Source organism: Sminthopsis crassicaudata, chromosome 3 (assembly GCF_048593235.1).
Source record: "Sminthopsis crassicaudata isolate SCR6 chromosome 3, ASM4859323v1, whole genome shotgun sequence".
Taxonomy (NCBI): Eukaryota; Metazoa; Chordata; class Mammalia; order Dasyuromorphia; family Dasyuridae; genus Sminthopsis; species Sminthopsis crassicaudata.
In genome coordinates, this window is record NC_133619.1 from 567,061,350 (window position 1) to 567,132,733 (window position 71,384).

The 71,384-nt window shown below is 34.1% G+C and overlaps 2 protein-coding genes and 1 long non-coding RNA gene across 4 annotated transcripts; all 3 read left to right on the forward strand.

Annotated features, from left to right (window-relative positions):
* Positions 1 to 10,229: 10,229 nt before the first annotated feature.
* Positions 10,230 to 28,280, forward strand: TRIM13 (tripartite motif containing 13). 2 transcript variants are annotated; one of them, XM_074304770.1, is made up of 2 exons: positions 10,230 to 10,294; positions 26,713 to 28,280. In XM_074304770.1, exons 1-2 carry the CDS (start codon positions 10,250 to 10,252, stop codon positions 27,943 to 27,945), a joined length of 1,278 nt encoding a protein of 425 aa, XP_074160871.1. In that variant the 5' UTR covers positions 10,230 to 10,249; the 3' UTR covers positions 27,946 to 28,280. The 2 variants fall into 2 exon arrangements, with proteins under 2 accessions (XP_074160871.1, XP_074160870.1); XM_074304769.1 differs by lacking the exon at positions 10,230 to 10,294 and adding an exon at positions 18,389 to 19,123.
* Positions 28,281 to 30,138: 1,858 nt separating this feature from the next.
* On the forward strand, positions 30,139 to 35,330 carry KCNRG (potassium channel regulator). Its single transcript, XM_074304771.1, has 2 exons — positions 30,139 to 30,742; positions 33,848 to 35,330. Exons 1-2 carry the CDS (start codon positions 30,168 to 30,170, stop codon positions 34,098 to 34,100), a joined length of 828 nt encoding a protein of 275 aa, XP_074160872.1. The 5' UTR covers positions 30,139 to 30,167; the 3' UTR covers positions 34,101 to 35,330.
* Positions 35,331 to 42,457: 7,127 nt separating this feature from the next.
* LOC141563533 (uncharacterized) lies at positions 42,458 to 47,899 on the forward strand. The gene is made up of 2 exons (XR_012488450.1): positions 42,458 to 43,279; positions 44,647 to 47,899. It is a non-coding gene; the product is annotated as an uncharacterized LOC141563533 (long non-coding RNA).
* The last annotated feature ends 23,485 nt before the right edge of the window (positions 47,900 to 71,384 follow it).

Consider the following 71,384-nt stretch of genomic DNA (forward strand, 5'->3'; position numbering starts at 1 on the left):
TTATATGTAATTAAAAGAAATAAAATACTAATAAGTATAAAATAAATAAAGGAGAATTTAAAAAAATAAATAAAGATTGTGGCCACTACTATTATAAACGCATGTATTCTATACACATATTATATATAACTAAAGAGCAAACTATGGTAAGTGTCCCCAGCAAAATCCATGAGCAAAGTCATACATTAGAATGCAATTGAAAATTATGTTCTGAAGCTAGGTTGCTAAGCAAAAATTGTTAGCTTTTTCTGTGTGCCCGTCAAGCCTATGGACTTTTTCTCAAAATAATGGTGAGTGTTTTTTGTTTTGTTTTGTTTTTATTTTTGGAGACAATTAGGGTTAAGGGCCTTAGCCAGGGTCACACAGCTTTGTCTGAGGCTATATTTGAACTCAGGCTCTCTTGACTTCCAGAGTATACTCTATCTACTGAACCACCTTGCTGTCCCAGAATAATATTTTAAGTGAAGACAGCAGAAACCAAAGGTTGATAAAAATAAAGATGTAACTTTTTTGTTTTCAGTTTTACAGATCTCTTGAAATCCATCCACAGACCCTCAGATTGAGAACTTCCGCCTTAAATCAGGATGTTAACATGCTATCTAGGCTTCTTGTAATATAAGAATTCTAGTACAAATATGGAAATTCATTAATAATTTTTATTTGGAACCTGAAGGGTTCCATATTCTACCCTTCCTATACCTTTTCATTTTCAACCTTTCACTGACAGGCATAGGTTTTAGCTTTTTAAAAATCAAGAATTATCAGGAGAAGTGTAAATTGGATGCCAATTGACCAAGAGGTCTTTCCCTGATCCTCATTAGTTAAGCTATGTTAAGTGACTGATGAAAGGTCAAATAAGAAAAATAATAAAGGCAGAATATGAATCTGGATCTTCTGATTCCACACTTAATACCCTTTCCACAATACTACACTATCACACTTATGGGCCAGTCTTCCCCTTTGGGCATCATCTCATTTTGTTCTTCTCTAAATACACTTATCCTATACAAGTGCATTTTGTGCTTCTCTGGGCTGATTTCATTCTCTTGGACTTTAAACTCCATAAGATTTGTGTCTTAATGTTGAATGTTACTTAACACTTAGGACAAACCTCTACATAAAAACACTAAGTGATTGTTGAATTGAATCTAATTTGGCCTTCTGATCTTTATGATAAAAAAACTGAACCACTTTGAGCTTAAAGTGACTTTCTGAGGGTTTCATGGCATTCTGGTGGCTAAGCAGGCCTGGCTGATTCAAGCTGTTGTTCTTTCTATTTTTGTTGATTTTGGGGGGGATATCTCATAAAATTTTTCCCCCACATCAATTATTTCCTCCTCTCTTATGTTTTGCCTCATTTTATGTTTTAAATCAAGAGAGTATTTTCTTTGTATAATAATCCAACCTCTAACTACTTTTTTTTTTTTTTTTCCTAGCCAGATAGCAACTGGGTAACTAATTGGAACTGGAAATGGGAAAAGGTTTTATCTCTACTGGAGCAGACAAAGGGTTAATTTAAACTGCCACTGTCTAATATAAGAGTAGAGGTAGAAAGAATCTGACTGGAACTGTGAACTGATCCAATCATTTTGGAAAGCAATCTGGAATTATGCCCAGTATGCCAATTATACTAAAACTGTGTACACTAGATGACCCAGAAATACCATTATTAGGAACATTTTCCAAGGTAATTGGGGAAAAGGAAAATAACATATGTTTTAAAACATTTATATATGCTCTTCTTGTGGTGGCAAAGAAAACTGGGAATTGAAGGGATGGCCATCAATGGGGGGATGGCTAAACAAGTTGTGGTATATGATTGTGATAGAATACTACTGTGTTAGAAGAAATGATGAACTGGTTGATTTTAGAAAAACATGAAAAGACTTGCATGAAATAATGAAGAGGGAAGTGAGCAGAACCAAGAGAATGTTGTATATAGTAACAGCAATATTGTTCCAAGAATAATTGTGAACCACCAAGTTATTCTGAGTTCTCTACTCAAATCAACTATAAAGAACCTATGAAAGAAGATGCTATCTACCTCTACAGAAGAGAACTGCTAAATAGAAATATACATAATATGTTTTTGCATATATTTGTAAATCTGAATCAAATAGTGGCCTTCTCTAGTGTGGGGTTAGGAGGGATACAGTTCAGAATATAAAATGTAATTAAATTGATTTTTTAAAAAAAAGAATGTATTTATGTTTCAAAAAGAAGAGATCTAGCTTAATATGAAAATCATTTGATGGATAAATTCAATTAGGAAATCTTAACAAGAGCTGGTTGACAATCAAATTGTAGTTAGTTCTACTGCTGAAAGTACCCAAGGTCATGAATATACATTCATTCATTCATTTATCTATTTTGAATAAATAGTATCATAGAATATTTGAACTATAAGAGATTTTAGATAGCATCCAGTCTAATACTATCATTTTATAAATTAAGAAAGTGACTAACAGAGTGGTGAAATAATTGATATAAAAGAAGAGCTATCATTATAATCCAGGTACCCTGACTCTAAGTTCATCACTTTTTTTCAGTGGTCGGAGGGAAGAGATTTTTTTCATCACTTTTTTTCAGTGGTCGGGAAGAGATTTTTTTTTATTATTAATTTTTATAATTATAACATTTTCTTTGACAGTACATATGCATAGGTAAATTTTTTTTTTTTTTTTTTTTACAACATTATCCCTTCTACTCCCTTCTGTTCCAAGTTTTTCCCCTCCTTCCCTCCACCCCCACCCCTAGATGGCAGGCATTCCTATGCATATTAAATAGCTTATAGTATATCCTAGATACAATAAATATGTGCAGAACCGAATTTTGTTGTTGTTGTTGTTGCAAAAGAAGGATTATATTCGGAAGGTAAAAATAATCTGGGAAGAGAAACAAAACAAAACAAAACAAACAAACAAAAAAAAACAATGCTCACAGTTTACACTCATTTCCCAATGTTTCTTCTCTGGGTGTAGCTGATTCTGTCCATCACTGATCAATTGGAATTGGATTAGCTCTTTTCTATGTTGAAGATATCCACTTCCATCAGAATACATCCTCATACAGTATCATTGTTGAAGTGTATAATAATCCCCTAGTTCTACTCGTTTCACTCAGCATCAGTTCATGTAATTCTCTCCAAGCCTCTCTGTATTTCTCCTGTTGTTCATTTCTTACAGAACAATAATATTCCATAACCTTCATATACCATAATTTACCCAACCATTCTCCAATTGATGGGCATCCATTCATCTTCCAGTTTCTAGCCACTACAAAAAGGGCTGCCACAAACATTTTGGCACATACAGGTCCCTTTCCCTTTTTTAGTATTTCCTTGGGATATAAGCCCAGTAGTAGTACAGCTGGGTCAAAGGGTATGCATATTTTGATAACTTTTTGGGCATAATTCCAGATTGCTCTCCAGAATGGTTGGATTCTTTCACAACTCCACCAACAATGCATCAGTGTCCCAGTTTTCCCACAGCCGGAGGGAAGAGATTTTAACAATGTGCAAATGTAAATGTTATCTAAGCCATTTTTTCTTTGCTAATTCCCCAATTCTTGATAGCTTTTCTTAATGTTTCTGTGATATTTTTGGTATCTATATTGGTATCCTCCTTGGTACATTGAGGCCTTGATTGCAACTTGACAGTCATATATTGATATTATAAACTACTGTTACTATTTGTAGTTGTTTGTCCTTAGTTCTTCACAAGAACCATGAAATCAGAGAGGTGATGCCCTGACATGCTAGTGATTTGGATTTAAGTGAGAGGAGGGCTGTGCAAGGTTATCTGCCTCACTTTCTCCTGTAGAATCATGAGTCCAGTGGCTGGATGTAGATCAGGATGATTGGAGATGCAGTAGGGAGCTCTTGGTCTTTTAAAGCTAAGGCCTTTATCTGGTCTCAATTTGAGGCAATGCCCATTCAATGATTAAGGCTAAGTAAGAGGGAAAGAATAGCCTCTTTACCTGGTCACACACACACAGATAAATCCAATCTGGTAAAAGAAGATCCTCCAGTTTTCTGGCCAAAAAGAAGCAATTTCTATTTACATTCACTCTGAATCAATCAGTGCCCAAATAATGATGGAGTTGTCATTGGCTGGGGATCTATTATTGACCAATCAATAAGAGCCAGAGTGATTTGGATTTAAAGCAGAATCCTTAAGAAAGAAATATAGCTGCTAAACCCCAAGATACCTTGGGAGATTTTAGCAATCAAAAAAAAAAAAAATTTTTACATTTGTTTAGGCAGGACACCTACTGCCAAGGATATGATGCTCCATGGAGAAAAAGAGGGAGAGAGAGACAGACAGCGATACACAGAGAGAGATAGAAACAGAAAGGGAGAAAGGGAAGGAGAGAGGGAAAGAAAGAGGGAGGGAGGGAGGAAGCAAGGGAGAGAAGGAGGGAAGAGGACAGAGATACAGAAGAAAACTATTTCCCATCTGACCAGTTTAATTGAAAGAAAAAGCTGTGTTTCCCAGCTGACCCCAATGCGGTCACAGAGATTACTGCTTGTTCTTTGTTCTTGAGAAGACCATGACATAAAGGAGGTCATGCCATAGCATGTAAGTAAGTTGGATTTAAGTGAAGACGGGTTATGCAAAGTTACCAGCCTCACTTTCTCCTCAGAAACCCTGAGGGTATTCCCTCCCAGATTCTCCTTCTCCTTTCTCTTTCTCCTCCTTCTCTTCTTGTAGGTACACCAAAAGATGAGATTGGGGTGGGCACCGAGTGTTGGAGTTTGGTTGTATGATGAATCCACAATGACCTTTCTTTCTTTTTGCTAAAAGGTATTTTTATTTATAAGAGGTTACGGACAGAATGAAGAGATACAATAGATACCAACAATGGTAAATACGAAATAGATTTGAAAGAGCAAGGAAATTAGCAAGGAAAGTTTTTTTTTAAACAATTAATAATGGAAAAGACAAGTTCCCCAATGGAACTCACAATTAACCAAGAGAAAGAGGAATATGCCGTAGGTACTGCTATTGACTTTGAGGTTAAATCCACAGAAGAGTTTAGCGCCTTAATAGCTATAAGGAGAAAGACACCATGAGGCATGGCGTAGGAGGGATAGGAAGGAAGATACCATGAAGGCAGTGGGCTAACCCAAAAGGGATTCGGCAAAGATGGCACAGATCATGGACAGATTTATAGGGGAAATTTAACTTTGGGGATTTAACAGCTGATTGGATACAGTAAGATAGGGTTAGTCAAGAGCTCCCCATCAGTACACTTCCCTATTTGCCTCAGGGAGTAATCTTATCAGTACTTCTGGTTTTTCTCTGTCAACCACCCCTAGTGGCCCAGAATCTACCACTACTACTACCACCATCACCACCACCACTACCACCACCACCATCACCACGACTACTATTACTTCTATTACTGAATACTCAAACATCTAGAATGAGTTAAAATGCAGTTTCTTACCAAAATCCTTTCAGGTTAGTAAAATGCAGCTCAGTTTCTGCCTCTTCTGCTGACCAAGCCCTCAGAGAAACTAGTAGAGATGATGACAGAGAAGGAAAAGGATAATTACATTTGAGTGAGAACCATTCAGAATCCAACACCAAACCCAAATGGCCAGCAGAGGCCACTCTTGTATCAGCAGAAATAAGTTTTTTCTCCTGTGCTTTTCTTGGTCTTTGCGCTTTGCCAGAAGATATAAGTAGGTTTAAACCCAGACTTGGATAAACCAAATGGGAACTATAAATTGTACTGGGAGGACACTTATTTAAAGAAAAAAAAATACCAGTAATTTACTAAAAGAATAGTCATTGATCATTCATAATTAAAACTGGCTTTTTAGTCAAGTAGACTCGAAAGAAGGTAGAATTCATGGAATTTATTTATTTATTTTTGAAGAAATGGATTAATGTGGTTTAATAGTTATTATGGAAATTATACCCTTGTTCAATCAGATCTTGATCTTTAAGCTTCTATGATTTTCCTTTAAAAAAAATCAAAAATTTAATAAAACATTTAAAGAATTTGATAAGAGTTTTGAAGGAAATCTAGAAAATTAAGAAGTAGAAATGAGGAAAGAGACTCTTCTGGACACGAGTGTAGAGTATGGGCTAGCTCCCTGGAGGGTGTCAGGATGAATTAAAGTCCTGGTCTTTAGGGGGAGAACTGAAGGAGACAGACAAACTGCCACAAAGCTTGCCAAAGATGTATCTTGGATTCTGGAGTCGAGCCTGACGCCTCTTTTCTCCTCGCCTTGCTGCCAAGTGACTCTGGCCTCTCTTTCTCTCCAACCTCAAATCCTTGCCTAAGATTATCCTTTTTTTTCTTTTTCTTTTTTTTTTTCCCCTGAGGTTGGAGTTAAGTGACTTGCCCACCGTCACACAGCCAGGAAGTGTTAAGTGTCTGAGACCACATTTGAACTCGGGTCCTCCTGAATTCAAGACTGGTGCTCTGTCCACTGCCATCTAGCTGGCCCGCCTAAGATTATCTTAACACCAAACATTCAGCAAGCACCAACTGTGAGAAGAGCCATTTATCCAAACATATGCTAATAGAGTCATTGTCTCACACCAAATAGATAGATAGCCTTAAGTGCTCCCTTGTCTGATTCAAGCACACCTTTTTGGAGTTTCAGCCCTCTTCACAGCAGGGATCACCAATGTAAATTAGGCTCAGAGAAGAAAGATGCTGGGTGCAACAATTTTAAGTCTGTACTGTTCAGCTGGATCATACAATTCATGAAGAGTACTAGAAGGAGAAGAAGGGGCCAAGTGGTTAAAATGCCCAAAACAGGATTTGATATTTGATCTTAGAACCAAAAAAGAAATGCTGGAGCTTACTGAAGGTTCGATAATAGTCAGACCTGCACTTCAGAAAAATGACTTTAGCAGCTGAGAGGAAGATGGATTGGAGGTGGCAACAGGGGGCCAAGTAGGAGGCTATTGCAAAAATCTATTTAAGAGGTAATGAAGGCCTGCACTGAGGTGATTGATATACTTGAAAATTGCCTTTGTATCTCCCCTAAGCTTTCTCTATTGCTATTTTTTCAAAGGACACTTAAGCAAAACATTCAACTTTTGATGTGAATTTAATTTATAAATATTCGCCTTTGCTTTTCAACTCTGTAGAAAAAATTTTAAAGTAAAGAATTTTGGCACACACACGTATAAACTGTAACCAGTGAGATAGCAATCAGCAAAATTTCCAAAATTCTCTTTGCATCTTTAACATTTGTCTCATTAAAATAGAGTTTAAGGAAGCTCTATTTCAAGTGTTTTAAGCCCCAGTGCATATTGGTAAACAACAGTTGATTCTTCAGAGGCTTAAAATGATAGGAAACACAAGATGAACTGTTCTGAATCAAGGATTCTTAAAAGACAGAACTCTGAGTCCCCAGAGATTGCTTAAGTTCCAATATCACAGTAATACTGAAAAAATCTGTATGGCTGCTCTTTCTTCTCAGGGTTCCACTAATAGAACACACAACACAAAATCTCTCAGGTCAAGTTTCTGTACAGTCCATTTCCTCTAGCCCTTTCCAGGGGAAGTGAAACAAAAGGAGAAAATTAGCTCACCCTTTTTACTTTATACATTTAATAATTTTATCTGAATATTTAGATGTAATGGTGAATAATTCTAAAGCCATTTTTTTTAACCTGGTTGGTACATTATAAATCTTTAACACTGCATATATGTCTCACTTCTAGGCCTATTCTCCAAAGAGATGAAAAAAAAGAGGAAAAGGACTCATGTGCAATAATATTTTTAGGAGTTCTTTTTGTAGTAGTAAAATATTTGGAAATTAAGGGTTTTGTTATTGTTTTTCAGTTGTGGCTAACTGTGATCCCATTTGAGAGTCCCACTGACTCATCCCTTAAAGGTTTTGTCCTGGAAGGTGAGTGCTCCATTAGATAAACTAACAAACTATATAATCAATAAACTAATATATGTAAACAAGGATTATTTTAGGGTAAAAGTTTCAAAAGTATGGGGAAGGCAAATTTCATTGAGTTTTTGGTTTCTTAAAATTCATCTATTTACTTTAAGCTATTTCTGGTCATGATTTACATTTTGATATGAAACAGGTTTTTAAATTTTTGTTAATAGCATTTTATTTTTCTAAATGAGTGCTAAGATAATTTTCAATATTCACTTTTGTAAAACCTTGAGTTCCAATTTTTTTTTTCCCTCTCTTCTCCTCCTTCACCAAAGTAGCAAACAATCCAACACAGGTTAAACATGTGCAACTCTTCTAAACATTTCCATATTTATCATGCTGTACACACACACACACAAAAGTGAAACAGTTTTGATTTTTGTCTCAAACTAGGTTTTACTAGAAGAAAAAGGAGAGACTCCGATCCTTTCTGAAAGCTTCTGGAGAGTCCAGAATCGGAAGATGAGGGAAGAATGATGAACAGGGAAACTAATTAAACTATCTCATAGTTTTATCCTGGGGCAAAGCAAACCAGTCCAAAATAAAACTAATTTGTATATATAATATATATTATTCTTACTCAAGGATTTATATTTCAGTCTTTTGATTAAAATTGTCTTCTTGCCTCTATGCTCTATGTTTGACATAGAGTTTGGATCTAAATCACAAGGTCAGAGGCCTTCTTAAAGTCCATCTTAATTAATCCCCTCATATTATTACTATTTATCTGAAAAAGTTTTATTGATGTCTTTGTTTTGACCTCATAGTCATTTCCAGATATCCTTTCATTAGCCACAGAGAGTTTTCCTTTTTTTCTTTTTTTAAAGGAAACCAGTTAAGCAAAATTAACAAACACAGCAAGTGAGTCTGACCCTATTCCTCCCCTTTCTAGTCAAATAGCAGTGTTATATTTCCTTATTTCTTCTTCAAGGTCAGGATTGGTCATTAAAATTTTGGAGCAGTCTAATCTCATTATACAAATGAGGCCCAGAGAAGTTAAATTATTCACATAAGGCCACACAGGTAACAACTAATAGAAATGACATTTTTAATCACATTCTCTTAATTCTTTTCACCACTCCTGAAAATTTTCTTTTCTTCCATTTTCTTGAGCTATGATACAATATTTCTTCTCTATTGACACAGGTACAGTAATATATGACTTGTAGGAGTTGGGTATATTTCTTCTCTAGTGAGCATAGTTTATTTATGTTGGTTCAGTACAAAGCATAGGTGTGCAATTTTATGTGCAAAAGCACATAAAACAGTTGCTGAATCAATAGAACATTATAAATTATGTTATAAAGTGTCTTATGGTCTTAACAGAGCCAATGAAACAAAAAAATCCCACATTTTTCTTTGTAGGATATAGATATCTATATTATCTAGCCACTCAGAATCAAATATCTATAAGAAACACTATTATATTTTATGTAAATTAATGCTTAAAACAGAGTGTTCAACATTTCAGGGTCTCCCAACAACTAAGAACTGTAGAAAATCTTGAAGATTCAATTAATTTAAATAAAATGCACAAAGTAGGGACAATTTAAAAAAATATTTTATTTACATAAATTAGATTCTGAAAACATGCAAAAGAGCAAGATAAAAGTTTTTTCTAAACTCTGGGATTATTCATAAGAGTTCATTAAAATTACTATCTTCTAAGATCAAAGAGAAGCAAACAATAATTAGTGAACTCAAAAATAGAAAGATTGAAAAAGAAATTACATAGTCTTCCCTTTTTAAACCATTGCAGCTATGTAGTGTTATTCTTTTGTATCTGATTATCAGTCTGTCAGTTAACAAGTATTATATTAAGTAACTACAATGTGCTAGGCATTGTACTAGGCCCTGGAGATACAAAGTAAGACAAAAGACATTTAGTTAGTCGTTGGTCTCAAGGAGCCCCCAGTCTACTAGAGAAAACAACACATACAACTACAATCATACAAGATGTATATAGATCAAAGATCATCAATACATCAATACAAAGGCACTATCATAACAGGGACTAGGGAAAGTCCTTTTTAGAAGGTCCTTTTTTCACCTGAAAAAAGTGTGGTAGTATAGTAAAACTAGCATTGGTTTGGGAATCAGAAGAATCAGTTTAAGTCTAGGCTAGAACACTTAATAGTTGTTCTACCATAGGTGGATCCTTTAATCCCTCCGTGCCTGATTTTCCTTATCTGTAAAATCAGTCTAATAATACTTGCATTCCAAATCTCATATGTTTTTGTGAGGAAAGTGCTTTGTAAACTTTAGAGCTCTATGTAAATATAAGTAATTGTTGATGTTGCTGGGGAAACCCACAAAGTTCTATCAATGGAAGTGTTCAGTAGCTGGCTGAAGGAAGTTTCATTCCCCAAAGTAAGAAGTTCAATCACTGTCAGTAATTTTTTCTAGATCATTTGAAATGCAATTTCCAGAAGACTCATGTAATAGATATTGTTGAATATTCTAAGAAATGTAATTAATCAGTATTAAAAGGACTAAAGAGTTGGGTTTTACAGTGCTAGAGGCATATATTTTAAGACATAGTTAATGATACTTAATGGTTGTACAGTGATTGATAGTTGATGAAAAGCTTTATTTAGCACAGGGTATTTCATCTAAATCTTAATTTGAACTGCAGTTAAGTAGGTCAAATGGTACTTTATAAATAAGGAAACTAAGGTTCAAGTTGATTATTGAGTGGCCTGTGCAAAGTTATACAATAAGTGGAGTCAGGACTAAAGCCCTAGTCTTCTGACTCCTAGTTCAGTATTTTTTTCCAGAACACATTAACTCACATGTAGCATAAACACTAATGTTATACAAATATTTAGGTTTTCTATAAATTAAGTTTTCCATCATAATATAAAATTTATACACATTTTTTTACTAGAGAAATTTAAGGACATAGGCAATGTTGAATTTCTTTCATTAAAGTTTTTGTATAAATTCAAAATTTTTGAACAACATCCTTAAGGTGCTAAACAATTGAATATAATTTAGCTGGTATTTTAGAAATCAAGTTTCTTCATTTTAGTACCATTCACTATCACTAGGCTTATTTTCCCAAAAGGTGACTTTTCATCATGTTATTACCATGTCAAGCGAAGTCAGGAAGCATTTGTTAAGTTCCTGTTATGGGTCAGAACTGTTTTAAATACTGAGTATTATTATTATTTTTTTCCCCCTGAGGCTGGGGTTAAGTGACTTGTCCAGGGTCACACAGCTAGGAAATGTTAAGTGTCTGAGACCATATTTGAACTCGGGTCCTCCTGAATTCAAGGCTGGTGCTCTATCCACCTCGACACCTAGCTGCCCCAAATACTGAGTATTCAGAGCAAAGCAAAAATAGTCTGCCCTCTAGGAACCCAAAATCAGAACCAATATACAAAAACCAAAACCAAACAAAATATATACAGGATAAATGAAAAATAATCACTAGAGGGAAAGCATTATGTTTAAGGAAAACTGGGAAAGGCTTCTTGCAAAAGGGAATATTCTAGCTAATATTTGAAGGAAACCAGGAAATCTAGGAGGTGATTGACATCACCTAAGTGAACAGACTCAACTTCTTAGCCTGTCATTCAAATTGGTCTACAATTTGGCTTCAATCCATTTTCCCAACTAAGAATTTTCATCTATAACTAGAATTAGGGCTAAATAAAACTTCCTCATTTTCCAGAACATGCTGAGCTCACTTTCTTCTCTGCTATGCTCCCAGCTGGTGAACACTCCATTTTCCCATTCTGAGGTAGCAGGAACAGAAAATTCAGGCTTCCCCTGTGCAAAAATGCTGTTATTTTGTATATGCCTTTTCTACTTCAGCCCCAGATTTGTTGGCCCAAGTAAAGTCTTAATAAAAGTGACCAGGAAACACTAATTTTCTAGTGGTTTCAGTGCTTTCTAGAGTCAGGAGAATTTTGTGACTTTTAGTTTCCACTTTGTAACAATATAAAAATTGTTTTCAAGTCAGGACAGCGTTTCATAGCAATGTAACCAATCAAACTCTGGGTCAGATCTTCATTCTCCACCATCCTGGTGCCCCATGTTCCTGGAAAGGGACCAGATATGACTTGTTCTATAAATTTCTATTTCTAGTGTTCTTCATTCTATTTGAATCCTATTTGAATCTCTCTACAACTTTGTAAGCTGCAGGTGTTACAAGTATCTCCATTTAACAATTAGAACAATTACGGTTCAGAGAAGTTAAGAAACTAGCCTGTGAATACACATAGACACACACATGCACACACACAAAGGATCACAGGTAGGATTCAAATTCAAGTCTTCCTGGTTCTAAATTCAGTTTGCTAGGTCCTACACCATATCTGCTGACCGATTTTATGCCTCAACTGTGGGACTGGGAAAGTAGGCTGCACATGCAAACTTTAAAGGTATGTACTTGGGCCACTTTCCTACTCATCCTTCATATGAAAATCCTCTCTGGTCAAATTCTCCTGTGCATTGGGTAGGAATCAGAGAACAACAGGAAAGAGTCCTTCCTTCTACCTATTCCTAGGCTTCCTAAGAAGTCCCCAACCAATAGCATATGTACTCTCAGATTCAGTTTCTAGTAAAAGCAATCTATTTTGTTTATTGGTTTTCTAGGAATTTTTAACAGAGTTCATATTTCCATAGGGGAAAAAAATTTGAACATAGTTTAGTCTTTAGAATACAATTTAGTTTTCCCATCTGAATCAATACCTTGCCATTATTGGTAATAGCAGATTTGACCAAGAAAAAAAATCACTTAGAAATTTGGAACCAGGGAGATGCATTCAAAACTATTCTCAGACTTCCTACTTGTGTGATTGTGGGAAAAATAATGCAACTAGAAGAAGGCTGTGTGTAAGAGAAAATAAGTAGAGACCAACTTTGGTTGGATCAAAGTGTTTAATGTATAACAAATCTGGATGAGTAGGCTGGAGAGATTTTGGCAAATTGGAACCAGGGAGATGTGTTCAAAGCTAGTCTCAGACTTCTACCTGTGTGATTGTGGGCAAGTTACTCTGTCTCAGTTTCCTTATCTATAAAATGGAGATCATAATAATACCTATATCTCAGGGTTGTTGTAAGAATCAAATTAATATTTGCAAAGTACTTTGCAAACCTTAAAGTGCTTTATAGAGTACTATATAGCTATATAAAGGCTAGTTATTATTTTAGGAGAGACAAATATAGCATTGTGGAAGAGCAACTCCCTGACTGTATGATCTTGGGCCATTCTCTTAATTTCTCAGTGCCAGAGAATTAGTTTTCTGTAACTCTTAAGTTACAGAGTTGATGTGGCTGGTAGATGGGGAATTCTAATTCTTATGGGAGAAATATTTCCTCTCTGAATTGATGTCGAGGGCATATGCTGCAAATATTTGTTTACTACAATGCAGAAATAATGAAGATAAAAATTTAAATTTAAGTATTAGGTTCAAGCATAGGCTCAGATCTGAGAGAAAACATGAACAATTGTAAGAGTTCTGATAAGGCTGTTAAGAGGCAAAATTACATAAGAATGACACAGAAATAATTCTCTGACATATTACAAGCTTGTACATCCCTCTTAGGCTATAAAAGTTAAAGAGAAGATAAAGCCATAATCTATCTTTCACTGTTGTTATAAAAGTTGAACAAACTAAGTCAAGTAAAGTCAAAATTCATTCATCCCCTAAGGAAACAAATGCTGGCAAAGAAATTCCATAATAAATTCAGTCAGTTTACAAATTAAATGAAATTTAGAGGATTCATAAATAGGTTAATTGAGGAGGATATACATGTTACCACCCAGTCAGAGACAGTTGAAATTATTCTTTGACTTCTTATCTAAAGAATGTTTAAGGTTCTTAATTTCTACATCCTATGGGACAATTTTTGTTCAGGTGAGGTTAATATCAAAACAGACTTTTAGTTAACCAAAAATTGCCAGATTGACCTTAAGCTCCAAATAATAAAGGGAAATAAATTCCTATGATATAATTTAATTGTTTAATTCTAATTAATCTTTCCTAGTTCTTTATATCAATACAATCACAGATCTGATTCCCAAATTTTATTTTAAACTTAAAAGTATTTAAAAATTGTTTTTGTTGTTTTTACTTTCTATGATTGATATTTATTTTAAGGTGAATACTTAGAAATTAATTCATTTCAATGAGCCTTTATTAAGCATTACATATATAAAGTGAAAGGCTAGAAGCTGAAACTAGATAAAGAAGATACAGGCCCAATTTATAATGTAATGGAGGAAAACAAGCATCCAAATGACTTTGATTAGAGGGAAATTTCAAAAAATGCAAAGGGAGAAGTATAGGCCAAGTACAATGAGATATTTGAAGAGAAAAGATCATTTTTACCTAGGAAAATACTTATAGAAAGTAACAGTGAAGGTGGGATTTGAAAGCATAGATTGGAACTATCAGACTTAGAATTGTGGACAGGGAAGAGGAGATGCTGTGTGGGGAAGGGGGAGTGTGAACAAAAGAAGGCCTGGAGAGAGGGGAGAGCAGGATAAGAAGGAAGAATGAAGAGGCATCCATTCTGGTTGGAACATGGTGTACATGCGGGGGCTGTAGCTGGAGATAAGGCTGTTATTAGATTGGAACCAGACTGTCCTATCCTGAAAGCTTTGGAGCAGAGGAATGACTTGATTTTCTGAGTGTTAGAAATATTATTCTGGCATCAGCATGCAGGAGGAATTGGAAAGGGGACATATTGAAGATAGGAAGACAAAACTATTCAGGTCAATTCTTTGTTACAAGAGAGGGTTCTAATGGGGGAAGGAGAGGAGTCACTGAAGAGTAACAATGATGTCTGAAAAACAAGGCAAAGGGGGTCAGATTCAAGAGGTAATCCTTTGATGAGATTAGGTATGGTTATCAATCAATCAGTAGCATTTATTAAACACTAAAATATTAAGATCATTAAATCATTAAACACTGAAGTATGCCAGGCATTGCCCTAAACAAAGAAAGCCAAAAAACATTTCCTGCTTCCAAGGAGCTTATAGTCTATGTGGAGAGAAAACACACACACACAATTACGTACAAGTAAGCTACATACAAGATAAATTAGGGATGGTCTCAGAGGTAAGTCACTAGAATTGAGGAGGACTAGGAAAGTGTATTGCAGAAAATGAAACTCAGAGAAGCTAGAAAGCAGATGATGGAAAGTTTCAGGAATGTGAGACAGACTATGAAAACATGGAAGGAGTAGCAAGGACATCAGTCTCTTTGGATGTCAGAATATACGTAGAAAACTAAAGTATAAGAAGACTGGAATTTAGGAAGGAGTTAAATTATGAAGGACTATAAAAGCCAAACAGAGGATTTTGTATTTGATCTTAGAGGTAATAAGGAGCCACAAAGATTAATTGAATGGAGGAGGCTTGTGTTTTAGGAAGATCAATCTGATAGCTGGGTGGAAGGCAGATTCTAGTGGCCGAGAACCTTGAGAAAAGAGACTGATCAAGAGGTTATTTCAGTAGTCCATATGTGATACAATGAAGGTCTGCATCAAGGTGGTGGTAGAGAAGGGAGCATATATGAGAGCTGTTATGAAAGTAGCAATGATAGGACTTAACAAATGATTGCATATTAAGCATAAGAGAGTGGGAAGTCAAAGATAACATCTAGATTGTGAGCCAGTATGTCTGGGAGGGTAATGACTAGGAAGTTAGGAAGAGGGAAGAGTTGAAAGGGAAAAGATAATGGGCTCACTTTTGGAAATGTTGAATTTATATTCTCTATGGGACTTTTAGTTTGTGATATATAGTAGGCAATTTGAGAGGTGAAACTATGGGCCACTAAAAGGTAAGGGCTACACACATCTGAATCATCTGCACAGAGATGATAATTGAAATCATGGGAATTTATTAAACTAATAAGTAAAATAGTATGGCTGGTAAAGAAGGCCCAGGGCAGAGCCCTTGATTAGTTGGTGTGATATGAAGATCCAGCAAAAGAGACCAAGAAGGAGTGGTAACATAAGTAGAAGGAGAACTAGGAAAGGGGTTAAGATGGCAGAGGGGTTAAGAAGGATGAGGATTGAGAAAAAGTAATTAGATTTGACAATTAAGAAATCATTAATAATTTTGGAGGGAACCATTTTAGTTGAATGATGAGGTTAAGAAGTCCGACTTCAAAGAGTTAAGAAAAGAATGAGAGGGGGGGAAATGGAGATTTTGTAACTGACCTCAAGGAAGTTAGCCACAAAAGGGAGGATATAGAATGTTAATTAGTGGAAATGGAAGAATCAAGTAAAGGTTTTTTGAAGATAAGGAGATACTAGCATGTTGATGGGCAATAGAGAAGTAACCAAAAGATAGAGATTGAAGATATATGAGAGAAGGGATAATAGAGGGGACAATCTACTGGAAAAATGAGAAACAATCAAGATATATATAGTTGCCTTTGAGGAAAGAAGAATCTTGAGAACACAGTGTTACTGAAGTCAAGGGCAGAAAGTTTCCCAAAGGAGGGAGTGGCATACAATATCAAATAGTGCAGAACAGCCAAAAGAACACTGGATTTCGATTCTCATCATTTTCTCTGAAGCCTTTAATATGGTAGATTCTTCTCTCCTCCCCCCTCCCCTTCTCCCTGATACTCGATTCTCTAAATTTTTGAAATACTCTCTCCTGGTTCTATCTATAAATCCTTTCTGCAATCTGCTTTGCTAGATCTTCATCCAGATCAGACTGTTTAACTATAGGTTGGGAGGAATTCACTTCAAACTACTGGATGCTATCCTCAGTCCTCTTCCCTATATCGCTTCACTTGACAGTCATCAGCTCCCATTACCACCTCTATGATGATGGGGCAGCTAGGTGGCCAGGAGATAAGAGAACTGACCAGAGTACTGTGGTACTCTATCCAGGCCTGAAGTCAGGAAAACTCATCTTCTGTGTGACTGGCCAAGTTATGTAACCCCCTTCGGACACAGTTTCATCACCTGGAAAATGAGCCGGAGAAAGAAATGGCAAACCACTCCAATATCTTTGCCAAGAACTTCCCGTGTGGGGTGATGAGGAGTTGGGCTTGACTAAACAATGATGGTGATTCAGACCCATCTATCCTGCGTTATTTAACTTTGCTGTCCTCCAATTTTGTATTTCCAATTCGATATCTCCATACCAGATGTTCAGTAGACACCTTAAATTCAATATGCCCAAACTCAGCTCATTATGCTAACCCTCCTTCCAATCTGTCAGATTTACAATTTAGATGTCATTCTCAACTTACTATGTCTCAAGCCTCATCTCCAGTTTTTTGAGGAGATTTATCCATTTACCTTTATAATATCTCTACACCATATCCCCTTCTTTTTGATACCGTCACCGCCCTGGCACATAAACTCATGATAGCTTGCAATGAGTCTTAGCTAGTTTTTGAATTAAGAACAGTTCCTATATTGGATTTCAGACGTCAGAATCAAGAGGATACAAGTCGGATGTTTAAAAATAATTAAGGCTGGGGTTTATAGAGCTAATTTCTTGTTCCCTCTGTCCTTTTCCTCCCCTTTCAAGAATATTAGTTTATTATCAAGAATTTTAATATTCCTCCTACTCGGGTCAAATTCAGCCCCCGAGAGTAAGAGGTTATAGCCCTAGTTAATGTTAGCCTCTCGTTAGCCCACGGTGGACCTCTCCCCTTTGGAGGAGTTAAGGGACTTCGGTCTCGCCCCTCGTTCTTTCTCCTCCTAGGGGAGGATCCTGCAAGAGTGACGGCGGGGCGCCTCCTCCCCGCTCTCCGGTCCCAGGCAGGCACTCCTTCTTGAGAGATGCAGGTGAAGCGGTGTGAAGGGTTGGGCTTTTTTTTTTGTTCCTAAAAATAAAACGAACAAAAAAAAAAGTACAACAATCCAAACCCAACCGTCTCGAAGCCCACCGATTTGATTGGGAGACCCTTCTTTTCCTCTTCGTAGAGCGATCTCCAAGCGCCGCCTCTTCATGCCGGGCCTAGGCGTTTTGGGCGTTTCCTCTCGCCCTGGAGGCCCCAGGAGTAGCCCCGCCCAGGAGGCCTCAGGTACTTCTCGACTCCCGGCACGGCTCGGAGGCAGGCTGAGCTCCCGGACCGACTCTGGGACGGCGCGGGGAAGGAGGGAGGGAGGGAGCTGGGGAGGGGGAGGCCCGAGAGAGCCACCTCCCCTTACCCCCCACGGCCCTCCCACCTTCGGGAAGGGCGAGGGCGGAACAAAGGCGAGGAACCTTGGCTGCGGCGGCAGCGGCTGCAGGATCGGAGCAGGGAGGTCGGAGGGCGGGCCGGCCGGCAACCGGGGCCACCTCCCCGCGAGTCCATTTTGTGACCGAAGCAGCCTCTCGCCTGGAAAGCGCAGCTGCGCCACTTGGGCAGCTCGAACCCCGGCTGCTGCTGCAGGCGCGCGCACCTCACGAGCAGCTGCAGGTCGGTCTGCCAGTCTGGGGAGAAGGGCCGGGTCTGGGCGTGGGCTACTCCGCGCACTGCCCCGCGTGCCTGTGGGGCCGGGGAAGAAGAAAAGGGGGCTTTGGCCGGAGCCCGTGAGGTTAGGGGATGAACAGCGTGCTCAGACTACAGAAACGTTTCTTTTTGCCCCAAATTCTAGCTTGGACCTGCTCCCGGCCGTGCTCGGAAACTAGATCTGCCATATACCCGAGTAGGGCGGGCAGGGCCGAGCCCGGCCAGGGCATGGGGCAGTCGATAGGTTACCAGAGGAAGGGCTGGAAAGCCGGTAAAAGGGGCGGAAAGTCCGGCGTCCGGCTTTGCCTCTGTCTACGCTCCAACAGTCGGTCTTTCTTTATGGGGTAGACTGAAAAGCTACCGGGGACTTATGTAGGGGCCTAGGCGTCCCTTCCTCGCAGGAAACCCCTCGTGCGGATAGTTGAGTGGTAGCGGGGGAATAAAAGCTGGCGGCTCAGAGAGTTTGTGTGCTGGCTTTGTAAACCTTTAAGCACAAGGGAATGAAACAAAACTATACTTTCTCCATAGTCAAGGCTCATCTTATCTCCTCCCATCTTTGGCTTTTCAGCCTAGATTCTTAATGCTGAATTCAAGGTTTTTCCTGCTTAAATCCAGGTTTTGTGATTTGAGCAGTGGAGTGGTTGTATTTGTTGCAGAGGAGAGGGCCTTTGGCTAATGGTAACCGGGATAATAGATTTTAAAAAGTTTAAAGATGGCTTTTAACCCAACCCATCGAACCCATTCCCTTCATTTTACAGATGAGGAAACTGAGGCACAGGTAAGTTAATTAACCGCTCAAGATTATATAAAAAGCTGAGATATGAATCTGGATCTCTTACTACAAATTCGGTGCTTTTTGAGATCTGTCCTGATAAGATTTTCTTGATAGCTTGTCTGGGCTTTCTTGTCCAGTATTTTTAAAAATCTCCTGTGTTGCAGTGTCTGTGAAATAAGATTGGTTTTATGGCTGGTTTTTTTACTTTCTCCACCTTCCAGGTTTACCTTATTTCTTTTCTCCACTGCATTCTAGTTCTGTAGCTATCACGATAATATTAGCTTACCCTCAACCTGGAATAATTTATTACTCTCCTTTCTCGAATTTTGCAGCACTTTACCAATAGTGGCTTCTCTCCTTCCCCTGCCCCCCATTGTGTGTGTATATACATATGTCTATATAAATTTATATGTCTTTGAGTAAAATTCATTTAGAAATGCTTAAGGATTTATGAAGTACTTTCCTCATAGATATGAGGCTGTTATTACCATTATATTTGAAGGATGATTTAATTGAGGCTACAGAAGATTAAATAACTTCCAATGTCATCTGGCAAATAGAGTTGAGATATAAAAAGAAGTCTGCTCATGGCAATGTTATATTGCCACCACACCATAATGCTGTTCCCATATACTGTCTGGTATTTTACAAAGATCTTAAACACATTTTCTTGTCATCTCACAGTCACCTCAAATGTTAGACATAGTTTTGGTGGTTAACACTTATTTCATAAAATATTTATTAAGCGCTTATTTACATTAGGTGCAAGATGGTAACAAAGGAAGCTATTAATCAACTATAAAAATAACTTTTAGTTATATTTTTTGAAAACTATCTGCTCCACATTTGAATTTATGGTATTCAACCATCTTATGTACTCCGAATTTATTTGTATTTTATTTATCTGTGTTCTTGTCTTATCTTTTCTTAGCAAATTGTTATCTCACTGCAAGGGACTGTTTCTTATTTGTCTATATCTCTTTCCTGGCATCTATCACTCTGTGTTACACATAGCCTTTAATATGTGTTTATGAAAAGAATAAATGAATGCTTGCTTAAAATGAAAAATAAGACCATAGTTACGTGGGTCCCTCTTCTACCAGAAGTTATATATAGTCTTGGGAAATTGCCTATTTCATCTTAATCCATTTAAACGTTAATTGGGAGGAAAAAGTACCTGGAAAACATAGAACTCTATTCATAAAACCTTAGTGGAAATCCATAATTTTAACCTGAATCTGAAGCTAAACTTTAAATATTTTCTATGAACAGGTTAGGATAAAGATTTAGAGGTTAGTGATAAGTGTCTGTGTATGGGGGGGGGGGAAGAGAACTGAAAATAACTTTGTTATTCTCAGCCATTTTGTCTATATGTGTTTTTCATAGACTTGATTATTTCTTCAGACTTTGCACTTCTTGACAGAAAGGCAAAACCATTCCCTCTTTCCCGCCAATTTCATAACTATGTAAATTATTGAAATAGAGACATCTGATACATTTGATTCCCTTACTCTGATTTTACCCTGAGCCTCCTTTTCCATATTCATAGGCTAACATTCTGAATGAGTTTTATCAAGTTACACTGGAAAAGGAAAAGAAAAGAAATAAAAGGAAAGAAAGATCCAGAAGCAAAGTAGAGGTAGGGCAGAAATAGGAGAAAGTTTAAAAAAAAAAAAAAGTGAATGAAGCTGCCCTGAGGGGGTGAGGTAATAGGATTGTGAAGAGGAAAAAAGAATTGGGGGAATAAAAAGAAGTGGAGGAGAAGGGCAAATCCTATTGTATGAGACCTATCAGTTGAGTGTTTACATAGCATAAATTAATTTTTGTTATTTTTAAATACCTCCAAAATTTTCCTCTCCAAGCATATCAATTACTGACTATATTCTTAATTATCTCACTAAACTAATCCTGTTTAGGGAGATCTTTTTAGGTATCTTAGATATTAATAATATTCACATTGTGAATGCAGAGGTGGTAATTGAATGTTAAACTGATTACTTTGTAAAGTAACTAATAATCTACATTATTTGGAGTAGGATCAAAGTTTTAGAATTGGAAAGGTCCCTTATTCTATGGAGTAGTTATGATAAGGTTATTAAGGGATTAAGTGCTAGAGTTAGATTTGAATCAGTCCTCAGTCTCTTGTGAAATACATCCAGAATTCTCCAGCCCAGCCATATTGTGCCTGTGGAATTTCAGAGCAGGTGATCCTTCCATATTACCTTTTCTTCAGCTCTCTATATATGAATTATGACGGAAATGTATTGTTAGTATTGACTAGTATTCATTCTAGGAGAGGCAGTGTCTTATCTCTGACATCCTGGCTGGTGGCTGGGTCAAACCACTTAATCTCTAAGTGCTTAGTTACCTATCAATGATTATTAATTGCAGAGAAGATGATAAAGTACAGAAGCAGAAGAATTTTTTTCGCTGGAAGTTCCCTAGGTTTCTATTTTATTTTCCATCATTTCACTCTAAAACTAAGCAGATTAAAAAATGAAGTGAACTTCTATCAAAATGGATACTTGCAAAATTTTTAGCAATTTTTTGCCCTGGATATTTAAAAACTAGCTGAACTCTTAATATCCTCTTCTAAATTCCTTTTAATGAAATGAACATTGAGGTATGACCTCCTCTGACACTTGATAATTCACTCTTCAGGTTTTTTTTGTATTTGAACCTTCCTTTTCAGTTTCATCAAACATTCAACAAATATATTACTCTTTTCTCTAGTGGTCTTTAATCAAAAGCAAGCCAAAATCCTGATTTTGTCTGAACTAGTAATATTCTTGAAGGTAGGCCAGACCTTCCCAAAATAAAAAGGCTATATGAAGGCGTTGGGCTATAGCATAGCAGCTAGGTGGTGAAGGGGATAGAGGACTAGTTTGGAGGCAGGAAGACCTGAATTCAAATATGACCTTAGATTTTATGAGCCATGATATCAGCAACTCACTTAATCTCTGCCTACTTCACTTTTCTCATCTGTAAAATGGAGATAATAGCATCCACCTCATAGACTTCTTGTGAGGATGAAATGAGATAGTAATCATAACACACTTAGCATGGTGTCTGGCATATACAAGCCCTTTATAAAAGTAAGCAAATTATTGTTAGCTGTTAACCTAAAATGTTTTAAATAATCATTATGTGTAGATCTAATGCTAAAGTAGAGTAAGATGATTATGCTTCCAGATAAGATTGATTAGTGTGCCTAGAAATAGCTTTACTTAAAAAGAGAGGTAAAAAATTATGTAAATGGTCATATCTTTTGATTCAAAGATTTCCTTGTGAAGTACATATCTCAGGAAGGACAAATAAAGAAAGGCCCATGTATTTCTAGTAGCACCTTTTCTGGAAGTAATGAATTATAGACAAAATTGATGAATAGCTAAGCAAATGAAAGCCTGTGAATGTAATGAAATATAAGCAATAACAATTAATGAAGATTTCAGAGAAACAGGGAAGATTTATAAGAACTCATATAGAATAAAGAATTAAACAAAATTAGGACAGTATTAATAATGACAGACAACATTCTAAATGGAAAGACTAGAACAAAAACTGAACACTATAATTATAATAACCAAGCTTGACCCCAGAGTATTAAGACTTCCCCACCTTTATTGTAGAGGTGAGGGAATTTGGATGTAGAATATTTTATATTACATTTACATAATCATTACATGATTAATATATTGGTTGGTTGTGCTGATTTACTTTTTGTCTTTTTAATTCCCAAGAGTTGGCTTTCTGAGTAGAGGAGAGGGAAGGCATATATTTCGAAGGGAATATGGTATAAAAACCAAAAGGCAGCAACAAATTTTTTTAAAATTAGAATACTTCAGTTTCCCCATCTGCAAAATAGAGATGATAATCTTTGGTACTAGATTGTTTGAAAAATGTTGGAGACAACAATACTGTATGAGGATGTATTCTGATGGAAGTGGAAATCTTCAACATAAAGAAGATCCAACTCACTTCCAGTTGATCAATGATGGAGAGAAATAACTATACCCAGAGAAGGAACACTGGGAAGCGAATGTAAATTGTTAGCTCTGTCTATCTACCCAGGTTACTTATACCTTCGGAAGCTAATAATTAATGTGCAACAAGAAAATGGTATTTACACACATATATTGTAACTAGGTTATATTGTAACACATGTAAAATGTATGGGATTACCTGCCATGGGGGGGAGGGAGTGGAAGGAGGGAGGGGATAATTTGGAAAAATGAATTAAAAAAAAAAAAAGAAAAAGAAAAAGAAAAATGTTGGAGAAGTAGTTTAAGATCCTTGGACACTTGAAATACAGCATTTCATAATGGCCTAGTAATATTTGCAAAATGAATCTAAGCAAGAAGGAATATATTTGATTGCATTTTTGATTCTCTTCAAAGAAAAAATGACTCTTTACTCCTTTTTTGTCTAATGAGCATTTACTAAATACCTGTTAAGTATGAAATATTGACTTGGTCCTTTTAACAACAACAGTAATAATACCTAGCAATTATAGGTCTTTAATATTTGTAAAGCACATTGAAATATTTTCTCATTTTATCACAAAAACCCAAGGAGCAAGATGATCCTGCCTATTTTACAGGTGAGGAAACTGAGATCAAGAAGTTAAATGACTTGCTGGGATTACGTGGCCAGTTAAGTGTCTGAGGCAGAATTTGAACTCAGGACTTCCTACTCCTAGTCCAAAGCTCTATCTAGTATGCCACCTAGCTACCTTTTTTATTTTCCTAATGATAGGAGAAAATTATCATGATGTGTGATTTTTAAATGCTGCCATTCTGCTTATGATATCACATGTTTTTATGTGATATGAAGTCTAATCTTCTCTAGATAAGGAGAAAAATCAGCTGCTTTTATAATGTATGAGCAATCTTAACTAGATACATTCTTATTTCTATTATGAGTTAAATTAATTTTTAAAAATCACATAAAATAGGGAAATTAAAAAAAAATTACTGTCCTAGTGGGGACCAGTCCAATGCCAGCATTTACTTCTCCTTCATGGCCCCTCCATCTCTCTCTACTCCCTCTCCCCCACTGCTCTCCATGAAGGTGTTACTTCTCATTTTAATTCACAATGTTCTCAAGTCCAAAAAAGCATATAAACCATTATTTCTTTTTATGGGAATTATAGTGCATCTATAATCCCATTCAGTATAAAAGGCACTTATTTATTACATAAACACTTCTTGAGTGCTAACAATTTTCAACTTGAGAATAATTCTATCAAGGAACTGAGATTAAATTGTTTTTTCTTTTTCTTTTTTCATTTTTTGCCAAGGCAATTGGGGCTAAGTGACTTTCTCACAGTCACACAGCTAGGAAGTTAAGTGTCTGAGACTAGATTTGAATTCAGGTCTTCCTGATTTCAGGGTGAGATTAAAATTTTTTAAAGAGAGGTAATAGACACTAGCTTTCTGAAGTACTGGTACAAAGAAGGTTAAGAAATTAATGAGTAAGGTTAAATATTACATATGTAAATGTTAAATATAAATATGTAAAAGGTTAAATATTACATTTACATATATGTGCTGAATGGGATTAAATAATTTTTTTTCCCTGTAGTAATTGTAAAGCTATGGGTTTATTAGGGCTTCTTAACTTGTTTCTCATTCTTAAATTTCTTTTTCTGGTGTCTTTCTCACTAGTAAACACCAGATTTTCTTAAATTTTCTTTGTTTACATTGTAACTTTTTTTTGTTTTGGTTAAAATCCCTTTTTACTTTCTACTTACTTTCTAGGAGTGATTCTCTTTTCATCCAATTCCTTGGCTAAGTGCAGAGTCCTTTTACTCCGCATACCTTATTTAATTTATAATCCTCAGGAAATACTGGCCTGGCTAGTAGGAATGATGAACAAAGAAGATTTTTTTCATCTATGACAATTCCTATTCTGTTATTCCTCATACCAATATTTTGAACGTTGTCCTAAGCTACATACTCACAATTCTGTTCAAAATGCTTTTCTTTTCCAGTTAAAGCCCACTTCTCTATATGGTGGCCTAATTTTTTTAATCAGTTGGTCAGAGTTTTTGGCACTATAGGGTAGGGAAATGGAAGAAGCAATCTTTTCTTCACATAATTTATGTTGCATTTTATAACTTAAGAACTACATGAAAGTAAGTAGGTCTGCAAGTTCTCTACCTTTTACAGTTATCTATTTTTTTCATCTTTAAAATAGTTGACACATCATTTTACTTTCAACTTTTACTTTAATTGTAGTTGTCTTCAAATGATCTCATTTAAAAATAACATTTTCCCCCCTTACTTTGTTTTCTTTCTTTACTGCCATAGTTTTTTGTTGTTGTTGTTGTTTGTTTGGTTTTTTTTTGCTTAGACAATTGGGATCAAGTGACTTGCCCAAGGTCACAGAGGTAGGAAGTGTTAAGTGTCTGAGATCATATTTGAACATACGCCACCTAGCTGCACCTACTTCCATAGCTTTTTATAAAGGGCCAATAGATTGCTGGATTTAATTGATATTTACTTTGGTTCATATTTCTGAAGCCTACTGAATTTAGAAAAGTTATTTGTTTAAAATGATAATTTATTAATTTAATACAGACTGTCCACAAATCTTTTGATTTTGAGCAAATGGCAGAATTTGAAATGTGTTGTTCTCACGATGGGGAAAGACAAAGAAATCTTGAAAATTTATTTTGTGACTGGGTGATGGGGGGGGGGGGGAGATAGAAATGTTTATTTGCCCAAGCAAGTCTAATAAAGAAGCAGCAAATAGAAATAAACTTTAAGTAAGGCTAAGGAATTTGCCATGTTATCTGTGTCAGTTTTACCTGTAATTCCTAAAGATGATTATTCTTTTTTTTTTTTTTTTTTTTTTTATAGTAACCACCTAAGAAAACAAAATGTTGTGGAGGCCTGGTTTGAATTTGTACTGTACTCCACATTTCTAAAGTAGTCTTACAGTGCTTTTTTTTATAAGAGTCTACAGTTCAGTTTTGTTCTTTGGACTCAGAGTATAGAGCTTGTTCTATTCAAACACTGAATAGCTTTGTTCCTGACAGCTAGTGGTCAGCTCCCTGTTTTAAAACAATCAATTGGGTGCCACAAGCTTAACTTTGCAATTGTCTTCTAGTCCTTAGCCTCAGCCAACACTTCTGTTGGGGAGCCCACAGAGAGGCCTTGTGTCCTGGGCCTTTTAACAAGGGATGGTTAACAGTCCCAGCGGGATGCCCATATAGGTTTGCCTACCAGTGGATTTGATAGCACATGGGAGGAAGACTTTAATATAGTGTTCTCTTGATTGCTCATTACTGTTCTAGTCTTTTATTCTGCGATGCAGAATCTGGATCAGTAGTAATAATCAAAGTATGGGATAGGACAGAAAAGAGAAACTTGGAGACATGCCAATACTGAATCATGACGATTTTCACTCAAGAGTTTTCAGAGAAAAGACTTAGTAGTTTGTGTATAGGAATGAATATGCAAGTGTTATTCAGACCATTATTTCATTATTTTAGATTAATGAGCATATGATTCTATTATTATTCACCTCTAGTGAAGACCACTAATTAAGTAGAATCAATAAAATGTTTTTTTCCCTCTCTTTGACAGGATATGATGGAGCTGCTGGAGGAAGACCTCACATGCCCTATTTGTTGCAGCTTGTTTGATGATCCCCGGGTTTTGCCCTGCTCTCACAATTTCTGCAAAAAATGCCTGGAAGGTATCTTGGAGGGCAATGTTCGTAATATGCTGTGGAGACAATCCCCTTTCAAGTGCCCCACTTGCCGGAAGGAAACTTCAGCAACTGGAGTCAATAGCCTGCAGGTCAATTACTCCCTGAAGGGAATCGTGGAAAAATACAATAAGATCAAAGTCTCTCCCAAAATGCCTGTGTGTAAGGGTCATGTAGGACAGCCCCTCAACATCTTCTGCTTGACTGACATGCAGCTGATCTGTGGGATTTGTGCCACTCGTGGCAGCCATACCAAGCACGTCTTCTGTTCTATTGAAGATGCCTATGCTCAGGAAAGGAGTGCCTTTGAGTCATTGTTCCAAGGTTTTGAGACCTGGCGGAGGGGAGATGCTCTTTCTCGCCTGGACACTTTAGAGTCAAGCAAGAGGAAATCTCTTCAACTTTTGACTAAGGATTCAGATAAGGTGAAGGAGTTCTTTGAGAAACTGCAGCACACTTTAGAGCAGAAGAAGAATGAGATCCTGTCTGACTTTGAGACTATGAAGCTAGCAGTCATGCAGACCTATGACCCAGAGATCAATAAGCTCAATACAATCTTACAAGAGCAACGGATGGCTTTTAACATTGCAGAAGCCTTCAAGGATGTATCAGAACCCGTTGTGTTCCTACAGCAGATGCAGGAATTTAGGGAAAAAATCAAAGTCATCAAAGAGACCCCTTTACCTTCCTCTAATTTGCCTGTTAACCCTATATTTAAGAACTTTGATACTAGTCAGTGGGAGAGAATAAAACTAGTAGATGTGGACAAAATGTCATTGCCTCAAGAAAATATCCCATTCACCAGCAAGATTCCTTGGAGCTTTTATCAGATATTTGTGGTGCTCTGTCTTGTTGGCCTTCTTGTTTACTTCACTCCTACAATGTCCCTGGATGGGACTTTATTTGATGATTTCTCAGTTTGGAAAGCCCATCTTTCCAGCTTCAGTTCCTGTTATCTAACAGAATCAGCAGAAATTGCAGATCAAGCAATTTTGTATTGGGAACAGGTGGTGGATGGGATTTTTGTTTTCAGTGAAAGGTTCAAGAATTACACTTTGGTGTTGTTGAATGGTATGGCAGAATTTGTTTGCAAATATAAGCTATTATAAAAATCTGTTGCAAGTACACAATCCTATTTCTTTCTCTTGTACCTGGCTGACAGAACTAACCTATAAACCTGTGAAAAACAGATTAAAAAACATACTTGCTAAGAATACATTTCTTTAAACTAGTGAGTGGCTTGGTGGGATAAGTTTCTGGTAGCGATATCTTTGTACAGAAGCATTCCCATAGAACCAATATTCTGTGCTTGTGTATACTGTTCAAATTAAGAAAGGGTAAAAGTGAAACATGATGGAATCTTGAAGTATCATTTTTCCTCAGTGTTTTTTTAAGCAAGATTCTCCCTCTCCCAACTTGGTTTTTGTTCAAGCTGTGACAAAAATGGAAAACACAATGGAAAAAAATGTGATCTATAACACTTTGTACAAATTGCACTACATTAGTATAAATTATTTCACAATCATACAGTAGAGGTTGTGCTTGGAAAGTGGTATTTTTTTCTATTGATATCTCCAGAATAAGACATTTAGAAAAGTTAAACTCCTTTAAAAAAAAAAAAAAAAATCTATTGATGGTCCATTGTTGAATCTTTAACTAAAATAATTGGGTTACTTTTTTTGGGTGGGATATATTTTCAGTTTACTTCCCTCCCCTCCACCCCTCTCACCTTAATAAGTTATCCTTGAGGTATTCTGCTCTATTCTTAATGATCTTTAAATATCCGAGGCCATGTGGTTTAGAAATATGCTTGAAAATGTTAGGTTTTTGATATGTTTATTTTATATTATTTTTTTAAAATAGCCTTTTTACCTTTGCAATGACCCACAGTGCTTTAAAAAGTTGCAGGTTTCTGTAGTTAAATATGGGAAATTGTTTTTTACTTATTTCCCTTGGATCAGAACTCTGCAGGTGTAGATGAAAGTAAGAAATAGCCCTAAGATATGGCAGGAAGAACTCTCTCTCTTTCTCTCTCTTTCCTGGATGTCATCAATAGGTAAATACCTTTAATATGGCAGGAAGAACTCTCTTTCTTTCTCTCTCTTTCCTAGATGTCATCAATAGGTAAATACCTTTATTTCTATGTTCTAATTGGAGCTAAAATATCAAGACAGTTGAACCACAAGTGACTCCTTATACTTAAGGGAATAGCTTTGTTGTTCTTGGCTTTTAAGAGAAGGAATAAAGCTTATCAGTCACTTGCTGTGACAGAGGAAATGTAATCTCTCAGCAGGTATTATAAAACACAGTTATCAGGTAAACACTGCCCTATCTATTGGCATGAAAACATTGTTGCCTGCCTTCTGCAGAGTACATCCTTATTATTATTTCTCTTACCTGACCAGTTCCTACAAGGAATAAAGATCATGTCTTATCTTGAAACTGCTCTCCTCTATCTAAGTAGTAGTGATGCAGGATGTGCTATTTTAATTGGAAATTCATTTTGTGTTTAATAACTAGAGGAAACTTAATGCAAATTAGTTTCCTTTCTTTATGGGAAGGTAGTGATTTGAAGGACTCTAAAATCTAAAATTTTGTGATTCTGGATAGGAGAGTAAGAGAAGAAAGGGAAGTCAAATTAAGAAGCTGGTGGAATTGCAGACTTTTATTTAGACATAGCTTAAAGTGTGGAGAATTTATAAAATATGGGTAAAGTATTGGCTGCAAAACACCTAAATATCATGGTTTAACACTATGGCTTTAATGAGAAGGCATTGGGGCATTTTATACTGAATGGCTTATAAACAGTTACATAGGCTTCTTACTCCCTTATCTTTATTATTCTCCATTGCATTCATGAGAATATTTCTTTATACACAGAAATTAGAATTTATCTTTTACAAAAGTGGTTTAGAATTTTATTTTAGGATTGTTAATTCTTTGAAACAAATCATTTCTTTAAGTCATATTTTGAATATTTCATATTGCTTTGAAGATAATCTTTGATCAACATTTTTAAATAAAGGAACAAAGGGTTACTTCAGGTTGAAATTTCTTTTCTAAAGTATCTATTTTGACAGCATTCCAAAAGTACTCGGCCATTCCACCTTTCATTTCCTATACTGGCAGTTACCAAGCAACCCGACCCTGCAAACAAAGCTGCTGGATACAGTATTTACTTTACTACTGTTACCTGGGAATCCAATCTTGTTTCTATTGCTCCCCCCCCCCCCCCACTTAGATACAACCAACATCTCTGATTATAGATTTGTTTTTTAGTTTAGAAAGTCAAGCTCATGCTTTTCAGCCTGTGGTTAGAAGCTTAAGGAGAATGAGTGGTCAGGAACTGGTCACTTTGAATGTGGGAGGAAAGACATTCACAACACGGCTTTCTACCATACGACAGTTCCCCATGTCTCGGCTAGCACGAATATTAGATGGTCGGGACCAAGAATTCAAGTTGGTAAATGGCCAAATTTTTGTGGACAGAGATGGGTTGCTGTTCAGTTACATCCTGGATTTCCTGAGAACTCGACTGCTTTCCTTACCCACTGACTTTTCAGATTACTCAAGGCTCCGAAGGGAGGCTAATTTCTATGAACTTGATCCTCTGGTTGAGCTTCTTGACCAAGAACTGCTAAAGCCTAAGCCAGAAATTTTAGAGGTACGTTTTACGTGTCAAGATACTCGAGCCTTTTTCCGGGTCTTTGGCTCCTGTAGCAGCACAGTTGAGATGTTAACTGGACGGATTACAGTGTTTATAGAACAGTCCTCTACCCAGAGCTGGAACAGCTCTTTCCCTGCTCAGACGACTTTACTTCCTTTCCCACCACAAAGACCTTCATACCATGATCTGGTTTTCCAGTGTGGCTCTGATAATTCTACTGGTAACCAGGCCGAAGCCAGGTATACTGTTCTGTTTCAATATGGCTCCTTGCCTCTTCTCCTCCCTTCCTTTTTGTCCAAATCTTTGATATTTTTATAAAAACAAAATTTCTGATGCCTAAGATAATTATTTTCCTAGACAATTTTTGTTCTTCAAAATGGTGCTATGAATCTACCAGTGGGGTGTGAAACAAAGGATTTTTTAAAGATCAGTTGTTTCATTGCCAATGAAATTGACTTTTATTCATTATTTTAATTTGACATCTCTTTATGGTTTATTTTCGCCTTAAGAGGTTTCTTTTTTCTTTCTTTCTTTCTTTTTTTTTTTTTTTGAATATTTTCAAGGGTAGAAGGTTTTTATCCCATAGGCCATTTCCCCATATTTCATCTTTGGCATTTTGCTTTTTAGTCATCCAAGAAGTATGTCTTTGTATTAAAGGTGGTTTTATTACCATTTTTTTTTAACACCCAGTTCTTGACAGGATCCTAAAGCTGGCTTCCAATAAGTTGCTACATGGAAGGTTTTTTTTCCTTTTTTTTGGGGGGGGGGGCGGGTAACTGTATTAATGTTTAATTTGGTTATAAAAGCTCACCTAAAATTTCTAGTACTTTTCATTCCCTTGTGTTACTGAAGGTGTAAGATGGAATTTCTTTTTGGGAAACTGACCAAGTTTGGTTAAGTTTAAAATGTGTAAATAAAAAGACCCTAGTTGTTGTGGGGTATTGTCCTAAGTTTAAAAGTTACTATCAAGGACACCCATACTTAGCATATAAGTTGGTAATACTCTCTTAATTGTGAGTAGATGGCTAATAAATAGATTGAGAAAGGGATATGTTAAGCTTTTTTACTTTAGTGAAGAATTGCTATTTGGAACTTTTTTCAAAAATTAAAGTAATGAGGATAAAATTAAAGAATTGTTAACAGAAATATTTCAGGAGGATAAAAGAATTTTAACAAATTATAAGTTTTGGGTACACATATGCACAACACAGTTTGGAATAAAATAAAAGCTTTGAAAAAACTGATAGGCAAAATAAGAAAACTTAAGATAGGAACCAGGGATGATAAGGCATTGCTAAATACCATGCTTTGGTTATATTTTTTAGGGTTATACTAATTTTAAAATCTTTTTGTGAGAATACCATCAATATTTTAAAATCTTGTTATTTTAATAGCTAAATTACCAACATCTGCTGAATGAAAGTTTTAAGTTTATGAATGTCTTCTTAGCTTGAGTGACATAAGTTCTTTTCAGTACTATTTGCTATCCTGTTCTGAGCAACAAGTAGAAGGCAGGATGGTAGAAATGAAAAGACGGCAAGATTGGTAGTAAGAGATCAGGTTTTAAAAAGTCACTTAATGACTCTGGATCTCAATTTCCTTAGCTGTAAAATGAAAGTATTGGTCTTTCAGAGGTCTCTTCTAGTAAAAAATGTATGAGCCTATCATACCATATAAGTGTTTTTTGATGTACATATGAGTGCTATGTTCAGAGAAGGCAGACAATCTGATGAAGTGATCTTTGATGCTAGAATAAAATAAGTGGCATGCTCGAGAATCTATTCTTGAACTGTACTTTCTGCAGATTAGAGAGGGAATGCTTATGGACCTGGGTCTCTCCTTTGTCATCCTGAATCAAATTGCCTGATAAAGGGCAGGGAAGAAAAGGGTCAGTTTTGGTCTGACTTTTCTGGCTTTAAAAGAGAAGCACTGAAAGAAAGCCCATTGTGTTGGGTAGCCTGCAGCCTAGCTAGTATATAATCTAGATGTATAAATTAGCATCCATTATTCCAATGATCAATAATCATATCCAAATCGGGTATTAAATTAAGCTCTTAAAAGCATGAATACTTTCATCAGCATCAGAAATATTTGGATTTGCTGTTTCCTTGCAGCTACAACTCATTTGATTAAGTCCAACGTAATTTCACAGATCTTAGATATTCTCTTCTGTAGCATTTATTCACTATTGCATCTAGTTCCATGAATTTGTTTTGTTTTAATTCTGGGTCAATTAAAAAATGTACACCTTTTAAATGTAAAAAAAAAAAAAAAGTTTGTAAATTGTTTTTTGTTTTTTTTCTTCAAAGACTATACCTCTTTATTTTTCTTATGGTGCCTTGGAATCTTTGTACCTCTGACTTTGGGGTTGGGGAAAAATGGTAGGGAGGGAGTCTCACATGGAAACTTGTTTTTTGATTCAACTTTTCCTGATAATGCATACTATGTAATGGTTACCCTGTATTGTATATATTATGTAGAATCTAATTCTTTCAGATGTCTAGTAAACTTTTTTTCCCAATGTGGTTTTTGTATTTTAAATGTGCACTAGGTTATATTTTCTACTTTGGGAGTAGAGAGAAACACTTTTACTAACATTAAGCAAAATTGTAACATTCATTTTTTCAATATACAGCTTTCTTTTTTGGGGTTAGAGAAACGTGTTTTGTAATTTTCAGAATACTGTTTTATTTTTTGGATATTTGGATATTAATAAATTTGAGAAATGGCTGCATAGCATTGAGCACATTGTTTAGTTAAACTCTTGTTTTGGGAAAAAAAAGTTGGTGATGTTGTCCATGTCTTTTTACTTTATAGATCTACAAAAAGTTCAGGTTTTCAATGGAACTAGTGAAGATTAGTTTCCTATCAAAGTGGTTTCCTTGAACGTTACAAGCCAATTACCTTTATTGTGGGGCTTGGTACATTTGATAGAAGGTAGTAAAGAGGGTATACATATAAAGATAAAATTTTCTTGATATTCTACATAGGAGGAGGAAACACATAGTTACTTATTACTGTATCACAATACACATTCTCCATAGTCAACAGAACAAATCTGAATGATTTAGGTAAGGCAGAGGCTTTATTTTCCCTGTCTCATGTGGTCTGGTTTTGTGAATTTTCCTGAATTCACCGGATGACTGTGAACCTCTCCCTACCTTTTATTTTGGCTACGTAAATAAAAGCTTTGCTTCTTTGGAAAATCGTATTTAAAATTACATATTATTTAGTCAATTATCAAATCATATTTTAAGGTTAAATTGTAGAAACCTGTAATGCTAGTTGTATATATAATTTTGGGAGGGCTTAAAAAACAACATTAATCATTTATTCTGCTTTAGGTATGTTTCTATAAATCCTGATAACCGAAAACTGGCCAATGGAACTAATGTACTAGGATTACTTGTGGACACTTTGCTAAAAGAGGGCTTCCACCTGGTGAGCACTAGGACTGTGTCCTCTGAAGATAATGTTGAATGCTACAGCTTTGAAAGGATGAATAGACCTGAAGAGTTTACCACAAGTGAAAGAATGACACCAGAGCTCACTGCTGCAGCCCAGCTGTTGCCAATACAGCCTCAGAAAAAGAAATGAAGTGCCTTGTCCTCAGATTAAAAGGAGACAATTCCTTTTAAAAGAACAACATTTCAAAGGGAAAAAAATATGCGCATGTACACATAGACACACACACATTTTGGAAGGGGTGTGGGAATTCGTGCTTTGGGTGGTATGTGATGTGCTAAATTCTGAAATAAAAATGCTACATCTCTCCTGCATTCATTCCACAAGCAGTGAGACCTGCCTCTGAGCAAGGATGTGCATTATACTGCTTTAGGAATCAGAAATTGAGTATATGGAAGGACAATGAGGTGGGCAGGGGTGGCAGTTACAGTGTTTGTTTTTTTTCTGTTTGGTGTGAGCATTATCTTAAAAATTTGGGTTTTTTTTTGGTTTTTTTTCCACTTTTTCTTCTAAAAAAAAAAAAAACTGCAGCAAAACCTGGGATATTTTTCAGCTACATCTTTAAAGGACCTTGAAGATCTATTTCTGAACACGCTACAAATCTTTCTTTAGAAATTCTTAAACACATAAAGAGGAAAGATATTAATATGCTCTACAGACATAGTCACTATAAATCAGTGGGATGGGTAACAAAACTACTATTTCTCTTTTGCCCACTTAATCAGGAATGGAAGTAAGCCAGTGTTATCAGTGGGCTGATAATGTTGAGAAATAGTGAAGGAAGAAGGAGGAAAGGAATGCTAAAAATATGAACATCACATTTTACAAATTAACTAGTAGTTTCCCCAACCTCTTCCCCCCAGGATAGAGGGTTGGGGTATTTTTGTTTTCCTTTCAGTCTTGGAGAGTTGAGAAGGCAGTAACCCATTTCACTATCTCTGCATTTGTCTTAGAGTAAGTCTTGAGTCAGACCTTTCCCTTTGAGGTCTGGAAGACTAGGAAGATTTTTCCAGGAGTTTCAATTAACTACATCAAAAGTGGTCAAATGAGAGTTTGGAAAAGGTGTCTTGGGTATTCTATCATTCTTGGTACTTTCTCTGCAAGCAGCAGCCTTTACAGCCACCCTCAGTTTTCTACATATGTGTGTCCATGAGTTTTCTTATAAATGTGCATCTGGCTTCCCTTCATAAGTGGAGAATTTCATAAGTTTTAGAACTAATTTCTCCATATGAAGTAATCATCTAATTTGAGATTTCCCACTTTGGTGAATAATGATTTGCATACTTGCCTTTGAGCTAAAGATTCTTAGAATGATAAATGTATAATTTTGTATACTCAATAAATTCCATTTTTGCTTTCAAAGAAGGAACTGAGAATGTGACTATTTGGATATAGCCATTTACTATCTGTGGGACCTTGAGCAAGTGACTTTCTTCCTGTGACTCAGTCTCCTCTTATATTAAAAGGGAGAGTTGGATTAGATGGCTTCTAAGGTCACTTCCAGCTCATAACAATGACAGAAAAAGATCCTCTAGCATCTATTACATTTAGAAGGTTATTAGAACATGCTTAAAAAAAAAAAAAAAAAGTTTACAGAAGGAGACCCCTTCTGTAGTTCTGTTGGGGAATATAACAGAATATGGTTTAGGATCTGTGAATTTCTGGGCATGGGAAACCCCTTCTGGCTGAGGCAGCATGGCACAGAACTTAGATTCAGGAGACTTATGTTCAAATCCTGGGGGCAGCTAGGTGGCACAGTGGCTAGAGCACCAGCCCTGGAATGAGAACAAGAGAGTGCAAATTAAGCCTCAGACACTTAACTAGTTGTGTGTTTGTGGGAAGTCACTTAACCCCATAGGTAATATGGATTTCTGTGTTGTCATTTGTAAATTGACAAGAGGGTCTTAGAAACTTCTTGGGTATCTTTAAAAATCTATGCTCCTAAAAAACAGGTACCAATGCAGGTTAGCTTCTTCTTTGTAACTTAAAGAGTTGCCTAGAGCAAAGATGTCAAGTCTGACATGTGGTCCACTATGGTTTAGTGGCTCCTGCTCCTGAGTTGGTCACTATTGGCCTAGAGCACTGAGAGGGGTTAGGTGACTTGGTCAAGGTCTTGTAGCAGTTTGGGTCCAAGGAATGGCTAAAATTCATTCTCTCCTCAAATTTGCTATTAAAAATTTTCATTTCTTCCAAGGCTGAGTTCAGGCACTACTTGTTCTGTGTGGTCTTTCCAGATTATTCTTCACAAAAGTGTTCCCTCCCTTCTCAAACATTCTTAGGATTTGGATTTTTTTTCTTTCCCCTTATAAAACATACTATTATTTACCACAAATATCAATTTTAATAACCTGTTATACTATACTGTGATATTTTGAGTATTATTTTGCTACTAAAAATGGACATCTGGTGAAAAAAATAATGTAGCTGAAGGTTTCCAAAGAAGATACTCAATTCAGGAAATGTTTGGATTCCTATGGGTATGTTTTTAGTCTATGTTTATAGGAAAGAACAATCGAAGGAATGGGAATAATGCTTGGTGAGCTGGAATGTATAAACTGCTACTGCATATGGAAACCTAAGATGTCCCATGAAATTATACTTTACAAAAATAAAACTGGATTTTGAATTTTGAAGCATACCTACAGATATATGATCTTATTAACCCCCCAAAGATCTAACTGTAAGCATAGAAAGTTGATATTGAAATTGAGATTCTAAGAAACAGCAATAAAACTGAGTTGTGCCTTGAAAAGAAAGTGATATTTACAGAGGAAGCAGGAGTAAGTAAATGGTAAAATACCCAAAATTGAACATTTGCACAGAATCAAGGGGCTTTGGTTTCTTGGCTGCATTGGTTCTTGTTTGTTTTTTATTTAAAATCATGACAAAATAATGAAAAAGTTCATGCTATAGACTTGTTTATGTAGCTTTTGCAAACTGCCCACTACCACTGTGTCTCCTCTTTCAAAGTTCAAGAAAAGCAGACTTGTTTCAGTTCACTAGATTAAGAGAAGCTGTTGCGGTTGGTGTTTTCTATGGTTCAAGAGGGTTAGAGTTTCGAATCTGCTGCAGTTCCAGGGTTTTACCTTAGTTTTATAAAGATCAGCAGCTTGTGTTTCTATATGCCTGGAAGATTTCTCTCTGGGTTAAGATTTTTCTGAAAAGCAGCACAAACCTAGTGTTGAATTGAGCTTTTGTGTGTGATTGTGATTTGCTGATGGCAGTTGTTTCCAGATCATGGTAAAATTAACACAGATTTGGGCTCCTGTTAAATTGTGGTTGACCAAAAAGTCTTGAGATGTGCTAATAGTGAAAGGGTCATTGGAAAGCAACTTGGGAACTATATATTACAGACTAATGTCTTCCTTCTCAGTTTCTCACATGTGCATTATGGTTGCATTTTCCAAAATCTAGTATCACTTTATAACTTTTATTTGTATTGATTTTAAATAATGAACTATAAAAGTACTCATATTAAAATAAATGAATATTACAAGAGACTTTCCTAAAAAGAAATAGGAGCAGCCAAGAGAGGGCTAATGACTCATATATTTTATTCTGTGGTTACTTATGAGTGCAAATGAAGCCAAATCTGTAAAAGCTAGTGCAAGAAAGGTTTAAAGGTTTAGAGAGGGGAAAAAAGGTTGTAAAATGGGCTAGAAACTAAGGAAAGAGGAAAGGATGCTGTTAAAGCATTTTTGACATTCTGGAGCTTCAATGATTCAGTCAAAACAAAATTTCTTCCCATGAATTGACCCATCAAGAACTATTAGGCTTTCTATTACGCCTAGAGGGCCCCTGACTATGATGGAAATGAGAAACTGCCTTGTTACTGTAATGTTATCTTCTCTTCTAGAAGGAGACCTAGAAAATAAGTGAGCCTACCAATAAAAATCTTGAGGATTGATAGGAAAAGCAAAAAACTTTGTGAGTGGGTGGGAAAGGAATCAGCAAACAAGATAACTTCATAAATTCAAATACTAAAGAGATGAAATATATGGAACTTTTGCTTACAGAGCTAAAATGTCACTTGACCAGTATTGGCTCTCTTATTATTAAGCCTAGCCTTTAGGCTGGCTGTATGACCTTTTTTTTTTTTCCCCCCTTCCTGAGGCTGGGGTTAAGTGACTTGCCCAGGGTCACACAGCTAGGATGTGTTAAGTGTCTGAGACCAGATTTGAACTCGGGTCCTCCTGAATTCAAGGCTGGTGCTTTATCCAGCTCGACACCTAGCTGCCCCTTGTATGACCTTTTATGTCTCACCTCAACACAGGTCACCTGGCAGTTCCTAAAGTAGGCTACTCTTGAGATTCCATATGTATTCACTGATTATCAGTTTTATAGTTGTTTTTTTAAAATTCATTTTAGCTGCTTCTTCTTATGTGGATTTCTTTTAGTACCCAAATGGAAATTTAAGCCATCACAGATGCATTACCTAAGTTCTTATCTCAACAGATTCCAACAGAAACCTTAGCTGAACTGGAATTGAACACTCAAGGTTTAGACTACTCCATACATAGTTTTTGTGTCCTCCATAATGCCTTGCAGAATTCTGGTTACATAAAAATCTATTCCCATCTGATGAACTGAACAAAAAGGAGAAGTCTTATTTTCACTATGTTCAGGATTTGGAGGAAACCAGATTCTTTTCTAAAGATCTGATTGCATATGAATTTGGGTAATAATAACCTGCCAACCAAAATTTCGTCATCGTAAAATGGAGATAATGATAACACCAACTTACTAGGGTTGTTGCAAGGATCAAATGAGTTAATCTTTGTAAAGCATTTTGCAAAATTTAAAGCACTATAAAAATGCCAGTTTTGATCCTCCCCCTCATCATTTACTTCTAGGACTAGTACTAATACAGTATACTGCTCCATAAAATAGAATAAGGATAGGTACTGGAACTGTTGATTCATTGGTAGAGGGAACTCCTGGATGAGTTTATTGCAGGTCACCATGGTCTTTCCATTTTATTATCTCTAAAGTTGTCCAGGGCAACTGGTGGACTTTTCCAGGGTGGGTCACAGCCTACATGTGTTAAAAGCACTTTTTTCCACTTAAGATCTTCATAGCTTTAAGACCTGTCTATCACCACACTGTGGTGCCTCTTCCAATTAAATTCTTTCAAACACTGCAGGTAAAAGCAATGTGACATGAGTCAAACCCTAGATTTAAATGGTGGCCCATGGCAATTACTAGTTCTATGTCCCTAGGCAAGTCATGTAACCTCAGTGTTCCTCAGGTAACATTTATTAAATCATAAAAGGGTTTTAATCTGCCACTTGGCTAGAGGGAGTTACTGTACTAGGAGCACTTAACTAGGGAATAATAGATTCTTCATGTATTCATAAAACACTTCATACAGATTTTTTTACCAGTCAAAATTTAGTATAGTTCTTAGAATAAAAGAGAGGTAATACAAAATCCTAAAAGTCAAGAACATAAGAGGCAGCATGGCATATTTGGAAATGACTCCTGCATCTACAGAAGACCTGAATCTGAATTCTGGCACTGCCAGTATCTATGTCCTTAATTGATCTGTAAAATGAAGGGTTAACGTATGGAAGGATTCTATTTGAGATGGAGACATTACTGGGAAGTCTTTGTGGTATAAAAACAAATATACTTTGAAAAAATTAACAAGTAAATCCTATGATTCAGAGATTACAAATTCAATAAAGATTACTTCTATAAAATACATATCTTGAAGATAGAAAATTTCACTTACCTCCCCCATATGAATGCAGTGGATAGCTGGTCAAGTCTGTGGGACAGTTATATCAGGCTGGAAACATCAGTGGTTAAGTATTTCCCTGCTGTAGGTAACTGAATTGGAGTTCACAGGAACAGAATGAAAAGGCTCATGGCTTAGAACATCCAGGGACACCTTGAAGATACAAACTACTGAGGTTTTTAGAAGGCTTTAAAAGCATATGTTAAGCTTCAAGATTCTTCATATTACAATATAAATTTAACTTTAATAAATATACAGCATAAAGTAAGTATGAATGACCACTTTGGTCAGAACTTAGCAACAACTTGAGATAGGCCTTTCAAATGATCTTAATGGGTAAAGTTGGTTCTAGAATTCTACCTTCAGAAAGGAAAAACTAAATTGTACTTTGCTTTTCTTGAAACTCAGAACTCCCTGTCATCTTTGTAGCAGTTTACAATTTCCTAAAGTGATTTCCTTTTAAATTATGTTACATTTCTCTGACACTGTTTTGCTTTAACACTTACTTTCAGAAGTCTGAGTAATTGGAGGATGGTTGGAGAAAGTCCACTTAGTTAGACTTGTTATAAAATCTTCATCTGCTGTTTCTTCATACCTCCAGCCCCATCTCTAAACATTAAGAAATCTTGTCCAACTTTTTTGAATTTCCTCTGGTATCACTTTATAAATTTGTTTTTATTCAGCATAAGAAAATTCTTTCTTCTTCACAATGTCAGCTTCATTCTAGGGTAGTTTGTTCTGAATGACGTTTTCAATTATATTTATTTTTCCTACGATTCAGTTTAGCATGCTATGTATTTTTGCCTTTCTATTTTCTGTAGTGGAATTGGAATCTTTCAATTCAGTTACATGCTTCTCACTTCAGAAATAAAGTTATGTATGATATTTTGCAGTTTTAACTAATAGAACTGTCTGGGCTTTCTATCCTCTATCCCATCCCTTCAATTTAGTTCTGGAAAGAATATTTCTTCCAGTAACAAAGAGGAAGAATCATGCGTATTGTTGAATACAACATTTTCCAGTTGGTGGCTAGCGTGTCTACTATCTGTGAGTCTAAATATATAAATGATATTATTGTAGGATTTTCTAAGGAAAAAAAGGGAAATTTTAAAATTCAATTTTGGATTGCTTATGTGATATTCTAAATTGGCCTTTTATATTTTGGTGACTAAATTCCTTCCCTCTCTTCTCTCTTTGGAGAAAGGAAGCAATTATCCTTACTAATCCTCAATAAAGCTTTAACATCTAGGGGGGTAATTTCCAAATCAATGTCTATAAGTTCCCCTTTTAGATGTGCTCTACCTTTTCTAATATTTATAAAATAATTCTTCTGGTATGTCCTACCATTACCTTAAACTTAACGTTTAAAATAGGATTCATCATTTCCTTCTTAAAGATATATTCTTTTGCTAATTATAACATTTCTTTCAGAGATATTGGCTCTTCTCCTGATCTTCAAGTCTAGATACCTGGGAATCTTTCTCGTATATTTTGTCTATTACTGAGTCTTAGATAATTTTCTTGAATCTTTGTCATTTTTTCTCTTAGATTTATTCTTCCATTTCTAAGATCATCAAAAACTTCATTCTAGCCTTACTGCAACAGACTTCTACTGGTCTGTATGTCTCCATCTTTTTTCCTATCTAGTAAATCTTGTATTACTCTTGAAACAGAAACAATTGTTGCACTGATGATCCAACTTTTGAGAATTGTTTCCATTAAACTTATATACCCAGAAACCTAAGAAATCCACCCTGTAAGAAAAATTTGGTGTTAATCTAGTTACACATATGCTAGCCATAAGGCACCACGCAAATTTTTATTAGAACAGACATGTATGCAGGTGATGCCGGCAGCATCAGCAGTCTAGTCCCCCACTCAAAGTCCCCAAAGTCACTTACTGTTCCAGGATCAGGACTCTTTTTCACATGATGGTCTACTGTCCTCCGAAGAGAAGAATCTGCTGCAGATACAGATGCTCCACTGGCCTGGGCTACCTCACACCTTTTATTGGTATGAGATGATCTCACAAATTTTTCTGGATGCTATTGCCTTCTTCAGGTTTCCCCAGCCACATTGGAGAGCATGAGCAGTCCTCACCTTCGAAGAACTGTGTTCCTAGAAACCGCGTTGTAAAGTGGATCATCATAATTACAAATGGTATTTTCCCATAAGAAAAATGTTAATAATTAGGAGTTATAATAGAAAGTCTGGCATTAAGTAAATAATGACTATGATTAATAACATAATAAAACAAGGATACAACTATAAGGATTTAAAATCATATAAAAAGGAATGGCTAGGTGGCACAGTGGATAGAGCACCAGCCCTGAATTCAGGAGGACCGGAGTTCAAATTTGATCTCAGACACTTAACACTTCCTAGCTGTGTGATCCTGGGCAAGTCACTTAACCCCAGCCTCAGAAAAAATAAAATAAAATAAAATAAAATAGAATCATGTAAAAAGCCAAGTGAGAACGTTCTGGATCCTATAAAATAAAAATCAATCTCCTGTTTACAACGTGTATACAAAAAAATCTCAATATGTACAACCCAAAAGATGATACAACTGTGCTGTATCATTAATTTAACATTAGAAATGCTTATTTTAAATGATTAAATGTTTAATTTGCAATATATTGTTAAGCTTCTTAACAAATTTCGATATGAAGCAAAATAAAAATCATTCCATAGGCTTTAGAAGGGTTCTTTAACCTTATTTTCATGAATCCCTTCTTTGAATATTATTTAAATACTGAAGATGCTAAATTTCAGTTACAGGTAAGAAAAAACAAAAATGTAGTTTTTTTTTTGTTTTTGTTTTTGCTTTTGTTTTTAACACTGAACATCTATTCATGAACCTAAAGTAAGAACTCCAAGATTCTTACTTTAGAGCTACCCTTAAGGACTATAGTGGATGTAGAAGGTATAGTACAACAGTGCCTTCCAAATTTCCTTAGAAGGTATTCCTTTCTCATTATGGTGTTTCCCCACTGAAAAAAATATTTTTTAGTAATAAGGGATGACCTAATATTTCTTTTTTTTAAATGTTATGCTTTTTTAGCTTGTTGAAAGTGTATGCTCATAAAAGTAGCTAAAGGTCACTAAGAAGCAATTAGTAATGTGGTAAGGAACTTTATACTTTGTTGGAAATTTAAATAGAAATTAGATCATTGGGGATTACATTCATATAGTATTTAAAAAGTTGTAGTACATTTTCTATAAGATATGAAAGTTGCAAGTTTTATCATCATTTTATAGATAAGGAAACAGGCTGAGAAAGCTTATATGACTTGTTCAAAGTCATCCAGCTAATAAGTGGTAGACAGAAATTCAAACCCAGACCTTTTGACTCTAAGTTCAGGCCACTTTTTTACCAATTATACTGAATTTAAAAACAAGGATTCTAATTAAAAATACGCTTTTTTTTTTTTTTTGCCAGAGTAAACTGCCAGTTAGGAATAAAGGAAGTTAGTAGTTAAGATACATATGTTGCACTTCTTATATATATGCATATGTGTATATAAGTATGTGTGTGTGTGTGTGTGTGTGTGTGTGTGTGTGTGTGTGTGTGTGTGTGTGTGTGTGTGTGTGTATAATAAACATGTACTCTCTGTCCCATTCAGGCCAGTCTCCTCCTCAGCATATGTTGCATATATATATATATATATATATAAAAATAAAAACATGTATTCTCTGTCCATATATATTAAATATGTACTCTCTCTCCCATTATATAAAAACATGTACTCTCTGTCCAAATAGATAAAACATGTACTTTCTCTCTCATTCAGGCTAATCATATATAAATATAAATATAAATATATATATACACACACATACACACACACACACACACACACACACACACACTCCATTTCCCCAAATATTCTGGTTGACCAATATTTTCCAGCAATAATGAAATTGGTTTTGTAATTATATTTATGCATATGCTATATACATTTATAATTTTATATTTGTAATCTTATGTTATCTTTTTCATTTGTGGGAACATTCTCTCTCTCTCTATATATATACATACATATATATATATATATATATATATGTAAAATAAACATGTACTCTCTCTCCCATTCAAGCCAGTCTCCTCCCTGGGATATGTTATATTATTTCTCTCTATATTTATATACATATGTTGCACTTATTTCTCACATTCATTACACTTTTATATATATGCATTCACTATATATAATATATATATATATATAATATTAATATATATACATATGCTTTCTGTCCATATATATTAAACATGTACTCTGTCCCATTCAGGCCAATCTCCTCCCTGGTATATCCTCAAACTATGCTCAATGCCACTCTTGTCTTTTGTTCATGCAGTTATCCCACCCCTCCTATCTTTTAAAATCTTTCCATTCTTCTAAGTCTAGATAAGTCCAACCTCTTCTGCTACTCTAGCCCATGTGGTTTTTTCCCCTAGTACTAATACATATTGTTTATCACTTCAGTATTCTGTTTTAAAGGGGTTGAGTTTTATTTTCCCAAGTGCTAACATTTTTAGTAACCTCCATAATTTTTAAGCACAGCAGTACATACTCAATGATGATTTGTTGTCTCATTTCTACTAAAAAAAATGCAGTCTTTAAAAAGACATTTCAGAATATAAATTTTCAACGTGTCTAATTAAAATTAATTTCAAAACTTCAAGTCCCATTTACTAAATCAAACCACTCATAAGTGACTGAAATAAATCTAAAGATGAGCAAGACTCGATTATCTAATTGCTACTGGCATATTCTAAAGCCAAAAGAATTATCATTCTTGGCATAGTATAACAGGGTTAGCAGTAGTAGCAATTTTCAGAAGAGGAGACTTACAAAAACCTCAACTTCATGGCTTTGTTTATAGCAAACAATGTATTTGAGAAGTCACATCTTATTTTATTTGTAGGGTTTAAAGTGTGTTACTAAGTAATGAAATGACCACATGATATGACCTATCCAATGAAACTTTGGTTAACAAAGAGAACTCAATTGATCCAGGTGAGGAAAGGACAATTAATCTGAATTTTTTTTTCTTATATTATATAATGCTTTTAGTCAAAAAAGTAATCCTAAGAAAAATTATTAAGGATTTTGTAGGAACAAAAAATGGCCATAACCCTAAAAGGTACAATTTCTAGGGAAATGTTAGGGATGGTGTCCTGATTCCAATCTCCTAAACCTTATACAAATATTAGCACATTTCAAAGTAACAATATAGAATGAGAGTTGATATTTGGATCTTTAGTCACTTGAAGACCTCAATTATATTCACTATACTTTTATTTACTGAAGCAATAATGTATCTTCCCATCTTTTAGAAAGATTTCCAACTAGAGCCAAAGAGAAAAAACATTAACCTACAGTGAGCCAGAACATTAAAAACTAAAATACTTTGTTTCCCCAAATATTCTAGTTGAGCAATGTTTTCCAGCAGTAATGAAATTGGTTTTATAATTATATTTATGCATATGCTATATACATTTATAACTCTTTTATATTTGTAATTACGCTTGTAATTTTTTTTTCATTTGTGGGACCACTTTCGCTCCAGACCCCAGGTGCCTGGCTGGTTTTCCTATACTTATATCTAGCATTAACATACATCAAAAGAATCTTTAATGAAACAGCAAGGGTAGGAGAAATTGAGGCTTTTTTTTCAAAATGAAATACATTATTTCTAGCAACTCTAAGCACTTTTTTGTTTTCTACACTGGTACTATGGATCATTTAAAAATTAAAACAAAAAAATCAAACCACTCTTCTCTTTTTATAAATACTATGCTAGTTTAAACAATAATTTGGAATCCAAAACAAGTAATTTAGTACTTGTAAAGTATGTGGAGAAATAGAAAAGGCATCTAAGAAGGTGGGAAGAAGAATTGGAAATGTTCAACCTGAAATTAAAAATGGAAGATGCTGGTTTAAAATTTGGTAACCATATCCTGCTTGGGGGTAGTGGGCATAATGAAAGGGAAAAAAAGAATAAAGTAAAAAAGGTACACAGCAGAAAACAAAAGAATAATTTACAAGTAAAGAAAAAATGGACACTCATGAATATAATTTCTTCTAGTATATATATTTTTTCTTGAACTGACAATTTCTTTTTATATATTTTAAATCCTCCCTTATGTTCTGCTGGGCACATGACAGTGTTCTCTCTTTTTTATATTCCTATCAAAAGAAAACAATGGAATATATAAAAATAAAATGAACAATTTGTGACTTTTTTAAAAAAATGATACAAGCTATTTTACTAGCATAAAAACAGCATATCCTTCAGTGTAAACTTCCTTATATACTGATGAGCTTCCTCAGTACATGAGGCACAACTATGAATTTGAGAGTGCAGCAGTACCTTTCGGTTTTATTCTGCCTCATTCCTTTACTAACTCAGTGGGAAGGTTTCATCTTCTCATTTATACCTGATTGTTGTCTTAATAAATTACATTTTGATGACAATAGAGATTCTTTATCAAAGCCCATTTGCTTTAGAACAAAATGAATTGAGAGCTAGATGAATGGCTGATAAGGGTTAAATCACAGCAGTTTCATCCCATGAGACATTTAAAAGGCTACTAGACAAAGCAGGAGAAGATAAATCATAGGCCCCACTCTTCAGAATCTTCAAGTTGATCTGATTTAATTGCCTTACTTGGCAACTACATTGAACAGTATCTTACAGATTTTCAATTTCTGACTAATATTATTAATTTTAAACAGAAGCAGTTTTATACAGTGCATAAGATGGTCAAATATCTGTGATCTAGTCAGTGATTCTGGGAAAGTCACTTAACCGACCCATATAATTCAGGTAACTCCCTAAAATTCACTTAAAAAGTTGTAACCAAAGCTCAAGAATTTCAAAGGAACTAAGAAAAAAAAAATAATCAAGTGAAGGTGTTCTAGCTGTACCAGATATAAAATTATATTATAAAACAGCAGTCACCAAAACCATTTGGTATTGGCTAAGAAATAGAGCAGTTGATCAGGGGAATAGGTTAGGTTCACAGGAAAAATAGTCAAGAAGTATAGCAATCTAGTGTTTGACAAATCCAAAGACTCCAACTTGTGGGATAAGAATTCATTATTTGAAAAAAACTGCTGGGAAAATTGGAAATTAGTATGGCAGAAACTAGGCATGGACCCACACTTAACACCGTACACCAAGATAAGGTCAAAATGGGTTCATGGTCTAGGAATAAAGAATGAGATTATAAATAAATTAGAACATAGTATAGTTTACTCTCAGACTTGTGGAAGAGGAAGGAATTTGTGACCAAAGAAGAACTAGAGATCATTATTGATCACAAAATAGAAAATTTTGATTATATCAAGTTAAAAAGCTTTTATACAAAGAAAACTAATGCAGACAAGATTAGAAGGGAAGCAATAAACTGGGAAAACATTTTTAGTTAAAGGTTCTGATAAAGGCCTCATTTCCAAAGCATATAGAGAATTGACTCTAATTTATAAGAAATCAAGCCATTCTCCAATTGATAAATGGTCAAAGGATACAAACAATTTTCAGATGATGAAATTGAAACTATTTCTACTCATATGAAAAGGTGCTCCAAATCATTATTGATCAGAAATGCAAATTAAGACAACTCTGAGATACTATTACACACCTCTCAGATTGGCTAGGACCACAGGAAAAGATAATGACGAACGTTGGAGATGTGGGAAAACTGGGACACTGATGAATTGTTGGTGGAGTTGTGAATGGATCTAACTATTCTGGAGAGCAGTTTGGAACTATATTCAGAAAGTTATCAAACTGTGCATACCCTTTGATCCAGCAGTGTTTCTACTGGACTTATATCCCAAAGAGATATTAAAGAAGAGAAAGGGACCTGTATGTGCAAGAATGTTTGTGGCAGCCCTTTTTGTAGTGGCTAGAAACTGGCAAATTAATGGATGCCCATCAATTGGAGAATGGCTGAATAAATGATGACATATGAATGTTGTGGAATATTATTGTTCTGTAAGAAATGACTAACAGGATGAATACAGAGAGTCCTGGAGAGACTTATGAATTGATGCCGAGTGAAGTGAGCAGAACCAGGAGATCATTATACATGGCAACAAGAAGACTATATGAGGATCAATCTGATGGAAGTGGCTATCTTTGGCAATGAGGGGATGCAATTCAGTTCCAATTAATCAGTGATGAACAGAATCAGCTACACCCAGCGAAAAGAACACTGGGAAATGAGTGGTGGACCACAACATAGCATTTACACTTTCTGTTATTGTTTGCTTGCATTTTTGTTTTTGTTCCCAGGTTTTTACCTTTCTAAACCTGATTTTTCTTGTGAAACAAGAGAACTATATAAATATCACATATATTGTATTTAAGATATACTTTAACATATTTAACATGGATGGAACTACCTGCCATCTAGGGGAGGGAGTGGACGGAAGGAGGGAAAAGTTGGAACAGAAGTGATTGCAAGGGTCAATGTTAAAAAATTACCCATGCATATGTTCTGTCAATAAAAAGCTATAATAATAATAATTAAAATAATTAAAAAAAAAAACAAAACCTGCAACCTGGTTGTGATCTCTGTTGGTGGTAGAAGTTTTCCATAGTGGAAATCAAAGTTCTTCCAAGTAGCTACATAACAATACTAAACATAACTTTATTAAAGCCTATCACTGATGTTCTAACCCTGTTGCCTCATCATGGAGAGATGGCTTTGGGGTATCAGAGGCTATACTAGTAAAATACAAGCTATAATAATCCTTACCAATGTAAGGTTATGTGGGTTAAATGATGGACTATATGTATGTTTGTCACTTAAGAGTTAGTTTAGCTAAGTTTACAGAGTATCTTCCCTAGATGGTTAACTACCATGTGATGAATATTTGAGGGCACAGCAACTCATTAATACTGTATTCTGAAGTATGGAAGGGTTATGATGATGGAGAGAATACTCATAATTAATGGAAAAAAAATCAATTAATTATATGACAGCCATTTTTCCAGGAATTTAGAATAAAAAGTACTATGTAAAGCAAAATTATTCACTATATAAAACCAGTCCATTAGCTTCATATTTTCAATTATAAGGTTCTAAATATAGATACTAAAAATAAGTATCAGTAACTGACCTTTTAAATTAAATTAACAATGTTAAATAATAGGTCAATTCTAAAGCTTCCTTTTTACAAAGAAATTAATCTTAACTTAAAAAATAAATTATAGGGGGCAACTAGGTGGTACAGCCCTGAAGTCAGGAGAACCTGAGTTCAAATCTGGCCTCAGACACTTAACACTTCCTACTTGTGTGACCTTGGGCAAGTCACTTAACCCCAATTGTTTCAGCAAAACAAACAAATAAATTATAACATTAGAATAAACAATTAAGTATTTATTAAAAACTTACAGTAATTCAAGGCACTGTGCCAGGCAAAAGGGATACAAACATTAACTGAGACACAGTCCCTTACCTCAAATAAAGTACAATAATAAATGGACATAAACATTTTATAAAGACATTATGTGATAAAAATGGAAACCAAAGTACATAAATAAATAAAAATTCTTCATGATTGTCATACAGAAACATTTCACATTACATTTTCATCAAAGGGTGTGGTGGTATTAAAGGCATAATAGGAAATAAAATAATAGGAAAAGGCTTGAATAGTAAAGGTTTGAACAAAAAAGGTAGTTCCAGGCAAGATTTAAAGATGAGATTAGAGTAAAACTTATCACCTCATCCTTGAATAGATCCCTATTTCAATTTCATGAACTTAACCTTATTTATCAGAATACAGGTTGGATTCAAATAAAAGTTTATTCCTAAAATATTTTTAAAAATATTTGGCAAAGACTGAAAAACAATCAAAATTATTGTATTAAAATATTTATTATTTAAAAATTTTTCAACTTCTTACCATTAAAATATATTTATTTTTATCATTCCCCCCCTCTTCCATCCTTGTTACTTTTACCAAATTTCTTATCAACAACAGTTTGTTATAGTGGATAGTGAACAAGCTGCCCTTGAAGCCAGGAAAACTCAGGTTCAAATCCTGTCTCCCGTCATGTGGGACCCTGGGAAAGAATGGTCACACACTTATTTAATCCCTCAGTCAGAGGCTAACCTGCATTTGATAAATGGGTGTTCCCTTACCAGAGAGCTCCTAATACCAACGAAATTATAGAACCAGTTTAGATTTCTTACTAATATTTTCTCACTAAGATATAAATCACATGCCTGATTCTGTGCAAAAAAATATAACATACTAAAAACAATGTGGTATGTATTGAAAATCTTCTAATGTACTCACATTATGCACTGAAGATTATATAAAGGAAGTCTTAAGACATGAATTCTGACTCTCTTTAAAGCATCATGGCTTCTTGGATGTTATAGAATTCTGTTCAAAACATATAGTATACATTTGACTATAAATTGGGGAGGAGAAAGTAGCTAAAAGTTACATTAAGACGTCTAGTAAGTTTTAGGAAGATTTAAAGACAACAAATTTAAGCTTTAAAAAGAAAACTTGCAATGCTGGGCACTTTTCTTAATTTTTTTTAAAATGACAAATTCTCACTGTTATGCAGTGAGATAAGTATCACAGAATGTGGTAGACAGCAAAAGGCAGGGGAAAGTATTCAATTAATCCACAGGCATTTTTAGGTACCAAATAGTACAGGCAGGCAAGGGATTAAGAACAGAATAGGATCATTAATACAGAAAGGAGCAAATCAGTTCCAACAGAAAAACAAAAGTCCAGAATCCAGGAGATCAGCAAAGGCAGGGAGGAACAAGCAGGTACTATGGCTCCATGTAGGTTGGTAAAGTCCAGAAGATCAGCAAAGGCAGGGAAGATCAAGCAGGTACTGTGTATGTAGATCCAGGCAAGCAGAGCTCAGGTTCCAGAAGATCAGCAAAAGTGAGGAAGAACATCAACAAGCCCAATAAAAGTGAATAAAGTCTGATCCTAGGACATGGATTATTTTATACTGCCCTGTTTTTATATCTCTTGCTGAGCATGAACAAATATTAATTTGGGCCAGAAGGAGGTTAGACGCTTATGGGTGAAACCTATTTCTGGGCTTATTTCATATTAAACAATTCTATATGCTAGCAGAATGTGTCTTTGCACACATAGATTTGGGATTTTGGGTATATTGATATAATTTATTAAACAATTTTAGAGTGATCTAAACCAGCCATAAAAATAGGTGAAATTACAGGTCTATTTTGGTTAAGTTTAGATACTTACTTGAGATTTAAAGCTTGGGAAGGTAGCAATGCTAACAAGAATTTTTTTTTAATTCTCTGAAATGTTTCCTTGTTATATCGTCAGACTCGGCATCCAGGAATTCTTTTCAGTGAGCCAAAGTGGAACCAAGCTTTCTTAATAGTTACTTCAGAAATATTGTGAAGTTTCATTTGTAGCCCTAGGAGGCAAAGTGAGAATCACTTCATACATGGCAATGTGATACACAAAGGTTTTTAAAACCTTTTGTGGCAATATCTTCCCAAAAACCAGGTCTAGATCTCAACTATGATTGAATAAAGAAAGCTCTTGCAAAGAAGCATCATCATATGGAAAGACTGTTACCGTAACAGATTATTTTAGTGGACACATTTTGGTCCCCACCAAAGCCTAAGCATTCTGTGAAATATTAAACTTTGTGCATTACATATTTCTCAAATTTTACCTCCAAGTCATTTTTAACATGATTAATGCTTAAGGCTCTCTAGCCCTGAAAGAGACTGGGATGATTAATATGGCAAAGTCAAACTTGATTCTGATTATGGGATATAACTGGTTACAAGTGGTTTTAATTTTTACTACTGATGCTAGAGTATATCTTAGTGTAATTATACCAATTCTTCATATGTGTTAATTATATAGCAGCTGGTTTGGTAATGACCAAACTTGGATGAACAAGAAAAGAAAATGTGCTTCACTCTTTTCTTGGACAAACTGGCAAGGTGAGGAAGGAAGAAGGGGAGTGTTAATGGCTGCAGAATGTCACCCTGAGATGGCTGGTTTTACTTACTTTCTGTTTCAAGAGAAGGTTCACTGGGGATAGGAGTCTGGATATGACTGTGATGTAAAAACATAAAACATCAATAAGGTACAGGGACAAAAAAAAAAAAAAATCACTAAATTTAACTCTCTAAAACCAATCAAAAGAAATGAGTGCACCAAAAATGTTAACTGGATTCCTAAATGAATCAGTCTGCTTTGTTTAAATACATACTCTTTGTCTATGATCCTAGCCCTGGGATTGGCCAAAAACAAATCCAAAAAAGTTTTGATGAAAAAAATTTATGGAAATCCAACCCCTGGGCAAAAAATTGTCTAAATCTCTGTCTACTGACAATTAGTTTACTCATGCTACTTTTTATATGAAAGGTTTTTCTACTTCCTCTACCTTATTCTCATGTCTTTTTAGGCCAGTTAAGACTCCCAGTTAATATCTCTTCTACAAATTTTTATTTCAGAAGAGAAGCCACAGTGTACCAAACAATGCTGGACCCAGTCAGAAGCCTACATTCTAATTTCAGCTAGAACTGGAATTTCAGTCCACACATCAAATTATGTGATCTTAGCCAAATCACTTGACCTCTCTAGGCAAATATCCATATGATGTATTTGTGAACTATAAAAAAATTAGGGATTATCATCATTGCATTTGGTATTTGTACTTTTCATATTTACCAATCTTATTTCTCTAACTGGATCTTGAATTCTCTGATTAAGTTCTTTTGTAATCTTTCCTAGGGATACCTAGTACAAAGCTATGTATATATGTGTAGGTACTCAATAAAAACTTCTAATTTGAATGAAGAATTTCACAATTAAAGTTCACTTATTACTAGAATACTTGTTTCTATCCTAATCAAACCTGCATTATTAAAGTTATCCAAAGCTATTATATTTCACTTTACCAAGTGAATAATATTGAATATTACCAAGCTAATAAATATTGATGGCAGTAAAAATTTCTGAGTCTCTAAAGATTATTCAAAGTCCTATGCTGTACTTATGAGCCATTTTTGACATGAAATCAAGTAGGGACTATGCACATGGTACCCAACCAAAAAAGTAGAATGTCTAATAACTATTCCTCCTTATCAAGATGGGTGAGACAATCAAGAATCTTCTCTAGGCAGGGATAAGAGCCTCAAAATTTCCTGAGCTATGAAAATTAAATTTCATCTTATCATGAGAAATCAGTCAAGTCCAAGGATTGGTGTTCAATAATTATGATTCTGGATCTGAACTCTGGGGACAGGCAAAAGGGGTCAAATGAAATTAAGAGATATATGCACAGTGGAATAAGTTATGCAGAGTTTATTCATTGCAGATTGGTATTGCACTCTGAAAAAAAGATCAGTTGAATTTGTAAGGCTCTTGAGTGCAGTGTCAGCTTTATTTTCTTCTTTGTATTGTTTTTGTATTGTCTTGCATGGCACCTGGCAAAAACCTTGGCAAAAATGCACTCCTATTAATTATGTCTAGGCCCCCAAAATGTTTGTACAGTCTGAATGATAAACTTTAAACTATTCTGATTTTGCTTTTTCTTGGCCTTTATCCCTTCAAAATGATTAATAAGACTATGGAGTTGTATAGTTGTTGTAGCCTTTCCATTCCACTCTGAGCTTAAATCTTCTAAATGACAGATTTAAAGGTTTATAAGCAACTGAGGCTCCTTTACTCACAAATTTCACTGTTATAATTTGTTCAAATAGTCTATCTTTTCACTTCTATGCTTGCTTTAAAACAAAAGTGCTTTCTAAATCTTAAAGTAAAATAGAAATATGAACTATTACTGTATTTGAAAATATTGGTCAAAATCTTTATAGGCATCAGCAGCTCCTTTTCTAGAAGACATATTTCAAACATCATAAGCGTTTTAAAATCTGTACATCACTAGTGTTGAATATTTCATAAGTTTCAAACAAATGTCATATTATCCTGGAAACATACTATACTTTACTTTCTTAAGAGACTGCTGTTGAATCTGTAGTCCAATTTCCAGTAAAAAGAGCACTATGGATGGAAATTTTCCTATTATGTATTTGAATATATGGCAAAGAATGAATTTCAAGATTTTGCTACTTTTGTTACTTGGTGGTACACAAGGATGTTTTGCTTATCTTAGTATTTAAAAAACTGATTATCTTACTCCAAGTTTACTATTCGATTTTATAATTTCCAATATTTAGTCAAAAGCTCTTGCTCTTGAACTAACTTAAATTTTTCAAAAGATATTTTAAAATTTAGTAATTTTAGGAAAATTAGGAATCATTTTTCTTGTCTCTTCTCTATTTTTAAAGAATGTTAGAGTTAGTAGGGGCCTTAGGGATCACCTAATCCAGGTGTTATTTCACAGAAGAAATTGAGATTTAGATTATATAACTCTTCCCAAGATTTCATAGCTGGCAAATGTCAAAGCCAAAGTCCTCTCTTATTCTAGTTTCTTTGATCTTTGATTTAAAATAAATGACAATACAGCTGATTTCATGGATACTGGAATCTTTTCACTTTTGATCTAATTTCCAAATAGCCTTACATACTTGCTCTTCCTTTTAGTACATCCTTCGTTAAAGTCACATCCCGATGTCTTAGAACTTTTAAACCCCGGGTCGTAAAAGGCTATGATAGCAAAGCAAAAGGCCATAGGTCTAATGATGGATTGCACATCTGTAATCTGAGGACCAATTTCTAAATTTCAAGAGAGATTTGTAGTAGTGATCACCATATGATCAATTTTTTTAACAAGCATTAATAAAACTGTCAAAATTCTGTTAGTAGACCTGAAACCTACAAGATTACTAAAAAAATATTTCAGCTGAATCAACAAGCACCAAATTATTTTATACTTTCTTCTTTGGAAGTACCTTAGACCTTTGGATCCACTATTATTATAAGTTTCAGTATGGTTCCAAATAAAATGTCCTTCAAATACCTCCACAATTGAACCCTTCCTCACTTTCTTTCATACACATCTTATACTTGACCCTTAATATGTTCCATAATCTCTCTATAGTAGTCCTCTTATTAAATCCTTGAATACAATATGCCATATTCTAACTCTATGCTTTTGTAAACATGTATACTCCCCATATTTAAAATATTCTTCCACCTAATCTTCTCTGACTTCCTTCAAATCTCAGCCAAATCCTGTCTTCTGGAAAAATTACCTTAAAATCTTTTCTCTGCCTTTCTCCATATACTTGGTGAGGTAAGATAGGAACAGGAGGAAAGCAATCTAAATTAATTTAAACTAAAGTATAATGGGACTACTCTCAGCCTCCAAGAAATACTTTCATTTAAAGTACAACACTGAAAACTTTCAATGCAAGATAAAGGGTCCTCCTAATAAAGTTGACCCAATAGAAGTATTTTTTTTAACAGCTCTGCCCCATGCCTACTTATTCCTGGTCAGTAGAATATAATTTACCTATAAATCAAGAAGCATTAATTTTTGCAGTTTTTAAGATGGAAAAATAATTAAACTTTATAAAAGATTTTAAAAAAAATTTTCAAAATGGTATTTGGTTGTATGTCCATTGAAAAGTGAAATGGTCAAACAGACTTCTAAGTCACTTGTGATTTCTTTTCATTGAAGACACAAGACACATCTAAACTTCATGGGCTAAACAATTTTACTATTTGAACTTGATGCTTTTTAGTATTTCAAAGAATGCAATATTTACCAAATATTCACAGATGAAAATAGAAATTTACAATGATAAAAGCATGACACTTGGTCTACGTTGCCTGACTTCAGAATCATCCTGTTTCAAAAACTTAACTGCACATTTTTATTTACTTGATGAGACTGAGGTTAAATATAATCCAGATTTTGGCCTTTAAAAACTATAGTGATTATCATGTTAGTCTTGTTCTTTTCACTGTAAAATCTGTTCTTTCAAGTTGACCTGAATTAATATTAACTTTAGATTTTTGGCTACTTTGAAAATTTTGAGTATTTGAGGTATTATGTCATGGGAAATGCTTAATCTAGACTTTGTACTTATTTCCTATACCAGCCAACTGTTGTTTTTTTTTTGGCAAACATACATATCTTATGCCTTGTTCAGTGTTTGGGGCACTAGATAGCTCAGTGGAGAACTGAGCTATGAATCAGTAAGACCCGAGACCAAATCCAGTGTCAGACTTACTGTTCCATCTTGGGCAAGTCACTTAATCTCTTATTTTCCTTGGTCCATTGAAGGACATAGAAAACCACTCTCATATCTTTGCCAAGAAAACCCCATAGACAGCATGGTTTACAGGGTCACCAAGAATTAGCCACAACTAAATGTTTATGACCAGAGAGTTACTGAAGACTGTTATTTGGAAGGAATCTTGATTATTCTTGTTATTAAAGGGATGAGAGCTAGTTTGTAGTAAAAGAGACTGTTTTGTTCTATTTAGCAATATTTTTCTATAATCAAAAATTACAATGGCATTTAACATTCTCAACATCTTCTGGTTAGTTGTGAGATGGCAAGGATGAGTCCATTTATTAAAAATTTGCAAAAACCTGAACATTCCTTTCTAAATAGTATAATTTGTGTCTAGATAACCCTCAAAAGATTTTTGCATAGATAGTAAAGTAAGCATAGTTTGGTAGCTTTTTCTGGATCATTTATTTTTGAGGAGGGAAAAATCAATAAGGGTTAAGATATATTTTCTCTTGTATTGGTTCTATACAATTCATGTTTCCTTATTTTTGTTATAAATCCTGATCTTAGCTCTGAAGTGCCTGGTTTGACTATTCTGGGATACACGACTCATGATTAATTCCCACTTCCCTAAATCATTACTTGTCTGCTAAAAAGTCAAATTAATTCTTTGTAATGTTGTTTGGTGCTTGCCATATCTAGTCTATCAAATTTAAAAAAAAAAAATGTATTTATGATACTCAAGTAGGAAGCTTCTTTGTAATCTACTTATCTCTTTCTCCTGAATCACTTTCTCATAAATTTGTCCCTTCTGATTGTTACTTACCAATATGATTACTTTAAGATAATATAATTTTACAAGTACATATGAATCACATATTTGCAATTTTAGCAAAGCTCATCTTAAACCAATCGTGTCTGCTTCCATTTTCTTATGACATAGCTTTCACATAACTTCCAACAGAATCTTACTAAGTCATGTGTGTTACCATTTTCTTAAAAACCGTCAGTGGTTCCCCTCTTATCATTGAGGCAAACTACAAACTTCTTAAGGGTGGAATTTAAGACTCTTCTGGTTTGGTTCCAATCTAATTTTCCAGATTAATATTTTATTTTGAATATTTTAAATTTTCCCTCTAACTGAACTACTTCCTATATTTTAACATTTCATCTTACAACATGCTCAAGATACTTTAACTCTTTTCTTCAAGTCTCGATTCTTATGCCACCTCTTTGATTATGCCATGTCAATGCTCCCTTTCTCAATTTTCACTTGTACTAATTCATTGAATTAGATGGTTGGTAAAAATATTTTATGATAATTATTTGCTCCTGTGGTAAAAATGGCTTTCCTTTACCATGTCCCACTCAAAGAGTAAAATTACTCTCTCCTTAATAGGTTACGCTGGTTCCAGGTTTTCTATTAAATGCCTCAGATGTTTGTTTTCACTATAAAATTAGGTAAAGTTGTATTCATTTTACTTCTAAGGTTAGACTGCCAGTGTTAGCTCCTTCTGCATGTACAAAATGGTAACTATAAAGGCACCAAAACGAGAGATGAAATGCATGAGGAAGAGGTGTTTGTATAGACTGCAGAATGTGAGAATATACATTTAGGATTAGGCTGTATAGGACTTTAAAAAAAGTGTAGCCACACAGATCTGTACTGAAGGAAATTGAGACTAATTAGCAACTTATTCTAATAATCCTGATTCTTAAGGTAGCAGCTGTGTTATATGTGAACATGTATTACTTTCTCTTTTGGATTTTATGTTCAAGGACAGAGACCAAGTATCCATCTTCGAGTTGTTCTTTGTAGTAGGTACGATTAATAAATGTTTGGTGAACTGAAGCTCTTAGGGCATTTTTATCTTTCATTAAATATTTACTTTACCTTAGACAAAGATTCATGAAGTTTTTATTTATACAATAACTTAATAGAGACTAAGAATAAAAAAAAAATAAAAGGACTACTTTTTATTATTCTTTGTAACTTTCATTAACAGGTTTTGGTTGTGTATGAGGTAACAAATATCCTTAAAGTTCAAATAGGTACTTGAAGGATATCTCCAAGACTGATTAAGTTAAAAGACAAAATCTCAAGTGAAACTCTGGTGTTTAGGGGAGATAGTTTAGATAAGATATAATTCCTTACCAAGGAGCTGGGTCTGCAAACAATATACAACTGCTGACTGAAGATAGATTGGACTTGTTTTGACCCCAGAATTCAAAACTATAAGCAATAGACAAGCTAAAGAGAAACAAGTTTGTGCTGTGAAAAGAACTTCCTAAAAGTTAAATGTTACTTAATTTCCATTTATGGACTAAAATGGATTACTTCTTAAGTACATTTTTATCACTTTTTAATCTAAGCTTTTTATCACTGGAGTACATAATCTTACTCACAGAATAACATCTTGAGGTTCAGAAGCCTAGAGGAAGGCTAAGTGTTTCCTTGAACTTTCTATTGCCAACCTTTTTCCCCATACTTTTTTTTCCCTCCAAAGAAAGTTACAACTTGAAGTTTCAGAGAGATTTAAGCACAAAAGCTAGTCTAATCCTGTTTTTAATCGTTTTCTCATTCATGTTCCTATAATGGCTAACATTTTCACTATCACCTCTGTATAAACACACCCAGGAATAACAAAGTTATACATTCTGCAGATGCTCAGAGAACTCTACCATTTTTTTCAACAAATGTGAATTGTTTTAGAATCTATATGAGATGACTGATGGTTTCTATGGTTGGTCTGAACCTATGACTTTATAATGGCTCTTTGAAAAAGTTAACTAATCTTACTCTAAATAGTAATTTTATCACATTCAATTTTAAAGTGCTAAAATCTTTATTTCAAGTATGCATGCTAAAAGGAATAGACTTAATCACGGAGGGAAAATGGTAATATATGGCTGAAGAGCAGTCATTGAACACAGGGAAATCAACTCTACCACTAAGTATGAAATTCATATGTACCATTTAGGACTTCATTAACTTACGCTTTTTTTTTTTTTTTTTTTTAAACAGAAAGTTCATATAAAGCTTCCTCTACCGTTTTTTTTGTCTATCATGCTTTCTGATATTCCTATGCAAAAGTAATTTACTGAAAACACAGTAGGGTAAGCCAGACATCAGCAAATTCTGTTCAAAGCCTTTCACTATGAAATTCTTTAAATTTTCATCAGTTAAGACTAAGTGGATATAGATGATCGTAACTTTTCTGGTAAAGACTATTACAATGGAATAATTGTTTTTAACCTCAAGAAAGCTATACACTTATACCCATACCCAACACATCCCCAAGATTATTTATATTGAAAATATATATTTTTTGCTGAGGCACTTGGGGTTAAGTAACTTGCCAAGGGTCACACAGCTAGCAACTATGAAGTGTCTGAGGCTAGATTTGAACTCAGGTTCTCCTAACTTCAGGGCCAGTTCTCTATCCTCTGAGCCATTTAGAGGCCTCTATATTGAAAATATTTTGAAAAGAAAATATTCCTCATCCTTTCTATATTTAAATAGATGTAATAAAAATGCTGTTCCTTATAGCATACTAGATATACATAATATAAATTCATAAGGGCAAAATGCTTTGATATATCTGTTTATGCAAGAATAAACACTATCTAGGAAAAACCTGACTCTAGCTAGAATCAGCTTTTCATATTTTAATAATGAAAAAACTGTACAAGTTATATTTTTATAAGGCTGTCAGCTAATAGAGATGCATGCTCCCTCCAACAATTAAGATCTTAACCTAAATCAAGTCTATCTATTACAGGGTTCACCTAATATACTAGAAACACTAGGATACCAGTAGAGTGCCTGAACTATTGCCTTCTTATATCTGAGACTGGACATCAGAACAGCCTATTTTTTTTTTTTTAACATACATGTTCTAGATGATATTCAGTTCTTCAAATCCCTTATTTGTCATGGATCTTTCAATACCCTTAAAAATATTATCTCTAGTATGTAAATATAATGTGCATGTCAGCCAATTATGCTGCTTTTCCTACCTCTGATGCATCTGATAGGTGCAGATAGCTATGATAGATCAAAATTTGAACATAGCTTCAGACACTTATTACCTTTATGACTTATCTATAGTTCCCTTTCTCCTCCCCCCAGAAAATTGCAGGTTATGACAAGTGAAATATTTGTAAAAGCATCAGCATAATGCTTGGCACATATAAGGAACTCTGTATATACATGCTTATTTGTTTCCCCACTCCTTTTCTTTATGATTTTTGGTGATATTTCCACCCTCCTTACAAAAAAAAAAAAAAAAACAAAAAAAAAAACCTAGTTCTACTGCCCTTGATACTTAATAAAGTCCTATAATAAACTTTTGGGATTTCTATTTTTTTTTTTTTCTGTTCATTGTCCCTTTTCCAAGTTTAGTTCCACAATGCCATCAGAGTAAACTGTTCAAGTATTTCTTTCACTCAAGCTTTCTCTTCAATTAGTTTAAATCTCCATTCCTTTCTGCTTTATGAAGTGATTTACCTTATAATCTTCCATTATCTTTCTATATGATTTCTTAGAGCAAGCGTGAAGTTGTAAAATGGTGCTGTCCTGTGGGCTACCTTTTATATCAAGTGTTTTCTGATGAAATTGCTTTTTAGGCTTTATTCTCTGTTATGGCAATTTAGAAATTATATTATGACACTGGTCTTTCAAAGTTATCTTCACAATATTGCTGTTCTGGTATAAATTATTCTGGTTCTATGAACTTTTCTTTGCCATTAATTCATACAAGTTTTGCTTTTTCTTATCAATAAATTGTTGGAATTCAATAGAACTGAGTTTCACCAAAATTTTTAAATTTTAATTTTTCTAGCTTTGTAATGATTTTGATTTTTTCTCCAAGTCATTGATATGACCATATGGACAGATGATTTTAAGAATCACTATCACGTCAGTTGTGAATCATCTTTTTCTGCTAAAAGATAATCAATTTTATTTCTTTGTGGGGTTATTTGGGTGCTTGTGATGTCCAAAATCTATCAATTATTGTTCAAAAATGTTTAGATAGGCATGAGGCTTCTGTGTAGTCTGTAGCACTTAATCTCTCCCTCTCTCTTTTTAATCACTAACCTGCTTTCTCAATCCTCTTTTCTCACTTTTGCTTGTCAGAATAAACTTTCAGAGTTTCTCTATCTTATCTTCAAAAGAATAGTGGTATACATACTGCAATGGAAGACTTTTAACAAATATTTATCATAAGCACTAGAGTGCCAGATGACTAAATATTCTATGAATTGCTTCTCCTTACCTTATAATATAACCAAAGCTACCAATAATTTCTTCATTTCCTTCTTCCATGAGAACCTGTTGAATTCTTACATTTAGCATTAACTTCCTTCTTCTGGTTTAAATTACAGTAGGAATATCAAGATTGATATGAATAATTTCTGTCAGTGGAAGATTCATCTATTGGTAACTGGACCAGGATATGACTTTAAGAATACCAGGAGCTAAGTTAAAGTTTATAGATGCCCTCCAAATAAATAAATAATTTTTTTTTTTTTTTTTTTTTTTTTTTTTTTTTTTTTTTTTAAGCACCTTCTGTTCTTTATTCAGACAATACCATTAGCAGTAGAGGAAGAGTAGGGGGACTGAATGTTTTTTTTTTTTTTTTTTTTTAAATTTCCTGAGTTACCATAGCTGAGGGATTCATTCTCAAATGACAAAGTGGTGTGTATCTCTTTATTTAGCTAGTAGTAGAGTATAATTAAGTCTATGCCCCAAAATACTAATTATATTACACAGATTGAATTATGCACTATATATGTAACTAACATAATTAGCTAATAAATAATACTCATTTCATAAATGTTTCTTTTGGGATATGAAAACTTGTCTTCCTTATTAAAAAACTGATTTTATTCTTTAAGTTGTATAAACTATCACCAATGTTTAAAAGTTCAAATACTGAAAATATGAGAAAATTATCAGTTAAAAATTCTGATACAAAGTATCCTTTGAATTTGTTTAATTTCAGTTAAAGAGCAAAATGTTAGTTAAAAAAAGAAATCTATCAATTGTGACTTTGTGGTTATACAAAGTTAGCTTTTTAAATAATGAAAGAACTTTAGAGCTGGAAGAAGACTTAATTTTGAGATTAGCTTAATGTCCTAAGTTTATAAAGAACTGATTCTTTCCATATTTTATCTCTAATTCAAGTGAATGTTAGATTGTTAATCAATTGCCTTTTGAATAAAGACACTGTGGTAGAGTAGGAAAAATACTGGATTTGTTATTCAAGAATCTCGGTTTAAATTTGAGTTCTGCTACTCATTGCATATATTATCTTAGGCATTCTGTCTCTGCAATTATTAGCTAAATGACCATTACCTATTTTTCTTGAGAATCTCTGATGTTCTGGTGATGTTAAAGACCAAGTATTACACACAACAATATAAAATTATAAAGACAATTTTCTCCTACATACAATCTTAAAAGCCAGAATTGTTTCCAATTTTCAATTCAATTGCTATGTAGTTATTTACTGGCTTATATCCTGCACTTGTCAAATTTTAAGCATATTACTGACAAACTGAAATACATCCAGGAATAAAAAGCAGAAAAAGGCACTGGATTTGAAGTCAGAGAATCTCATTCTGAAGCTACAGTCAGTCTCTGGCCAAGTCATTTTACTCTCTTGGCTCCACTTTCTTCCTCATTCATTAAAATTCAAAACAAGGTTAAAAGTAATAAAAGATGACAAGGGGAAAAGAACTATATAGGAAAAAAATGAGATGGAAGATGATTTAGAGTTCGTAGAACTTCTGTCTTACAGAAACTGGGGGCTTTATAGTTTAGATGGCTTGTCGAAGGACAGTTAAATACTAGAAGAGATTTAAAACTCTTGACTTCTGACTCCAGATTCATGCTACCTCTCCCAAATGTTTTAGTCTCTAGTTGTACACTAGGCAAATTTAACAAATGTCTAAGCCACTTAATTGGCAGAAAAGCTTTTAAAAAATATAACTTATGAAGTAGTCATTTATTGTAAATGAAATAAAATGCTTGTAATATTTATTTGTACTAACAATGCTTATTTTCTTATCATTCAAATGTGTGTGTGTGTTTTTTTTTTAAAGCAACATGAAAAATGTGCATGCTGTTACTCAACTAGAAGTACCTGGATAAAAAACTCCTACCAAGTCTTTCCCACCCATGAATAGTGGTGGCATGTATTCAGAACGGTAAAGTCCTTCTCTTTCTTTGAATAACCAGTCATACAACCTTCTCTTAACAATCATTCTCCAGCCCATTTTTCCATTCTTCAGGGGATCTGAAAAAAAAAATAATCAGAAAATGGCATATCTAATTTTGTGCTAAGAATATAGTAACACAGTTCATGTGAGCAATGTGTATTAAACAAATCATTTAATTTTTATATGCCTCATTTTCCTCATGCATGAAATCTTCTAGCTCACAAATTCTAAGATTTTGCAAGATTGTTATATAAAATATTAGAAAAGTATGTATAACAAAACAGATATATATTGATTTTTTTCACCACTGTTTAGGATTTGCTTAGGTTAACTAATTTCTTTTTAGATTTAAAATGTTATCCCTACTTCTCAGTGTCAGGATTCACCTAAGCGACTCAAATTAGAATTCAAAATTTTAGTTCAATACGAAATTGCTTTCTAGCTTAATTTCTGGGTATTTGTAGCACCCAATCTCTAACAGCTATTTTTTTTTCCAAAAATGTCTTTGTATAAATCAACATAGGAGAAATATCTAGTGACAGAAAATGTTATTCTACTTAATATATAAGATAGCTGAATAATTAGTCTGAATTCAAGGTCCTAGAAGCAAGAGGGACATAGATAAAAAAGAGAAGAAAAGCTAAAACAGGTGACCACCTTTGTCATTCTGGTTTCCATTTTTAAATCCTCTCATACTTTCTAATACTCTAGGACCCCAGGATACACATATCCTGATTACCCCTAAAGTATCTATCCTTTTTCTTAATTCCAACTGAGTCTATGCAGCTTATCCAAGCTACAGAACTATTTCATAATAAAGTTCTTTAAAAAGAGCTCTTTAACTCTTTTCAGTTAGTTGCATTAAATCAAATAAAAAAACTGGGACTATGGCTAACTCAAATAAATTGGTAGAATTTCAGGCAGTTTAATCAAATTTAATGGGGGGAAAAATTAAGGAATTGGAGACATAGTGGTTATTGTAAGTAATCCAGGTTTTCTCCCTTTTGGAAGGAAAGAACATAGCAAGTACTTAATATTTGTTAACTCATTCTAAACTTTTACTGCAATTAGTTTATGTTCTTTATTTTTTTAAGAAGTCTTTGAAATTACTATGTATCTTTCTTGAAACTCATTCTTCAGTTGCTATAGTATACTACCCAGGGTCCTGATCAATATAATCATAGTAACTTCTTCCATATTTTTTGTATCTTGGGCATTCACAGTCTGTAACAATCATTTAATTATGTAGTTACTTGGGCTGTTAGCCAAAATTTACCAAGGAATAAAATAAAAATACAAGATAGAAAACATAATTCAATAAACATTAACTTGTTTAGCAAAGTCCTAGGAATATAAATAGAAAAAGAAAAAAAAGTATTCACCTTCAAAGAACTTATATTCTAATAGGTAGAATGAATTAAACTGATTTATTTAATGTAAAAAAAAAATTAAGAGTATCAGGGAAACTTTCTTGTAGATGTAACACCTGAGTTTACATTTGGAAGGAAGTTAAAATTTCTAAGAGACAGAAAATGAAAACAATGTATTTTGGGTTGAGGGGACAACCTACACAAAGTAAAAAATTAAGATTGATACTGTAGTTTAACTACACTGATGGATTGATTGAAATATCTTACAAGTTAGCGAAACGGATGTTCCACTTGCTCTCTCGATTTATTTCCAATCTACAAAAAGAGTAAGTTATATAACTAGACTAGTTCCTTCATTACTATCAGTGATCCTCTATAGGCTTTCCCCATTCCTGTTGTATATTTCTATCATTCATTAGTTGCTATTATGATAGGTTAAATCTTATTTCTCAAAGTCAAAACTAGATTCTTTTAGTCTCTCCAGTGAGTTGTCTTGTGCCAAAATAGTATATGGATATCAGCATGGTGACACTGTGACTAAAGGAAGATTTGGATTCAATTTTGAGCTGTACTTTGTGTGACCACGAGCAAATCACTGTATAGATGAACATATCAATTCACTATTTATAAAAGCAGCCCACTTTTTGGCTAATTTAAACAAAAGGATATTTTTTTTCTTATATTTTAAAAAAATAATTTAAAAGTTCTCCCTAAAACATGAGGAAATCTCACATTAAGGGAACATTATTTCAGTTTCACTATAATGTAAACTAAATGATCAGTATAAAAGGGAAGAACTTATTTTATTCAATATTTAAGCATCTATGCTAAGTACTATGCTAAGTGGCAAGAAAACAAATGTGTATATAAGACATCTCCCCCTACATTCAAGCTCAAAATCTAGAAAGGAAGACATCATAGAAAATAAAACAAAAAGTATTTGCTTTAGCTCTTTGAAAGTAGGGGTTGTTTCATTCAGTAGGTATTAAATGCATTTTGTTAATAGCCATAGGGCTTAGAAGTTTGAGCAGAAAGGCCTTTCAGACACCACTAAACGAAAGTTCCCATTTTAGGTCTGACTTATAACTTGCTCCAAACATAAAAGCAGAGTAAATATGAGCCAGAGTTCTCATGTAGTTTTTCTGACTCAAAATCCAGTCCTCTGTCCCCACTGCACATATACTGTTTTGAGTACAAATAGTCTTGTCATAGTAGAGATCATGCAACAGAATCATCATGAACAATGTCAGGAAGGAGGCATTTTGAGTACGAGTACAATTTCCCACAATGTTCATATTATGCATGAGTTGTTGATCTGCTTTTGAATGGCATAAAACACTATTCACTGTATACAATTAGTTCTGGGCTAGTTTGATTTTAGTTCTATTAAGTTTGTGCCAGTGGCAACAGTAGGGTATACATGAGGGAACAGTTAGGGGGTTACTGAGCAGCAATGCCCAAAAAATACTGCATTAAATCTAGAGAGTTCCAAGTTCTTACAGAGTTACTATTTGCTAAATATCTTCTCATACTTATTTTTTTTCTTCTTGATTTTAAATAATCCTAAATCATTCTCTAAATTTATAGCATTTGTAAATGGAAATGTCATAAAATGACAGGATTCCAAAAATGGGTTAGTGTCAAAGCACTAAAACTTTTCCTGAGAAAAATTAAACTAGCCAATTATAAGGTTAGTTCCCACTGAAAGAGACTCCATGTTTTTAATGTTGTATATTAAACACATATGCATCATAGACACAACAGTTGGAAGTGTGTTCTTGATAACGACAAAATTTTTTTCTTTTGTGAACACTTTTAAGAGTAAGGATATTTCTTAATAAAACCTAATATATTTTTGAGAAATCTTCAAAGTGAATGATAGGTTATAATGTTTCACCATCAGTGGAAATGTGACTCCATGAAGGCTGGAAAACTAAGTTTTCACTGTGAAAACATTTTTAAAAATCCATAATCCAGTTAAGAGATGTCTAAAAAATTTCAATTCCTATGCCAAATTGACATGAGAAATTTCCCATGTAGTCTTACTGCCTTAATTTGTCAAAAATAGCAAAAGAAAAATGTATAATATACAAAAAAGGCAGAAGAAAATATGTGTAACAACATACATAATCCTGTTCAAAGTTTTTAAAAATACATGAGTTAGAAACAGTTTTCAATATGAAAACTTGTGTACAAAAACTTTTAGTACAAAAGCTTCTGAATCTACTCCCATCTTTCTCCCACCCCTTCCCCTACCCATCACATATTAATGTGGCTGAAAAGTGAAGGCTCCTAAACATTCAATTTCACAGCTACAAATCAAACAAACTTCTATATATACTAAGAAAATTTATGGCCAAGTATGAGACAAAAAATGGTCCAGTAATTCGAAGTTAATGCCAGATGCAAAATAATTTACATAGTCCTTTAATTTTTTACATCCAGGAGAAATGACAGTTAAGAGTGTAGTTTTTGAAATGATTTTGTTAATATGTTAAGTGTTTAATATTTTTAAAAACTGCCAAGAATAGAAATACCCAGAATATTAATATAGATAAAAATATATTTTAATACTTCAAAAAATACATTCAGAGATGAGCCTAGACATGAAAAAGTTGAGTTCCTCTTTAGTTCATAGCATCGTGAATTAAGTTATTTAGAAGTATATTCTACAAGATACATTAAAACAAATCTAATTCTGTACAAAATTATCTTTACTAGTAAAAAATATCAGAGAAAAATATTCAAAGAAAATGAAAAAAAATTGAGTAACAAAGGACAAAAATGCTTCTAAATAATATACCTGATTTTAAAAGAAAAGTTCTCTCTTGAAACTAGCACCATCCTTTTGCAAGTGAATTCATAAAATTACAAAGTACTTGGGTGTGACTGAATCTAGATTTCAATTTAAGCAGGCAATTAAAACTACTTTGAATAGCATGCCAGGCTGTAGTCAAGAAGATGCATCTTCCTGAGTTCAAATCTGGGCTCAGACATTTATTTACTATGATTTTAAGTCACTTTATCCTGCTTGCTACAGTTCCTTATTTATAAAATGAGTTGGAGAAGGAAATGGCAATATCTTTAATTAAAAAAAACCCAAAATGAGTCATGAAAAGTTGGACATGACTAAACTCAATGAATAACAAAATTTTCTCATTAATCTTAAAATGATTGATATGCTTTAGCCATTTCCAACCTACAAAATTTGAGTGTTTAGCTTCCCAAATGGAAACAAGTATTTAAAAATAAGCAAACAACTAAAGAATTAAATAACAGCAGCAAAAAAGACTAAATAAAAAAGGCATATATGGTTTCTAAATATAAATAAAATGTTGTTTGCAAGAGAACAAAATTTGTGGATTATTTCAGGAAAATTCTTTATCTCATTGTCTTAGGTACTAAACCAAATATTTTTATACAATCTAAAACCATTTTTTGGTAGTCCTCTATGGAAAGTCATTTGTTTGTCCCTTGTTATCTTATACACTAGAAGATGAAAATGGTTAGAGTGTAATTATAATTATGATACAATAACATTTCATAAAGTACAAATTCATAATAAATCTTAATACATTGAAAATTCTCCTATTCCTGTCCACTATTTTCTCTGTCAAAGGATGGGTTATTATAGTGCTAGGTTAAGTAGTCTAGCCATATTAACTACAAATTAAGAAATAATTTCAGGGTCAGCTAGATGGTGCAATGGATAGTATACCTGCCCTAAGTCAGGAGGATCTGAGATCAAACCCAAGCTCAAACCCTTCCTAGCTGTGTGACCCTATGAAGGTCACTTAACCCCAATTGTCTCACCAAAAATTAAAGAAATAATTTAGACTATGCAATCAAAATTATTTACAATGAGTAATACCTGTTGCCTCTTTTATTCATTTCATTCAATATATTAACTTAAAGATCTATTATTCATTTCAAACTAACTTTCTTTGATACATAAGATAATTTTTTGAATGAATTACAAATTTTTGTTTTCAATTTAATTTCAGAATTATTTTTTCAGCAGAATTACAAATAAACAAAAGTCAGTAAGGATAAAACTTATTTTGCTCATTCTTTGGATTAAACAAAACAAAAACATAGTATTAAAAAAAAAAGCAAAAGTCATAGGCTATTATGCCATTTTCTTACAGAACAATAAGTTAACTTAATCAGAACTCCTCTTAATAATCACAAATAATATAAGGATCCTCTATAAAAATAGTAGATAAGAATCATTCAACATAACCTTTACTTCATTTCCAATAAGTACATTAATCTACCTAAATGTTTCAAAGAGCCAAAGCTCTCTCAAAACAGTGAGACACTAATTTTTACTTTCTTTAAATCAATGAGATACTGAAACACGCGAAACATGGCTTTTTTTTTTTTTTTTTCCCCCATCAGGACGATAATATCCACCTGCAAAAGGCAAGAAATGTAATTAAAAGATTTAGAATGCAGGTTTAAATGAAGATAATTATTGTATAGAGTGGTCATGATTTATAAAAAATCATCCAAGTATCCCAAATGCTGACAGTTATGAGTAAGAAATACTGAACAGGAAATTGTATGTACTCTCTTTTTTTTTTTTTTTTTTTTAAGGAATGGGTTCAAGAAAAGCTCTTTCAATTATGTTGTATTATGTATAAAATACAAAACAATATGAAGAATGTCTTTTAGTTTATAAGAAATTTCCCTATTTTGTTAATTTTAAATTAGTTTTTCATCTCTGCAAAAAATGAACCTATACTGAAAATTTCCCCCCCACTATTCTCTACGTACTTGCCTGAATTGTTTTGGTTAAGTTCCAAACTCCAAGTAGGAGAGATTGTCAACAATTGCAATTATTCAGCACCAATTTAAAAAAAAAACACCTGAAAGACATTGGGACTTTATCTAAGGAAGAAACAAAAATATTGAATTTACACTGATAAGCAACTATATTACCTTTCTAGGTGAAATTCTGTAAGCAATTGAATTAAGTTCCAAAAAGATTTCACACAGAAAGATGACAACTAAAGGAGTTATGTTTCCATTCTTATTCTGCCAAGCTGCTATTGGTCTATATTCAAGAGTATATATTTACTATAATATGCTATCTTTAGAAGCTTCTAAGAGATGACTGCAAATTCAAGTTTTTGATTCTATTTCCATAAACTTCACAGTTTATTTTCCTCAAGTTTTATCTTCTCTTTCTCAATTAAGAATTTATAGTCATCTTTAAAACGAGAAGCTATAATTTAGCTATAAGTAGCAACATAAATTGACCTTCATTTACATTTGAAGCATGAATATTAAACATGAGATTTCTTCAGAGATAAGTGTCAATATTTTAAAAACAAATTATCAATACTAATTTGAAATAATCTGATATGTTAAAAAACAAACAAAAACAAAAACAAAAAAACACCATGTCCCACAGTAAACACAAACTGGAAAACAAACATCTCCTCCTCCCCAAATTCCCCAAACCCATCAAATACTCAGGAAGCAAACTATCAGTTGAATCAACTGTCATGTTACATAAAGTTTAGAATAATAGTTTGAATTTAAATTGTATATTTAGAAGACTATTATAAATGTTGAACTGAATATATAATTAGCATTAAAAATTATATGACAACTGTTAGAAAATATCAAAGAAAATTAGATTATTTCCTCCTTTTGATTAGTTATTGCAAATAAGGACCATCTTCTGAACATTACCTGGATCACAGAAAGTTCAGTCAGCATCTCATTTATAAGACTTGTTATGAAACTGTTGCAAATAGATTTCCTTAAAGAAGCGTTTTTTAAAAGGCCCAATTAACCACATAAGATTATTTTGAACAGTCTTCTCTTTAGTTTCTCAACTTTAATATTAATTATTTAACATACATTTAAAGTAGAACTTATTCTAAGTTCCCCAAATGAAAAATTTTAATTAATGGAAATGATTTGTTATGCTTTCTCTTTATACTTTTAATGAGTCAAGAACTGTTTTGCTTTACTCAAAATATACAGAGAAACTCATTATCATCCATTTAAATTTAATCATTTGATAAAGAGCTTACTAGTAGGTAGTATAGACAAGAAGAGAAACTAAAGGAGATACTTTTTCTAACCATCACTGCTTATAAAACTAGCAATTTTAAAATGGATATTGTGATCTAATTCACTCTCTCTACTGAGCAAAAGCTTACATTTAAAAAAGCAAAGAAATTTGTTAAGATTTAATGCATAAACTACCCCAAGACTTTTATGGGGGGAAAAATGCCCTACACATTTTATGGCTAGCAATTTCACATCACTTTAAAAGTCTAAATGCTTATCTTTTCATGCCTATCATTTATAATGGAGAACTATTTAAAATCAATTAAAAAAATTAATTGTTTCTCTAACTTCTGAAATGGTGGATAAATATTAATAGATCAAATGTCTTCAGTTTATTACTTTACAAAACAGAAAATCACTAAGAAATTTAACACAACTATTATTTTTTAAATAAAGCTAAGTAATATTGAAATATATACAAACATGAATTCTCCAAATGTTTCTACAAAATGCTTTAATATTATCTTAAAGTAAAAAAATCAAACAAAAAAAAACAAAAACAAAACATAACAAAACAAAGAAACAAAAAAACCCAAAGTGTTTTTGTTTTTTTTTTTTTTTGCAGAGAGGGGCCAACCTTACTTCAGCAGCACAGTTAATACTGGAGATACTTTTAAAATCTTAACGCCAATATTTACGTGCTGCTAAGGCACTGTTGACATTGATATCACACAATGTAGCTTTGGCTATCAAGCAATAATAGTTTCTTCAGAAGATCAGATCCTTGTATTTTTGAGGCAGCACAATATGGCCTGCACCTTTTCAAAACCAACAAACCATTATGTGCTGCT

Excerpts from the sequence above, each read along its gene's own strand:
- TRIM13 (XM_074304769.1), top strand. The coding sequence starts at position 19,058 with ATGGCTTTTAACCCAACCCATCGAACCCATTCCCTTCATTTTACAGAT. Across the intron at positions 19,124-26,712 it reads ATGAGGAAACTGAGGCACAG|GATATGATGGAGCTGCTGGA; the intron begins GTAAGTTAATTA and ends TCTCTTTGACAG.
- KCNRG (XM_074304771.1), top strand. The coding sequence starts at position 30,168 with ATGAGTGGTCAGGAACTGGTCACTTTGAATGTGGGAGGAAAGACATTC. Across the intron at positions 30,743-33,847 it reads GGTAACCAGGCCGAAGCCAG|GTATGTTTCTATAAATCCTG; the intron begins GTATACTGTTCT and ends ATTCTGCTTTAG.